This window comes from Rhododendron vialii, chromosome 8a (genome assembly GCF_030253575.1).
Source record: "Rhododendron vialii isolate Sample 1 chromosome 8a, ASM3025357v1".
NCBI classification, from domain to species: Eukaryota; Viridiplantae; Streptophyta; class Magnoliopsida; order Ericales; family Ericaceae; genus Rhododendron; species Rhododendron vialii.
Window position 1 is genome coordinate 650,495 of NC_080564.1, and position 70,337 is coordinate 720,831.

The 70,337-nt window shown below is 37.7% G+C and overlaps 6 protein-coding genes and 1 long non-coding RNA gene across 11 annotated transcripts in view; 4 read left to right on the forward strand and 3 right to left on the reverse strand.

Moving 5' to 3' along the window:
* The window catches only part of LOC131298142 (ethylene-responsive transcription factor ABR1-like), a 3,120-nt gene extending 2,382 nt beyond the window's left edge, over window positions 1-738 (forward strand). The window contains exon 3 of the mRNA XM_058323458.1: window positions 1-738. This exon is cut by the window's left edge and continues 1,398 nt beyond it. The gene's annotated coding sequence lies outside the window, so the exon portion shown is untranslated.
* A 3,015-nt stretch (window positions 739-3,753) lies between these two features.
* Window positions 3,754-7,372, reverse strand: LOC131298143 (uncharacterized). The gene is made up of 4 exons (XR_009190460.1): window positions 5,950-7,372; window positions 4,849-5,571; window positions 3,941-4,061; window positions 3,754-3,802 (listed from the first exon to the last, which is right to left on the reverse strand). It is a non-coding gene; the product is annotated as an uncharacterized LOC131298143 (long non-coding RNA).
* Window positions 7,373-19,124: 11,752 nt separating this feature from the next.
* Window positions 19,125-20,111, reverse strand: LOC131298146 (uncharacterized). The gene is made up of 3 exons (XM_058323462.1): window positions 19,716-20,111; window positions 19,522-19,631; window positions 19,125-19,425 (listed from the first exon to the last, which is right to left on the reverse strand). The coding sequence occupies exons 1-3, from the start codon at window positions 19,890-19,892 to the stop codon at window positions 19,254-19,256; spliced, it is 459 nt and encodes a 152-aa protein (XP_058179445.1). The 5' UTR covers window positions 19,893-20,111; the 3' UTR covers window positions 19,125-19,253.
* Window positions 20,112-25,043: 4,932 nt separating this feature from the next.
* LOC131298144 (ubiquitin carboxyl-terminal hydrolase 27) lies at window positions 25,044-31,916 on the forward strand. 3 transcript variants are annotated; one of them, XM_058323459.1, is made up of 10 exons: window positions 25,044-25,778; window positions 25,971-26,097; window positions 27,726-27,826; window positions 27,914-28,147; window positions 28,556-28,627; window positions 28,742-28,870; window positions 29,145-29,282; window positions 30,145-30,207; window positions 30,551-30,880; window positions 31,525-31,916. In XM_058323459.1, exons 1-10 carry the CDS (start codon window positions 25,494-25,496, stop codon window positions 31,795-31,797), a joined length of 1,752 nt encoding a protein of 583 aa, XP_058179442.1. In that variant the 5' UTR covers window positions 25,044-25,493; the 3' UTR covers window positions 31,798-31,916. The 3 variants fall into 3 exon arrangements, with proteins under 3 accessions (XP_058179442.1, XP_058179443.1, XP_058179444.1); XM_058323460.1 differs by having other exon boundaries at window positions 25,050-25,778; window positions 30,599-30,880; XM_058323461.1 differs by lacking the exons at window positions 25,044-25,778; window positions 25,971-26,097 and adding an exon at window positions 26,283-26,931.
* Window positions 31,917-33,408: 1,492 nt separating this feature from the next.
* Window positions 33,409-34,407, reverse strand: LOC131298147 (uncharacterized). Its single transcript, XM_058323463.1, has 2 exons — window positions 34,214-34,407; window positions 33,409-34,050 (listed from the first exon to the last, which is right to left on the reverse strand). Exons 1-2 carry the CDS (start codon window positions 34,287-34,289, stop codon window positions 33,878-33,880), a joined length of 249 nt encoding a protein of 82 aa, XP_058179446.1. The 5' UTR covers window positions 34,290-34,407; the 3' UTR covers window positions 33,409-33,877.
* Window positions 34,408-42,330: 7,923 nt separating this feature from the next.
* Window positions 42,331-49,287, forward strand: LOC131298148 (UDP-rhamnose/UDP-galactose transporter 5-like). 2 transcript variants are annotated; one of them, XM_058323464.1, is made up of 7 exons: window positions 42,415-42,634; window positions 45,173-45,322; window positions 45,524-45,714; window positions 46,877-47,061; window positions 47,155-47,355; window positions 47,813-47,974; window positions 48,732-49,287. In XM_058323464.1, the coding sequence occupies exons 3-7, from the start codon at window positions 45,579-45,581 to the stop codon at window positions 49,059-49,061; spliced, it is 1,014 nt and encodes a 337-aa protein (XP_058179447.1). In that variant the 5' UTR covers window positions 42,415-42,634; window positions 45,173-45,322; window positions 45,524-45,578; the 3' UTR covers window positions 49,062-49,287. The 2 variants fall into 2 exon arrangements, with proteins under 2 accessions (XP_058179448.1, XP_058179447.1); XM_058323465.1 differs by lacking the exon at window positions 45,173-45,322 and having other exon boundaries at window positions 42,331-42,634.
* A 3,426-nt stretch (window positions 49,288-52,713) lies between these two features.
* Window positions 52,714-58,151, forward strand: LOC131298149 (UDP-rhamnose/UDP-galactose transporter 5-like). 2 transcript variants are annotated; one of them, XM_058323467.1, is made up of 6 exons: window positions 52,714-52,955; window positions 54,898-55,088; window positions 55,476-55,660; window positions 55,753-55,953; window positions 56,415-56,576; window positions 57,599-58,151. In XM_058323467.1, the coding sequence occupies exons 2-6, from the start codon at window positions 54,953-54,955 to the stop codon at window positions 57,926-57,928; spliced, it is 1,014 nt and encodes a 337-aa protein (XP_058179450.1). In that variant the 5' UTR covers window positions 52,714-52,955; window positions 54,898-54,952; the 3' UTR covers window positions 57,929-58,151. The 2 variants fall into 2 exon arrangements, with proteins under 2 accessions (XP_058179450.1, XP_058179451.1); XM_058323468.1 differs by lacking the exon at window positions 55,753-55,953.
* The last annotated feature ends 12,186 nt before the right edge of the window (window positions 58,152-70,337 follow it).

Below are 70,337 nucleotides of genomic sequence, written 5' to 3' on the forward strand. Positions count from 1 at the left end.
CTCTTTCACTTTCTTTTTTCACCTTTCACGAGGAGAGCGAATAAGTAAAAGTGGAGGCTGAATGTACCGTACCCTGCTATGGATATGCATCTCTCTCAAAAAGATGCATGTATAACCGGACATAATAACATCAGATGTGTAACCTAAATAAGACGGGTGACCAAAAGAGTAAATAAGAGAGGGAACCAAAGGAGCCTTCAAGGAGATGCTGGATAATCGCAATGGAAGTGGCCTTTGGACAATAAGGGAGCTCATCTCCAAACTTGGCAAAAAAAGGTGAGAAATTGGAAACTTATATGAAACACATGGAATCCAAAAGCTGATGAGGAAATTTTTACAAATTGCCACTCCCATGTTCTGTTCGGCAGATAACATAGTAAACACATACACAAAACTCAAGCTAAGCTGGCAAAAAACCATTGCCAAAGCTCAATCTGGAGGCATATAACAAAAGTTAAACATGGATACCAAGAGGATAAAATTAAGCAACTTCCATACCCAACCATTCCGCTGTTCTTACAAAGTGCGCAGGTAATCACAAAGCGTTTATGACATTGAAAGAGTAATCTTTGTGAATAAGTCCCAACAGCACTACCACCTAATAAAGGAACTGACTCACTCTCCATCAGCTCCATCACCACCATTTGACTGCCCGGATTCCGAACAGTTTTTACACCTTTCAAGACGAGCTACCATCAACTCATGCCTTAGGGTATGTACCTCTGTCCGAAACTCAGCCCTCAACTCCTCTAAGTCGGTACGAAGGGATGCAACCTCAGCTTGCATGAATGCCACAAGCTCCCGAATGGTCAGTTGTGGTGCAGGCTCTCTAATCCTAGCCCTTAAGCGCATGGATTTAGTCGCAGCCCGTCTTCTAGCTGAGTGAGCCTCACTCGAAATTCGTATCCGTTTGTTCACGGTAGGAGGCGGCATTTTCTTTTTGTCCGCGGGACCTACAATATGCATGTTAAAATGAAGTTTGATATCAATAAATCAAGTTGATTTAATTAACATGATAAGAAACGCAATCCAACCACACTAATGAAGTCAAATTAGTCATTCTAAGATAAGAATGGCAAAATCAATAGGACTTACTCCGGTACTCCCTAAAAGAAATAAAACCTAAAGGTATACAATTAACAAGAAAAGAAACACAAAGTTAGATATACACTACCTGTTTGATATAAATTACCTGTTAAGAGATTTCTCATTGGTTAAAGGCTTAGAGTGCCAACCAAATACTAGTTTCCTTCTGTTTCCCTATTCTTAATAGAGGAATTTGCAGGTTGACGCGCCTGGGAACATGATTCACTTGTATGCTCCCACAGTCCCACACAGAGAGTTTTAAAAAGAACACGATCCAATTGACTTCGTTGAGTCTACTACTTTGTCCGAATAGTCTCTCCCATGATTTGGGACAATGGGGAGAGTCGGAGACGCTTAGAGTAACATTTTATCAGAGTTATTTCAATGACGAATGAGAAATGCAGAATTAAACAGAAGGAAAAAAGCAGAATGCCTTCCTTTTCCCAGCACAAACTCATCCTTTTGCTGCAACATGTTAGATAACGGAAGGGATTCCAAACAAATTTATAAGATGCTTTGCTCCAATCGCTATCACTGTTGCACACGTGATATCTAAAGTTTTGAGAAGAATTAAAATAACAGAGCTGAGAAATCTAGACAGCTACCCATCTAGGCAATCTCGTCTCAGATATGAAAAATAACGACCACCATACACTAGAAGTATGGTGTGGGTAAAGATTGGTGCTTGTCTGTTTATTGATACACAGGACGAGAGAGGCTTGCATAAATTGTTGATGGTGGGTGGTGAGGGTAGCAAAGGGCATAATACATCAAGTGATCTACATGTGAAGATGAGTTGAATAAGTTGAAGAGGGAAGTATCAAATGATCACAAGGAAACATTTCAAAAAAATGGGGATGCACTACTGCTTCAAAACCTTCGTTTATAGTTTTCATTGTTCATAATTTAATGAAGTTAATCTACATACAAGAAGAGGGCGTAATTTACAGACCCCAATCTGCACAAGGACCTTGTATTTAAGCAGTAAGAATTAGAATTAAGAAATCGTTGATTACCAACCTAGAATAATTCTATTTACACTTCATAAGAAAGCAATTACGCAGATTCTGCTAGGTGATATTGCTTTTCTGAAAACTGTAGACATGTGAAAATAACCCCCAATTTGCAAGTGAAAAAATCAACCCAAATTCACATTAGTTGTCAAACCTTTGGATACCAGCAAAGGTAAGATTTTTCCCCTTTCAAATACTGTTGGGTTCTTTCCAATTGAGTTTCCCCCCTCAAAATGTTGCTTTTGGTCTTATTCAAAGGTTAATCAAAATTCCATTTGGACAGTCATGTGATTGAACCAAAAGACAGGTGTGATGAAGCCCAATCGCCCCAATCAACAGATCGTCAACCGAGAAATGCAAAAATGATTTCTTCATACGCTGACTAAAACGCTATTCGTAACCTATCACGAGAACAAACACAAACAACTTTTTTGTATGCCAAAGAGAAATTACAACAAAACGCAAAACCCTAAAAGAAATTAAATACAATACAAACCAGGCTTAGGGGTTCGGTTGAATAAGGTGGGGAGAGTTTCTCAGCGGGTTATTGCGGAGGGAGCGAAAGCGGAGATCGCAGAGAGAGAGAGAGAGAGAGAGAGAGAGAACCTGGAGCAGAGACGGCGATGGAGACGGAGCAGAGACGGCGTCGGAGCGGGAGGCGTTGGGGTTGAGGTGATATGGAGACGGCGCCTGAAAAAGATAGGGTGAGAGAATGACGGAGACGAGAGGGAGAGGGAGAGAGAAAGAGAGAGGAACGAAATGAGGAAAATTAGGGGAAATATATTTGGTGCTCAGGAGCAGTGAATAACTTCTCGAAAAGAAGAGGGAGTAGAGGGGAAAGTGTAACCAAAACGCATCGTTTGGTGAAACTAGCTACATATACAACCAATAATTGGAACCATACAATTACAACCAATAGTTGGACCAGAAGGAGAAGGAGAAGAAGAAGGTGGGTAATACACAAAATTGAAAACCATTCTAAAATGAGACAAACAAGTACCAGGTTTTCAAGAACAAAAGAAAAGGAAAAAAAAAACGAAAAGTTTTGTTTCCCGTGTTTGAATGGCCAAAAATCTTTTACTGAGGGTGAGAATAAGTGAGAGTAAGAACCCTTAAAAAGCCATTTTTGTTTCCTACCATTTTTAGTGAGAAGAGAATAGGTGAAGTACAGCCGAGTTTTCCTAACACTGAACTTATTTCCCTCTTTGTATTATGTGAAGGAAAATAAGCGCCTTTAAGCCCATGGGAAAACTCGACCTTAAATCTTTTATTTTGCTAAATAAGATAGTGAAAAAATATATGCTCTTTTCCTTTTCCTTTTCTTTTTTCTCATTAGTTGCGAGTCCACAGTCCACACTCCTCTCCCTTTTTGTCTACTTTCTATTTCTGAGCTTGAATTGGAACTCAATTGTTTTGTGTAGAATAAATGTCCGCATGGTGTCTTTTATTCTCATCCTTACAATCCCCACCTTCCCTCTGGAGTTTTTTTGTGACAGCGCAATATTATGTTGTGTTCATCTGGGAGTCCATAAAAGAGCTCCCAAAGCACTAGAAACCAACATATGCAACCATTACACTTTCACCAACCGGGTATCGACCATAACCTTGTGACTAAATTCATTTAGGTGTTAGACTATAGGTCTTTTATTCTCATTCTTCCTGCCAAGTCCACTAGCTTAAACCACCATCGGAACTGGACGAGTCTGTCCCAAAAGTTCAATGAGAATTTAGTAACCATAATTAGTGTTACCCAGGCCAAGAAGCAGTATATAAGTGAACGAGAGACTGAGAGTCGTAACCAGTAAAAGAAAGGGAAATGTCCAATATCAAAAATATGATACCTCAGTCCACAAACCAATGACCAAGTTTCTTGCTAACTTTTAACACTTCATTCTGAGAAGTAGATCAATCTGTCTAGCCATTGCCCAACCCTTGTATTTCCATTTTCCTGTGAAGAATTGACTGCGAAAATACCAATGAAATTTTTAGTACCTGTTTGACAAATTTATTTCAAAACCAGTATACCTTCAAGAGTTTACATATCACATGTGCTTATCAAATCCTAAATCATCAGTCTTGGAATGTTAAAGCACTCGTTCTAGAACATGAAAAATGTTGGAAATCAAATAGAACATGAAAATCATATAAAATCTGTTTTGCATAGCGCTCTATAACTGTGAGAACCATCAAGCTGCTCCTAGAATGATCACACAATCACCCTAATCAATCGTGGCTTACAGTCATTACTTATGCGACTCTCTGTCGAACACCTAGTAAGTCAGTCAAAATATCACTGCTAAACCCTGATACAAACTTTCTCGAGAAAACTATTTGGCAATCATACTTCTTAAGTTTCATAGTCAACTTGATGATCTTGTATGATTTATGTATGACAGAGTTTGTCCGATTTCTTAAAAAAAATAGAAAAAACTCTCAGATTTGATTGTTTTTTGTCCTCGACTCCTCATCAATTGTCATCCAATCCAGCCAAGAATGCGGTGAATTGCTAAATACGGATCAGATGTAGATATAGAAATATATAGTTTCACATTGGTTGGGTATGGAAAGTGTCAAATATGATGTTGGAACATCTCTAACTAGCTCAAGTTTGTAAGTTAAATGCAAAGCTTTCAATCACAACAGGAACATAAGCGCCGTAGACCTGTTAATTCTCATGTCATGACAGTTAATATCAATATCATGACAAATTAAACGAAAAATCCACTAGTAGTTGTGCACGATCCCTTACCACTGAGGACAAGACCAAATCCTGTTTATGCCGGAAGTCCTCAAAGCGCAGCAGAACATATAGCCACCTGAAAACAAGTAAAATGCAGGTCAATCGCAATAAAACCTTCTTCCAATCTGTCACAAGCAACAAAATCTATTTTGCGAGCTAAAATTTACTACAGTTTGTTTGTGCCAATGGTAAAGGGATGACACAATCTCAACAAAATCTTCTTACAATCTGTCAAAAGCAAGAAATTTATTTTGCAAGCTACAATTTACTACTATGCGTATGAGCCAATAGAAAAGGTGTGAAGAGTGCACGAGGGTATTGGCGATTGGTGCCATCAGAGTTTTCAAACTTTCAAGGCAACCTTGTGAACCGCAGTTTCCTTGTGGATTTGGTGGCAACTCTTCTCCACAAGGTCAAGCAACTTCTTGAAGTTCATGCCCAGGAGTCCAAACGGTGGTTGCTGTCCTCTGCCGTCAGGAGACAAATCATCCCCATTGCCTGGTCAATCTATGTTCGAGTCGCGTAATCTAGTGAGCTTGAACTTCTGTCACTTAACATCCTATTAGAACTTGTTAATCAGTGCTGCCTTCAACAACTCATCCACAAATTTCAAAGTCGAGATTCATCTTCAAATACGTCGCTCCTAGACTTTCATCTCCTCAGTTGCTTTGTTGTGCAGCAACGTACTCCTAATGAGTTTGCCATCAATATACAGGCTATACAGTATGTAAACTGTAAAGGAGGGAAAGTGTCACAGTAAGAAGCATTTATTTGCATAGAAACTAAAAGAAAGAAAGACAAAGGGAAGGAACGACTTGGTGCATTTTTGTTTTAATTGAAAGGCATCTGTAAGAATTAATATGTATACAAGAATCCTTTAACTGAGTATGAGATTTCTTCTAGAAAGTTTAGATTTGTTTCAGTCTTAATATAGTAGAGGCGTAAAATGAACCAGAGATATCCCTAGTAAAGCTGGTTAGACAATTTTATTTGAAGCTTTATTGAAAGGCCTTTTGAAAAACTTCAACTTCTCCACGTTGCTCGTTCCAAAATTTGATGTTTCACTTGCTATAGTTCACAAGAAAAACAAGTTGGCAACGGGAAGAGTACCTTTTGGGGAAAGGGTAGTGACTAATTTGGGCAGGCCTCTAAGGGCCAAAGTTGCATCAATTATTGACCATGGCATTTGGTGTTGACCGAGATTGAGAAACCAAGCCGTCCAAGCTATAATTGCTCAAACTCTGCCAAGCCTGATGCCTATGCCTGAAAGGGATGATTCTGTAGTTTGGTTGCCTCAACCTCATCCCAGAGGTAATTTCACAGCCCAATCTGCTTGGCATGCCGTCAGGAAAAGGTATCTCATTCAGGCCTGGCACAATTTGGGGAGGAAATAATGTGCCTAGATGGTTTTTTGTCCTCTGGTTCGCTGTTCATCACAGATTATATACCAAAGACAGGTTGAGAAGCTGCGGTATAGAGTTAGATCGCAATTGTTGTTCCAGCAGAATTGGGGGAGAACCATACCAACATCTTTTTTTTAATGTCGCTTCTCGTTAGCTGCGTGGCAGGACTTGATGGTCAGGAATATGGTGTGGGGAATGCCTAGTACAAGAGGGGATGCTCTAGAGTGGTTTATTATTCATGTGAAAGGTAAAGGCCTTAGGAGAATTAGTCTCAAGTGTACCTTGGCAGCTGCACTGTATGGCTAGTGAAGGGAGAGGAATGGTCAAATTTTCCAAGTGAAAGCTGCTGAGCATGATAAGGAGTTCATCAGAATTGCCACTGAAATCAGGGAATTTCTCAGCTCTGGGAGAAATTTGAATCACTCCTTGAAGAATAAGGCCCTCTGTGGTAGTTGGGGCTTGGCTGAAAGGATTCTGAAACATGTGTATTTAGGGTGTTTGACAGTTTCTTTTGCCAGACTAATTGCTGCTTTTTCTGTTGCTTTGTTGTATGGGGTTTTATCCCTGGACTTTGTTTGTTTGGTTGAGCTTAATAACACCTTGCACTTAACAAAAAAATAAAATAAATGTTGACATCATCACCTCGTTAGCTTTGACCAATCCTCTACTCTCCATTAGCTTTCTCACTTGTATAGCATCATCCCATCTTCCTGCCATGGTGTATATATTGGCCAAAGTCACGTAATGTCCAATATATTCAGGTTCAAGATGGAGGAAATGTTCTGAACCTAGCAAAGTAATATTTATGTCTTGTTGAGCTTAAGAGAAGCAGAAAGAACAAAAACCAAGATAGACTTATCAGGCTCTAGGGGCATTTTCCTTACAAAACCAACAGCATCCTCAAGTCGACTGGCACATGCTTGTAAATCAACAACATAAGAAAAAGTTACATTTCAGGGTTAAAGCCAAAGTCAGTCTTCATTCTGTGGAAGACTTCAAGCCCCTTATCCACTAGACATGAATGACTACAAGCCGATAGCACTAAGTAAAAGTAACAGAGTTTGGGTAAATGCCAGATTTATTCATCTCTACCAGAAGGTAACCAAACCCATGGAATCCGTACCCTCCTATCATTGTGTAGTGGGCCGAAATATCCGAAGGGGTCACAAGATCCAGAAAGGGGGAGTGAGGGTCCACACGCTGTTTGATCTGTCATCTAAGCTACCTCAGTTCACCTGTAAATAAGTTTGGGCTTCGGCCAAACTTGCCAATATTTATCCGAAGGATAGACGGAACCACGAGTACTTCACCGAACGATTATAAGATGTATCGGAACGTACGACATATGAGTTCGCTCGGGGTCTCATCAAGCGCACAGATACGAACTTCCGTTTGTTCGGCTAGGGTTTTCTTCGGTCGGGATATCCTACGCTCGGATAATTCGTATGGCGGAAGTGGGTCCCGCCGAGCTTAGATGATTGTGGAACCTTCCATAAATATTTACTGATAAGTAAGCTGTCTTCTCTGACATTCGAGGTGACATCTCTAAACGATGTGACCTTTCTGACATCAACTCATGTGGCTCTGAAAGACTAGGGAAGTGGTGTTCATTAAATGGCCCTGCTAGAAGGCGCCAACCGAGCAGAACGTGACACGTGGAAAGTATGACCAACTTGCTCAGCACTCCATCTCTTTGCCTATAAATAGAGAAGCATTACCACTGAGAGGGGGGATCCCTAATCTGGGCTTGAACAGCACTTCTCTCTTTCAACATATTGTTCTTACTAAACTTCTCCCTCTTTCTACCTACTGACTTATTCATCGGAGCTTCTTTCCGGAGGAACAGCCCCCTCCTGTTCTACAGGTACATCAAGACCGGCGTTAGCATTCACGGTCCCACATTCGGAGGCGCCCACACCAGAAGGAGCACGAAGAAATCACGCCCCCACACATTGTGTTCCATGATACAAAATCCCGACTCACCAGAAAACACAGAAAATGCAATTTTGATGCATCCGCATTAAAGGTATGTACGGATCGACAAATTTCAAATTTTAGAGGCACTCCAATATTATTTATAAATTAGTATATATATTATTTGTTCATTTTGTAACATAAATGTCCTTACATTTTCAAACTTCAAATAAATATATTTCTACGTATTTTGTTTTTTATTTTCTTACACCAAATTAAAGTTCTCATTTAATGATTTTGTACTACCCATCGTTTCTTCTTTCTTCAACAAAACTCCATAGTAATCTTTGTACTAAACCTTTCAACTTTTGTTAATGAGCGTATGTGCAGCAATACCTAACTACGTACAATTGCCGGTAGAATTACACTATTTTAGCTTAACTAGTCCCTTTTTTGAAGGAAAAAAAAGCTTACTATTTTCTTAATCTCTTTCTAATAATGCACATTTTATCTTGCACTTAAGAGACAAAACTCTAAGAATGGAATTACACCATCCTTCTTCTTTCACCCCCTCCCTCCCTTCTTCCCCATAACAAATGGAACCCTGCTAACCCACACATACATCTGTGCACAGATTTTGTTGTGGGGCCCATCATAGGTCCCACACAAATGATCTGAGCCGTTTATTAGATGTAAAATATTTTTTCAAGGGTCCTCTATAAAAAATAAGCTCAATCTAATACCTATAGGTGCTCGATCCAATCATCTAAATTTTTATTCAGATTTTCGGGTAATGCAAAATTAGATGATTAGATCAAGCACCTATAGGTATTGGATTGAGCTAATTTTTTACGGGAACTCTTGAAAAAATGTTTTACATTTAATGAACAACTCGGATCGTTTGTGTGAGACCCATGGTGGGCCCCACAACAAAATCTATGCACAATCTGTGTGGACAGAATTACGGGCCCTAGCTACTACAGTAATTTTGAGTGCGTAATATTCAAAAAAAAGAGAGAGCAAAATTCTAAATGCTTGCTTTAAATGGAGTAGTAAACTGTACATATTTGTAGAGTTAGTGTACCAAAATTAAAGCTCTAGTCATTTATTGAGGCTTTAGAGCTTTATTTTGGAGTGTTGGATAGCTAAAATACCTTTAAAAAAATATGCATAGAGCTAGCCATCCAAAAAAATATATACACTCAGCCCATATTTTTCGCTTTTATAATTCCTTTCTTTTATCGAGACGAATTTGAAAACTCAAAATATTTTGACTAACAACTATAAAAGCTCACCATGAAAAAAATAAGTTACTCCTACATATCAATTAAATAAAATAAATTAGTTCAAACTCCACAAATGATATTTATTATTTATGTTTTGTTAGAGGAAGCACTTGATTTGAGTATCCAAGAATTGCCCAAGTGTTGGGATAAGGTTCTCAAGGGATTGCAGAAATCATGTTATCAAAGGTTTCCGAAAATGGGCACTGTCAAGAGCACGCAAAAAACAAATTGAGAGACTGTATTATGAAATTGATTCTTGATTGCCAGGCAGCTGGAGTGATGGACAGCGCAATTTTTGCCTCCGTACTGACATATTCTTGGGGGTGGGGGGTGGCTTTTGATTTGCGAAGACAGATTTTTTGTCCGGAGATGGAACGAGATTCCTTCCCGGAGTAGGAAGGTTGGGCAAAAAGGATAAGGTCAATTCACCGAAACTGTTGGCCTCTAGTCAACTCACCGGTTCAAACTTTTTCTTAATTTTGAGTGACGTAGAGTATTTCGGATAAGTTTGGACGCACTTCGAATTTATTCATTTAATTAGTTTCTTTCATAATCGTTTTACACTCTAATGCTTGTGAGGTGGCCCTAAAATTTTTACATGAATTTAGCCAAAAAAAAAAAAAAATATATATATATATATATATATATATATATATATATATATATATATATATAAACAAAACAAAAATTCACGAAGGAAGGGCCTTAATACATTTAATGATAATATTTGGGGAGTGATTTTGCCGCTTCCTTTTTTTATTAATGTCCTCCCCTTTGTGTTTTGAGTAGATGATTTGTTTTGTGAAAGAATGAGAGTGACATTAATCAAAAGGAGGGTGGCAAAATCAATTCTCTAATATTTAAGCTTCACATTTGTCATGACCTCGTTGGATTCGGAGACTGTGCTGCACATCCCGTGCTGCACAGCAAAACGACGTCGTTTTGACACTGTGCTGGTCCAAGTTTTTCGGCTAACAAGGGCTCCGTTTGGCTACCCAAAATTCTGCAATTTCACATTATACCCACAAAACAGAACGACGGCGTCTTAATCAGTAGAGAAAAACCCTAACATCTCTCCCTAATCCCTCATCCACTCCCGCCAAAACCATCGACTCCTACTCCTCCTGCCAAAATCGTTCCTCCTCCTCTCCCTCATGAACTCCTGTTGTTGCTTCTCCATCTTTGATTCCTTCTACCTCTAATCAATCCTCCACCACGAAAGGTCTCCAAAACCGTTCAAAAAGGTATGCCAAAACTTTTGATTTACGAAATTATATTGATGATTTGAGAAAAAAAAAAGACATATGAAAGTTGTATCTAACTGTCAGTAGTCATTTGGCAAACAGGGGTTATGTGTGTGAAAGTTAGTGGTCATAAACAATTAATTTATTAGCGTTTGTTGCTCTTAAAAAATTAGAAAAGAGAAAGACACTTGGTTTTGCTTTGGTTCTAAAAAATTAATTGAATAAACTGGTATTGACAGAAGCTTTGGTTGCCCAGTTCATATTGTTTTGTTGCCCAATTGATTAAAACTTTGGGATGTTTTACTTTGTTTTGATTTGTGTCCAGTGGACTTGATTTGTTCCCAGCGGAATACTATTGTGAAATACATATTGGGAAAATGGCGGCTTAGGACGTGTTTTGATAATTAGTACCCGCCAAAGACATGCTAAGAACATTCGTTAATGCTGAAAATGTCCTTGAAAAGTATTAATTATCAAACACGTCCTTAGCCGTCATTTTCCCATACATATTTGTTCATCTTTGGTTGTCTATCAGACATCAAAAACTGTGGTGAAATACTCTGTTTTGATTTGGGTATAATGTGAAATTATAGAATTTTGGGCATAGAGTCCTTGTTGGCTGAAAAACTTGGACCAACACAGCGTCAAAACGATGTCGTTTTACTGTACAGCATGCTGCACAACACGGGCTGTGCAGTACAGTCCCGGATCCGACTTGGATACATTACACACAAGTAACACAAGAGTGAGTAGCAGTTGTACCATGCAGTAACCAGGTGGCGTGCAAACGCAAACGGTTAAGAAGTAAAGACAAAAGAACATCTCATCACGGCAATGAATTGGTTTTCGTTTAGGGGACAAAGACCAAACACTGCAATTGCAGCGCATCGGAGCACCTAGCTACTGGGGTGGTAGCATACCACAGAGAAATGGAAAGACGTACAAAGCCAGAGAGAGACGTTCACTGGAAACTGGAAGATTTGATTTGCTCTCTCTCTCTCTCTCTGAAACAGGAAGGATTCTCTCACGCTCACTCTCTCTCTCTCTCTCCACTGCAGTCAGTCCGGATAGAAACAAGAAGGAAAAAACAATTTCTGATTAAGGCTCTGTTTGGAACACATGAAAAAGAAAGGAAAGGTAAAATAAAATAAAACGGAAGGAAAATGAGAGAAAAATAAAAGGAAAAATTTACTATTCACAAAACTTAAAATTCTTCTTTTATTTTTATTTTTTGGATGGAAACTAAGGAGAAACAAAAGGATTGATTTTGGCGCTCTAAAAATGTACGCAAGCGCTCCACTTTGTACTACTGCGTACAAGAGTGAAACATCTGCGTACAAAACTACAAAAGTGAAACATGAAAATCAATTTTCAAACAAAAAGGAAAATACAGACATTAAAACAGACGTGGACACGGTGGATAGGTCAGCAAAATATATGCAATAAAATTGGATAGATATTAAGTTGTCACAATGACCATTTAATTCTTACTTTTTGTTCCCTATAGTTTTGAAATGTCATACGCCCGGAATAAGCTTTCAGTTTTATGAATTTATCACTTTCATGTTTTCATCCATTTTCAAGTTGAGACACGGGTGTTCCCAACAAAAGAAAGAGTGCCATGTCTAGTTCAACTCCCACCAAAATAATTTTTTTTTAACATACGAAGAGATAATTTATTATTATTATTTTTTGATAACTCAAATGTCCGGAGGCCGAAACGTAGAACTTCCAAATGGAAGGTCTAGAGTTTGTGTGTCAAGGGGCGGACTTAAAGTGAAAATATATCATTATGGTTGTTAAATAAATGTAGCTATTATATCTTGACATGTGTTCAGCTCGTTAAAAAGTCAATTTGTCTAATAAACAAGCAAAATTTGACACACATTTTAAGCTTGTTAAGTTTTTAACTTATTACTCTGCTTATTATTACTAGTTAAAAAAACCAAGCTACTAGAGCTCGGTTTGTTTTCAATTTGATCTAGATCGGTTAGACTAATAAGTACACCAAGCTCGAATGTATTGATGAAGCTCATTCAGTTTTCAAATCAAGTTTGAACTCATTATTGAACCTTATTTAGCTTTCAAACCAAACTTGAACACATTCTTGAAGCTCGTTTAATTTTCAAACCAGCAGTGAATAATCTACTGCTTGGTTTGTTTAATTCATTTATTAGCCTTTGATCGCGGGTGTCGTATAGACATTTGGCTGACAGGTTCTTTTTCAAATTTTTCAAAAAATAACTTAGCCCCGATCAGAATAAACAGAAACTGGAAATTCAGGAAAAAAGAAGAAGAAGAAGCTGGAAAATATTCATGTGAGCAAGGCCAAGCAATAAGAAAAGGATAAATGCTCAGAATGTAATGGAGCGAGCCACTAACAGCTTTTCTCTTTCTCTCTCTAGATAGCTGTAGCTGCTGTACCGTCTAAGGGCTCAAAATTTGTAATATCTCTCTTCGTATTCTGAATCCATAGTACTGCATGCCTAAATTCACCGAAATGCTACTGGTACATATAATCTGTGCACAGATTGTGCACAGATTTTATGGTGAGGCCCATCATGGGTTCCACACAAATGATCCGAGCCGTTCATTAAATGTAAAACATTTTTTCAAGGGTTTCTATAAAAAATCAGCTCAATCCAATACCTATAGGTGCTTGATCTAATCATCTAACTTTTCATTATCCGAAAATCTGAATGAAAATTTAGATAATTGGATCGAGTACTTATAGTTATTAGATTGAGCAGATTTTTTTCAGGAACTCTTGAAAAAATATTTTACATTTAATGAACGACTCGGATCATTTGTGTGGGACCCGTGGTGGGCCCCACCACAAAATCTGTGCACAATGTATGTGCGTATTTTTCAACATTCCGATTCTTCAATCCTTCATTCTCGCTTCTCTGTGTGTTGTTTGCATTTACGTTTATCCACATATCCATATATATGTAGATATTGTTAGAAATATGTAAATCCAATATGGGGATTTCTTTGTTTTAATTTTGGGGGCTTTCATATAATATCTTTATACTTTTGTACTTAGTATGTAATATGTTAAAAGGTGGGTCTAGAACCTTGTATAGACATATCAAGTGGCTGTGTGTGTGTCTTTGTTCTTTGTAAGAAAAAGAAGAAAGAAAAAAACGTAGACAGAGAGAAAAGAGAGAAGAAAAAGTGGGTTTTGTGTGATCTTGTGTGTGCTCTGCTTTGGAGGTGAAAAGAAAGCTTTGTAAAGCTTGGATTTGTGAAAGAAAGATCAGTTTTTAAGTACCCAGATAAGTCTACTTCTTGCCCTGTTTTATTGCTGGAAAAATTGCACATTTGTGTGCCGAAAATCAGCTCTGTAATTGCTGCGTGTTTGCCGCGTTTAAGACTATTTTTTGGGTGATATTTGTGTGCAAATTTGGGCCCTTAATTTCCCCCAACAGATCTATCTCGTTTGAAGGAACGAAGAATCGGATAAACGTAGATCTAGCTATGTACGTATCTCGTCGTTTGAAGGGGTTCAGTCTGTAAATCTCTCTTTCTGTCTCTGTATTTTGAATCCATAATAGTACTGCACTAAATTCATATGTGTATGTGCATATTCGTCAACTTTGCGACTCCTCAATCCGTCATTCTCACTAGCTTCTAGATCTCTGTGTGTTGCATGCATATACTATTACACACCTCTATTTCTACTCTGTGGATTTGTGTTTTGATTCAGATAAATGATTTGTACACGGTTTTTGTATTGATTTAGATAGAAAAATGATTTGTCGTCCTTAGATGTAATTTGTTGATCTCTGTGATTTTTAGAAGTAGAACATAGACTATCCATCCGATTCGTCATTCCTTTTTATCGGTTCATCAATGAGCGACCATTATCGATTTATGTATGTATATATGCAGTTACAGATACACATATATCGTTGTATGTATATTGTATGTATGTGTTTGCCTCAGAAGGAATTTGTTGATTTCTGTGATTTGTAGAAGTAGAACTAAGGAGTGAACATATTCTACTCATCAATGAGCGACCAATTTACTTTCCGGTTCTTCGTTCCTTTGTATCAGTTCATCTTCACTTGCATCTGAGTTGTATGCATTTACCGATACACATATATCGATGATGTATGTATGTTTATCTCTCCTTATCTCTGAGATTCTCTCGCTCTCTCTAACAAATCAAATGCACCTTATGTAATTGCAGAATTCAAAACATTATCAGAGAACTTAACAATCGACAGGTCCCCACCCCCCCCCCCCCCCCCCGCTCTTCTCTCTCTCTCTCTCTCTCTCTCTCCACATCGATATATACATGTGTGTATTGATGTACGAACTACTATTGATCTGGACTATATTCCGTGCGGAAAAGATCATAGCTAAATGGCAGTTGTATGCATGGTTCAGTATTCAACTTCCACAAAACAATTTACTGGGTTTTTTTGTCATGTTCCTATATAACCAACAAAAATTTAAAAAAAATCCGTTTTACCAAAAAAAAAAATTGAAAAAAACTTCAGTTATCATCTGAGTATGCATGTTTAGCATTTGATATTTATCTCTAGATTCAATCAACGTATGAGTGAGTTGAAACTTTAAAGGCAATTCTACAAATATACGATTAGCTTTTGATGTGTGTGTGTTTTTTTTTGAAGAAATGGACGCAGGTAGATTCAAGTTTGAAAACTACTTGGGCAAATTCCTAGAGGTTCCAGGGCTGAAGTTTGACCCTACCGACGAACAAGTCATCAACCAGTATTTGCAAAAGAAAATTGCAGGGATTTTGCTCGAAGTGGACCCAATAAGAGCAATAAGAACGGATGACCAAGATTTGCTTAGCCTTCCCTCGGAAACCCTCCGAGGTAACGACCTAAATCGAACTGAAGATTTAATTATATTACATTATTTTTGTTGGAAACGGGAGTTATGTTTTCATGTTAATGAGAGTTCCTAGTAGTGTTAGTGGGAGTTTTTCCTCCAAGTAATTCTAATTTATTTAATTTGTCCAATTTCGACATTGATGCACCTCAAAAAATTATTAACATTTTAAAATCTACAATGGTTCACATAATTTTAAAAACCTCGTCTAATAAGAGTAATTGAGATTTATCAATATTCAAAAACAAATGCATTGCATATAAAAAATATTATAAATTGAAACTGAAAGTGGACAAACGGAGCGATACTAAATTGGTTCCATTTGGGAGCTAACGTTTTTTTACCTCATTGAAAAACATGAAACGCTCTGATGGAGTATTCCTCTATGAACCATTTGGTCTCCACAAAGGACGACCCTAAACGCTCCTTGAATGTCAGCCTCCTCCTGAATCCAATATTCCCAATTGCGATAGATGATTGGGATACCTTCCACAAGTCATTAGCTCTGTCGACTTTTGATTGACTACTGCTTGGATACCTCGGATCACGCTTCGTGTAAAACCACCAGGAAGTCTCGAGGGCCAGTAATGGATAACGACCTGAAATAATTTGAAAGAAAGGAAAGTTAATCCAAGTAATTTTGATTTATTTTTCGAGCAAAGGAATTAGGCTAGCTAGTGAAAGGTCTTCTCTCTGTTTTTTTTTGTGTTTTGAGTAAAGGGATTAGGCTAGTGAAAGGTCTCTTCTTTGTTTTCTAAATCTGTTTTGTTTTCTAGTATTGTGGGGAGTAAGAATGGATTTTTTTTTATTGACGATTTTTTTTTTATTAAAACTCAATTAAGGGTACATCAAGACAGCCAAAACTAGATACGAGGAAAACTTGGAGCACAGAAAATGCCAAAAACAAAAAAAAAACAAAAGAAGAAATCAGCAACAAGCCGATGGCCACTATGTGAACGAAAAAACACTAGCAATCTAGTTTTTTTTCTTTCTTTTTTTTTGGCATTTTCTATGCTCCAAGTTCTCCTCGTATCTAGTTTTGGCCACCTTGATGTACCATTTATTGAGTTTTAATAAAAAAAAATCGCTGATAAAAAAAACAAACATTCTTGCTCCCCACAAGACTAGAAAACAAAATAGATTTAGAAAACAAAGAAAAGACCATTTCACTATCCTAATCCCTTTACTCAAAAAACAAAAACACAGAGAAGACCTTTCACTAGCCTAATACCTTTTGCTCGAAAAATAAATCAGAATTACTTAGATTAACTTTCCTTTCTTTCAAATTATTTCCGGGTCGTTATCCATTACTGCCCTCGCGACTTTGTGGTGGTTTTACACGAAGCGTGATCCGAGGTATCCAAGTGGTAGTCGATCAAAAGTCGACAGAGCTAATGGCTTGTGGAAGGTATCCCAATCATCTATCGCGATTGGGAATATTGGATTCTGGAGGAGGCTGACATTCAGGGAGTGTTCAGGGTCGTCCTTTGTGGAGACCAAATAGTTCATGGAGGAATACTCCATCAGAGCGTTTCATGTCTTTCAATGAGGTAAAAAACGTTAGCCCCCAAATGGAACCAAATTAGTATCGCTCCTTTTGTACACTTTCAGTTTCAGTTTATAATATTTTTTATATGCAATGCATTTTTTTTTTAATATTGATAAATCTCAATTACTTTTATTAGACGAGGTTTTTAAAATTATGTGAACCATTGTAACATGTAGACAGTTTTTTGAGGTGCATCAATGTCGAAATTGGACAAATTAAATAAATTGGGTCGGATTGCATTGGAGGGAGTAACACAATGTATTTTTTTGCAAGAGGTGCATTTTTTCCTCTTAATGATTGTGAGGATGGGCAATTGTTGGAATTCGGTAACACCATCGTTAAATTGATCAAAGTACATGAACTGCCAAATTATTCATTTCCATTCAAATTGTTCAATCCATGTTATGCAAAATTGTTCAGTCCATGTTATCCAAATTACTCAATTTCTCTCTTTTAATTTTGCAAGACAATAGTTGTGAAGATTTATCATGAGCCGACCACTGCGCCTTTCTCTATGGTTGTTCCAAGTATACCTATGTCTATGATTGTTCCGACCACGACTCTCTATGGTGGTTCCTACCACGCCTCTCTCTATGGTTGTTTAGAGTTCACCGATTGCTATTTTTCCTACCACCATGCCTCCCTTCTACTTGACGACCATTATGAGCACCGGCCCTTCTACCAGCCATTTATTTCAGCAGCGACTACCACTATTGTTATTGGCTATTCTTCTTGGGATACTTCCTATTCTTGGGGCATGTAGAGGCCGTCCTTTGTTTCCTCCCTCCCTCTACCGACAATGTCGATGACTCCTTAGTGTACTGTCTATCCTTGGGGTTAGGGCATGCTGCAGCCCGACATTGGCTTCTCTCAGCTGCGTACCGTCTACCCTTGGGGTTGGGGCATGCCGGAGCTCAACATTGGCTCCTCTCAGCCGCATATCGTCTACCCTTGGGATCAGGGCATGCCGTAGCCTGACATTAGCTCCTCTCAGCCACCTCTGTTGACTTATAGCAATCAACCCTTGGAAATGCAGGCTCACCCTTGGGTTTGGGCATGCAGCAGCCCTACATTGGCTCCACTACCTACGCATACGACAACATGTTCACCTATAGCAGTCCGCCCTTGGACTATGTAGGAGGCTCACCTGATAATGAGGCATGGGCATTTGCGAACGTGTCTCCAAGGAGGGAGACTATTGCAGCGGGAACTTATGAAGCTCAAGCTGGAACCTCTCTTCCCATGTCAACTGTGCCTATGTGAACACATTATTGACCTTGGGGCCCACTTACCCAAGAACTATGGGCGTGTTTTTCTTAGCTATGCATTTTTTATTAGATTCTGAATTGACGTTAAACAACTGTGTGTTTTCTTAGATATGCGTATTTTATTAGATTCTGAATTGACGTTAAGCAACTATGGGCGTGTTTTCTTAGCTATGCATATTTTAGATTCTGAACGTGCTTTAGCTTTTTCTGAATTGATTTAAGATTTTGAATTTAGTAGAAGTTTGGGAAGAATTCTGAATTTTATTAGAAGTTGAAAAAACATGTTTGTTGCAGTTGCGAGATTATGAGAATTTTTTTTCTTTTTTAAAAATTTGTGTTGCAGAATCCCTAAAACTAGCCAAACCGAGTCTTAAAATTTTGAGAATTTCTTTCTTTTTTCAGGTTCCTTAGAAGCTATAGATTCTAAAATCAGTGTTGTAGAATTTTTGACATTATTCTAAACTGATTTTAGAAGCCAAATTTAAAAATCTGTCAAAATAATTTTCCAGAAACACCCACTAAAAGTGGTTTAGGTGTATCAGGTCGCAACTCACTAATGTAAATTACCAAAACGTACTAAATTTTGCAGTCCACGTGTATCAGGTCGCAGTTCGCAACTCGTGCATTTGATCATTCCCGACTTTCATCTGTCCATAACCTTTGTTCACCTGTCTTATTTCTTACAGCCCAAAATATTTCCACATTTAATTCTTGATCACCACATATATATCCAAAAAAAAAAATCACTAATAGCAATTGTTTCTCCAGTGTCGAACCGTATTAAACATGGCAAAATATTTTGGCACAATCCTTCCAAAATTATCACTAACACACTCATGCCTATGTCCCCTTCTATCGCTTGAGAGTGCCTTATATTCATCCTCCTACTCCTTGTTTGCTTCCTGAGTCCATGAGTACAATTCCTCATCGCTGAGAAACTCGTGGAGGTTTTTAGCTCGTATCTTCTTACATTCATCATTCGGTAGGTTGCTCTCGATTTCCTTGTCCCATAGTACTCGCTGCATGATGTAAATCACAATAACACCACAATCAAGTCTGAAATAATAGAACAATAATTAGTTGGAGCCACAGTGTTTCAATTTCCACCAAAAAAATGTCACTTTCAAAATGGCTTTTGCATGAATGACTTACGATCCTGATATTAGTTGGGGACTGCTTCGCACCGATACAATCTCTCGGAAATCTTGTGTGCTAACTAGCCCATTTGAGTTTCTTTCCTCATATTCCTCTACAATTTTTTTCTGCATGGATATATTGAAAAATTAGAAATTTTTAGCTATTTGTGATAGATGTGTTTTTTTATTCTGTTCCATTTGTTATATTACCAACTTTTTGGCTGGTTCAAAATGGCAGTCCCTTCCCCTTCTTGGCCGGAAGGAGTTGTAAAATCTCCATGTTCCCTCTTCACGATCTTGCACCAAGACTGTCCAATGGCTTTGCATGTATATTGGGAAGATAACGTACCTAAAACTTCTTGTTTTCTTGATCCAATTATCAAGCATCCTATCCAACAGATGATCACTAGGATTCTTGACCGCAACCAAATCCTGTTTCAAATACGTATTGGACGATGCATTAATCAGTTCACTTCAATAGATATTGAGGACATATGGCATGCATAATTTTCATTAACTCACAAAGCAACTACTCTTGACGATGTATGAAAGCCGGTAGAGGGATTCCTTTGTATCTTGGCCCTGCTTTTCAGCTAACTTTTGTCGTTGCGAACGCATGAGTTCTTCAGCATACAGTTTGAAGGAGTAGTGCCATTGGTATCATTCCTGTCTTTGTAGGTCCTGCACAGGAATATGAACAAAACACGTGCATCTAAACACTCGAAAATTCCTGTAGTACTGCCCTAGTAAGAAGTTCGTGAGGTGCCGGAAACGTAATGAGCTAGAAACCAATGTGCCTCCCAATAGAGGCAAACTATATCATTTTCAATGTTGAGGCACTGATACATGGAAAACCAAATCACTATAACATGAGGTTGCAGAATTTTTTATTCCATGAAACATAAGTGCAGACATTTATTTTTCCAAGAGAGGGGTCCGCATGAAAAATCATTAGCCCCCAAATGGAACAAATTACTAAGACAATGTATTGTGCAGAAGAAGTAGAGAAGTCACATTTTTTCCTCTTAAGGATTGCATAGAGGGACATTTGCTGGAATTTGGTACTCCACCGTTAAATAGAACTATCCACAAACTGCCAAATTGTTCATTTCCCATCGAATTGGAAAATTGTTTAGTCCATGTTATGCGAATCAACAAACAAATCCAAATATTGTTAGCAACCATCTCATCCACTGTGCAGTAGCATAAGGTGCGTACAATCATAAGTAATTATTGATGCATGACAGAATTTCATAAGAGATCGTTTGATGCAAAACGTACTGAAGTCTAAAACAAATCATCAAAGCCATTAAACGTGAAAAAAAAATTTGCAGACAGTCTTTCTTGGTTTGAAATAAAGACCCGTTAACATGTCAATTTCATATCTATTCTTCATGAAATTGACATTTTCAAGGCAATGAAATGCCATCAAATTTCAATCCCAATTATTCACAATTTGACCATTTGGCCTCCAACGAAACATATGTTGTCCATAACAACTTCAACTCTAGTGTTAAGTAACAAAATCATCATTTTAATTTATGTTCCAAAACCCATACCCTGTCCTTTGGTGGTCCGAGTACGCTTAGTTGATCTTGATTCACTTGTCTGAATTATTTTCCTTTTCTTTGCTGAAGACCTCGATGACTTAGGCTGTGTTCGGTTGCCATTTTATTTTAGTTTTAGTTTTGTTTTTCAATCATTACCATATATCTTTCTCCAATCATTACCCCATATCTCTAATTATTAATTTCATTTCTCTCTATTTCTCTCCAATCATTATGCCTCTCTCAAATCATTACCATATTTCTCTCTCTACCCACTACCAAAACTAAACTAAATTAAACTATCAACCAAATAAAGCCTTAGTGACTAAGTCTGACTCCTCTATGGTATCCCTCGATTTCCCCTTGCATTCATGTTTCACCATATCACTTCTCCATCATTATTTCACAAATTCAAACATGGGTTGGGAACTTTGCCTCAAGTGAAGTGGGTTTCAGCTTCTGGATTTCATATATCATTGGCTGGTCTATTGGGTGTCGCTGGTTTTATCTTTGCCCTCAGAGACTGTAAAATTAGAAATTTTAATTGCTTACCTTGGTCATCAAATAGTGATGGTTCTTTGGAGAAGAAGTGGGTAGTACCTGGATTGCAAAATCTTGGCTATAATTGTTTCCTAAACATGATTTTACAGTTATAACCAATTTACATAACTGGATTTCAGTTATTTGACTCATTTTGTAGTTTCAGTGAGCTCTATTGAATTCGAACTTCTGTTGTTGTATGTATATGTTGTATAACACGTTGATGCAACTGGGTTTCTGTTATGTGAATCATTTGTGGTAGTTTCAGTGTGTTGTACTGAAATGAACTTCTGCTTGTTGTATGGATATGTCAGGCTCTGGCTAGCTGTTCTTGCTTTCAAAGTTTTCTTCAAACAACTGTAGAGGAATATGAATGTTTGCTGGGAGAGGAATGGACTGATAGCTTGCCTCTTACTGTTGCCTTGGCTTCTTTGATGGAAGGTAGTGTAAAAGTCAGTTTTTGTGTGTGTGTGTGATGTTTCTGAATTTGAATTAGGCGGTCGTCGCAGCTATTTGAAACGTGTTCATTGTTGCTTTGACACCTCTTACTGTTGCCTTGGCTTCCACATCTTCAAATATGTAGGGCGAGCTATTCAGTCACCAAACGGGATTGGATGCTGTATTCTTATACTTGATTAATAAAATCTTTTTCGTTGTTCAAAAAAATGTTTTCATGTTTATGAGAGTTCCTAGTAGTGTTAGTGGGAGTTTTTTCTCCAAGTAATTGTGATAGACTTTTTGAGTAATGGAATTAGGCTAGGTCTCTAATAATATTGTTAGTGTTAATCTTGGGTATAATGAATGATAATTTGGAGTAATAAGTTTTTTTTTTCTTGGCAAACGTACAGAGATTTTATAAAGCTTGATAAAGGTACATTATGGAGGGCAAAGAAATGGTATGAGCACATTCTTGCTCAACCACAAGACTAGGAAACCAAATTAGTATCCCTCCGGTTGTCCACTTTCACTATTTGAGAGTTTCAATTTATAATGAGAAATGCTAAATACAAAGAAAATGGATAAAGAAAAGACCCTTAAAGTGTATATTAACGGCTCAGATGCACTGCACAATGAATCTGAGCCGTTTATGTACACTTTAAAGGTTTTTTCTTTACCTATTTTTTTTGTCCCTAGCACTCGTCATTTATAATGTCTTTTACATGCAATGCATCTTGTTTTGAATCTTGATAAATCTTAATTACTTTTATTAGACAAGGTTTTCAAAATTATGTGAAACAATGTAGATTGTAAAATGTTGATAATTTTTTGAGGTGCATGGATGTTGAAATTAGACAAATAAATTGGGAGGGATTGTGATGGAGGGAGTAAGACAATGTATTTTGTAAGAGAAGTAGAGAAATCGCATTTTTTCCTCTTAATGATTGCAAAGAGGGACAATTGCTAAAATTCGGTAACGTGCACCATCGATAAATAGAATTCGGTAACATGCATAAATCGATCAGTCCATGAACTGCCAAATTGTTCATTTTCAATCAAATTCAAAATTGTTCCGTCATATTATGCAAAATTGCTCAATTTGTCTCTTTTAATTTTGCAAGATGCCAGTTGGATAGTTGCGAGGATTTATCATAAGCCGACCATGCCATCATCCACTACGCCTCCCTTATTGCTATTTTTCCGACCACCATGCCTCACTCTTCTACTTGACGACCATGAGCACCGGGCCCCCTTATTGCTATTTTTCTGACCACCATGCCTCACTCTTCTACTTGACGACCATGAGCACCGGGCCCTTCTATTCGCCATTTCTTCTGGTGGCAACGACCCTATTGCTATTGCCTATTCTTGAGGTACTTCCTATTCTTGGGCATGCTGCGCCGGAGCTTCTTTGTTTCCTCTCTCCATTTGCCGACAATGTCGATGACTACTCAATCCACCGTCGACCCTCGAGGTTAGGGCATGCTGCAGCCCGACGTTGGCTCCTCTTAGCCGCCTTTGTCGACTGCCTACACGTACAACACTTATAGCAATCAGCCCTTGGACACAGTGCAGGCTCACCCTTGGGTTGGGGCATGTCATAGCCCGACGTTGGCTTGACTGCCTGCACACACGACAGTGTGTACGCCTATAACAGTCCACCCTTGGACTATGCAAGCTCGCCTCTGTTTGATGTCGAGGCATGGGCAAACTTGGTCTCCGGAGAGGGAGACTACTGAAGCTAAAACCTCTCTTCCGATATCAACTACTGAAGCTGAAACCTCTATTCTGATGTCAACTATGCCTATGTGAACAAATCCTTGACCTTGGGGCAAGGGTGTTAACCAAAACATGATTGCGTTAACCAGAAATTGATTCAGCCCTAGGCTAACCTAAAATAATTTCAGTGGGCAATTTTTTTTTCAATTGTATAGATTATACGGGATACGTATCGCGCATATCTTAAAGTTCTTTTGTTGGGAGAGTAGGAGTTCCTTTGGTTTAGTTGGAGAAGAATGTTGAAAGAGGGAGAATACTAAAGACAAGAGTGGGGAATGAGAGCATCTGTATTACATACTAAAGACAAGAGTGGGGAATGAGAGCATCTGTATTACATTTGAACTCAATACATATCCCTATATTTATACTACTCCATGGAAGGCTCTAGTATAAAGATATTTTCATACAAGATAAATTTTGACTTTCAAAAAAAAAAATACAAGATAAATTTTGAGGTAATCTAAAATTACACATGTGATTAATTCTCACAAAAATTTCTAGATATTTCACAATGATATTCTAAAACTTTCAGAGCTAGATATTTTAGAATTTCTAAAAATTAGATATTTATACTTCTTCAATAATACTCTGTATCTTTTATCTTTGGGTTTTGTTAACTGAAGCTTTGTCAATTGGACTTATTTGGACTTTATTTTTTTGTACCAAAATACTAAATTTATTTTATATTTCAACAACGTTAATCATAATTAATATATAATTAAAAAGTAGATATACCTAATAAAAATTTTAAGTCTCTCAAGCCAGACAAAACACAATCGAGGTATGGTTCTTTCTCCTATACAAGCCCTACATTGAGAATGAATTTTCTATCATATGGTTTGAAAGATAATCAAACAACTAAGATAAATGCATTTAGGATTCCGCTTCTTCATCAACATCTTGACCAACGGGAAGCTTGAGGTTGATTTTTAGGACTTTTCCTGTAACATTTGAATCAAAAGATCGAGCACTTAATGTTTCATAAAATTCTTTGAGTTGATTTGACTGAGTTTTTAGCTTTGAACAATTAACAAAAACTCCGGTCCTTGACAGTAGTAGAGAGGGAGAGAACGCAGAAAAGAAATAACGTAAGAGAGAGGGAGAGATGTCTACAGAGAGGCTGAGAGAGCTGAGCCAAAATGGGCTTAATGGGTTAGATTGGGCTAAAAATAAATAAAAAATTAGGCAAAACTTTTACATATAAATTTCTTTTTTTTTCGTTTTTCTGACCTGGTTTATAGCCTTTAAAGTAATTCCGCCCTTGCTTGGGGCCGAAGATGAGTCTGATCGGAGCAGGAAAGGTAGAGGGAGAGAGGTGATGGACGGCGAGCTTCAAACGCGTGTCAAGAAGCGAGGCAGTTAAAAGACCTCCGGTGTCCAGGATGCGAGGTCCGAATGAAACCCGCTCGGCCTCGTTTTAAAGTTAAGTGTAATTTTACTCCACGCAAGACCAAGAAAACAGTGGGCTTTGCTAGAACCAGAGTCCGGCCGTGATTCTTTCAAACTGCACAAAAAAAGCCACAACTTTTCCCCCAGTACTTACCATCATCTTCTAGGGTTTTGCAAGGACCTCATGATCTTTTACGTATGCTAACGACACCAGTACAAGCTCTCTGATCATATCCAAGTGTCTTCTCCTACATAAGCAATCATCAATTGTTTGAAGAACTTTGCTTGATTCCACATGAAACTTGAAGGAAAACTCGATATTCCGTCATTATTTCACAAATTCAAACATGGATTGGGAACTTTGCCTCAAGTGAAGTGGGTTTCAGCTTCTGGATTTCATATATCATTGGCTGGTCTATTGGGTGTTGCTGGTATTATCTTTGCCCTCAGAGACGGTAAAATTAGAAATTTTAATTGCTTACCTTGGTCATCAGATAGTGATGGTTCTTTGGAGAAGAAGTGGGTAGTACCTGGATTGCAAAATCTTGGCAATAATTGTTTCCTAAATGTGATTTTACAGGTATAACCAATTTACATAACTGGGTTTCAGTTATTTGACTTCAGTGAGCTCTATTGAATTCGAACTTCTGTTGTTGTATGTGTATGTTGTATAACACATTGATGCAACTGGGTTTCTGTTATCTGAATCATTTATGGTAGTTTCAGTGTGTTGTACTGAAATGAACTTCTGCTTGTTGTATGGATATGTCAGTCTCTGGCTAGCTGTTCTTGCTTTCAAAGTTTTCTTCAAACAACTGTAGAGGAATATGAATGTTTGCTGGGAAAGGAATGGACCGATAGCTTGCCTCTTACTGTTGCCTTGGCTTCTTTGATGGAAGGTAGTGTAAAAGTCAGTTTTTTCTTCTTTTTTTTCTTTGTGTGTGTGTGCGTGTGCGTGTGTGATGTTTCTGAATTGGAATTAGGTGGTCGTCACAGCTGTTTGAAACGTTTTCATTGTTGCTTTGACACCTCTTACTGTTGCCTTGGCTTCTTTGATGGAAGGTTGTGTAAAAGTCAGTTTTTTTTTTTTTTTGAGTGTGATGTTTCTGAATTGGAATTAGGCGGTCGTCACAGCTGTTTGAAACGTGTTCATTGTTGCTTTGACACTGTCAGGTTTTGATTTGTTCTTCCTTCTCTCCCGATTTGATGTTGCCCAACTCCGTCTCCCTTTACCTCTCAAGCTAGCTACACCAATTAGTGCCAACCAGCAGGGTAGTAGCCCAGTGGGCACTCCGGTGCCAAACTGAGTTCTTCTCTCTCGAAAGTGGAAATACACAAGGGTTTAGAGTTAGAATGATGGCGTAGGGTGTAGAATATACTTAAGTAAAGTGAGCATACTAAAGCTCCTAGTACCTGGCTTGTATCCTTATGAGTTATGACATCATTTGTAACCGTTTCTTCAAAAGGCGTCATGCATGATGATCGCAAGCTTGCAAGGTAGGAGACTGCCACATGGCCAAATCATGCCACTCACTCATCCATGTGGTGCCAAATAGGCGAAAGACTCGCATCTGGTTGGGCCCAATTCATCCCAGACTGGCCCGACAGTCGTGTGTCTGCAGCTATACATGGGCTTGGGCCTGTTCGCCCTGGGCCTACCTTACTCATTGCCTCTATTTTGGCCAAGCAATGGGCCTTCATTCCAAGGATCTTAGTGATTGGCTCCTCGTTAGGTTTGGCCCAAACCTCCTCAAGTTCGTTCACTGCAAACATCTTCATTTCCCTGACTTCATCCTAGCATCATCCTCATTGGATTTTTTTTGGAACTTCAAATTGGTTTCAACCTCTATCCACTTTGCTCATGTTCTTGAGTTCTCCTTCTTACTATGAGAGGTAGTCTCATGACCCATCAAACACAATGTGCCAAGGTAATAGTTAAGATGTGGAATAATTAATTATCGTTAGGTGAGATTCGTGAGAAGTAAAGAAGTTGAAGAACTATGAGGAGAAGAGGCAAGCTAAAGAGGATTTGGTCATAAAACATAGCCCCTTTACCTTAGTCATGCTATTCTGTCATTTTTTCCGTATTCCGCATATCTTAAAAACTTTCATCTATATTTTCATTTCATTTAGTTATTTTGAAAACTTTTTCTGTAAGAACTAAACCCAATCTTTTGATTAGTGGGTCAATTCTCAATTTTCCCCCCTCAAGAATACGTAATTTGTTGATCCAATTAAAGGGCATGACTATTTATTGCAAAAACCAAGAATACGGGACGAAGGGAGTATGTTTTAGTTTTTCTTAATAAGAAGGATATTTTTAGAATTGCCTATGCTGCTTCATGCATGGGCGACTTTTTCAGAGGCCTATCTTTTTGCTCGGTAGTGGTCTGTGAACTGGGTACCAAACGTGAATTGTACTGCTTGGAAGCTTACGCCATGCTACTTCTGGCTCAGCGTTTTATCCGTGAAAACAAGTTTTATCTTTTTTCATAATGATCTATAACGAGAACTATGTTTTATGCAGAATTATGTAACCTCCAACGTGAAAGGATGGCACTAAGTCCACGGAAATTGATGCTTGTGATGAATCATTATATTTCTAACTTCAACCTTGCCAACCAACAGGTGCAGTTTTTGTTTTCATTTGCATTTTCAAGTATTTGGATTGCTTATGTTCTGCTGCCTTATTTGTTGCTCTTTCTCTGCGCATAGGATGCAGAGGAAGCGTTCTTTCATATTTTATCCTCTTTACGAGAAGAAGCTTCAAGTTGTTATGTTCCTGTATATATGTCTCTGGCAAATGTGACTGCCATTCCTAATAGTCGAATTCTTGCTCCAAAGAGGATGGAGGAGCAAAGCGAGCATGAAAGATGGCGACAAAGTTTCCTTGGGCCCTTTGATGGAATTCTTGGAAGCATTTTAACTTGCGAAAGCTGTTCGTTTCAGGTTGAATGGTACTCATAAGATGACTTTTGACTATAAATCAATGATCTGAGTTACTTACTCTTTGTGCCTGTAATTCAGCATTTGTACTAATCTTGCATTTGTAAGTCAAGGACAGCTGGTGGCTAAAATACTCATGAGGTGTTCACAATTGGGTCATTTTGCTTAGAGAGAACTGATATTGAAATCTTACCATGATTTGTGGTTCCTTATTGAATTTCGTTATTTGTTTTGGATGTTTAAGTTTATGGTAAAAACCTTGCGATTATTGCTGTGTTTACGGGTGGCCTCCTTTGTGTTACCTTGCATTTTCACCACACGACACTCTTTGATATTTTTTTGTTCATTTATTCTTTGTGATTTGTTAATACACTATAGTTTATTGATCATCTAACTTCATTCATCTTACAGATCTCTCTGGATTTTCAATTTTTCCATAGCTTACACCTTTCACCAGTGCTTTGTGGCGGTGCTAACGTTATTGTAAGTATATATGAGATTCCTGCTATATTTTGTTGATTTTGTATTTCTTTCCATCTCACAACGATTTCAAATAACAAGTAAGCTACCTTTCTCGGCTTTTGCATGTGATCCTAGATGCCTGGATGTTCTGTGGAGGATTGCTTGAGGAAATTCTTTGTGTCAGAACGGCTAGATAATTATTGTTGCAGTCACTGTTGGCATGGTGCTGCAATAAAGTTCTTATCTTCAATGGATGAGTGTGAGGTAATCTTCTGGTACAAATGCTATATTTCCTTTACTCCTTAGTCCTCAGTTGATTAAATAGACTTGCTCACCAAAACCATTTTATGGTGTATGCATGATATTTTTGCCGAATAGAAAGGAGTACAACTCTGCTTGGAGTAAGACTTCATTTAATCTGTTCATTTTCTCTGAACTTGATTTTCTGGATTTTTTTTTTTCCTTTTTGTTTTTTTCTCTAATTGCTTTATGAGGCTATATGTTGTGCTTATGTAGTTTTGGTGCGTTCTCTTGTCAGGCAGATATTGGAAAACTTAGGCTCTGCTGTGAGCATGGTTCTTGTGACTGCAAAAAGCTTCCTCACCTTGAAGCACTACCATGGTCAAACAACTTTTCACACACTTTCAAGCAACTAAATATTGCTCGAAGTCCGAAGGTATAAACCCTTATCTCATGTGAAGAAACTAAAGCGGGGTTAACTAGACCTCAATTTTTTTTCTGCAGTTATGCAACAAGAACAATAGTTGGCTCATCACGTGATTGGTTTCCCTATATGCCAACGGGGGTTCTTGTGTCAGAAGATTTAATTGTGGTTATAGGGACTAGGGAGTGATTCTGAGACTCTGCAGATTTGAGGACAAGGAAATTTATGTTTATTCTTGGGGAAGTACAGCCCACTCCTATTTTTTTGTACAGTTAAACTATGTACACCGAAGTCCTTTTTCAAGTTAGACTTTCACTGTTGTATACGACAACAATGATTTTTCAATAAAAGTAATTATTTTGAACTTTCTTGGTGCAAGTGAGCCTTATTTTACACATAAAATTCCATGTCTTCAAATATGTAGAGCAAGCTGTTCAGTCACCAAACGGGATTGGATGCTGACATTAGAGGTAGGGGAGGACTTAGGCAAATATGCTACTGGGAGCCTTTTTCAACTTTTATCATAGTTTTTCATTTTATGGAGGTTGGATGTATTAAAGATAGAAAATATGGTAAAGTTAGAACTGAATGTTTACAGACTTCTGTTCCAATTTTCCGTTTTAAAACTGCTAGGATGGAAGCACCCATTTTTGTTGCCCCCATAGAACCCTCTCCATAAATTCTGGGAAGCTAATGAGCAAAACCTCGAAACCGGAACTGTTTATTCATGTATAGTATTTGGCACTTTGCTTTTAGTTCTTCTGATGAGAGTGTTAGAGTGTTACTTAGTGTTAGAGTGCTACTTCTGTTGACTTTATTGCTGTTAAATTTGATTTCATTCATACCATCAGTCTGATTGTTATGCTGTACACAGATTCTATGCATTCATCTACAGCGTGCTTCAATGAATGAGTATGGAGAGCTAGTTAAACTTCAGGTATTTTACTCCCTTGTTATGTTATATTTATAATTGATCACTATCTCAAAGTATATTTTTGTTTGAACAGAAGGTATTATATATGCTTGGTCTCCTAAAACATCATATCTTGTTACTCTACTTTCTCAATTCCAATCTTTTCTGCATTTGCAGATCTCTTGCTTAGTCCCGTGTTTTCCAGCTTTACATTAAGTACCTTTGATGGGGAAAGTTTTGTATTCTACACGAAATTTAGTCTTTAATTTTTTGATAAACTTTATCAGTATTGCTTTCTATATTTTAGTATATCAAATAGGGTTGTTTTAATTACTGTCACTACTAACTTCTGTTTTGATTCTTCAAGGGCCACGTGTCTTTTCCTCTGATTTTAAACCTGAACTCATTCGTGAAGAGTGGGGTGGTGACGAAGAACTGGGAAGAAAACGTGCAAAGCTTCCGACCAAAGCAACAATATCAACATTACGCCAATCATTTGCATTCGCAACTTGATACGAACATGCTAAAGGGCATTTACTCAAAAGCCGGATTTATCGAGGACTTGGGACAACCAGGGTTTGAAATCTCAGGTGGTGACACCCATAGTCCAGCTTTTCAAGGGAAATCAAATGTGCCCCAAAGTGGGGGCTTCTCAGACACGGTAATTGGTGATGCAGCCATGCAGTCTGATAACAAGGTTTGTACTGAGCAACTTTTGTTTGGATGTGATCCAATATAAATGCTGTAAATTCTACTACATGTATGTGCCTTTCTCAGATCCATACTCGTTAACATGAAACGATGATTATACCCATTACCCACAGATCAGCTACAAGTACTTGAGCCTTTAGACTGGAACTGTAATGAAGGATCTAATCTATTTGCTGCCAAAGACTAGCTACATTTGGCTATTTGAACATTTTGGACTGCATAGCCATTCAGATACTTGGACACTGGCGTGAATTGGGAAAATAAGCAATCCAAAAACTTTCGAATATTTTTGTAAAAAGGAGTATGAAAGGTTGTAAAGCTATTTGTCTCTTGTGGCAGGAACTATAACAATCAACTTTTGTTGGGCTGTTAAAATTTGAAATCTCCCTTTCCCTACTTGCTTTCTGCATTGGTTTCCAGAAAAATGCTATTTAAAAATGTATGTGCACTCTTATCCTTTGTACATGATTGTGTTTAGTAGATGGTATTGAGTATATATACACTAATTAAGTGAACTTTTCCCTTTTCAAGTGTTCCCGAAGCGTTTGTGAAACGTTTCTGCTTCTAAGCTTGTTGAAACAACACACCGAAACAAGAATTTGATTCTTGGCTGGCTTTTGCCTGGTGCAGGTGGGTGGGACTTTCTGTTTTGTACCTTCAGAACGTCACATGTACTGTTTAGTTTCTGTTGTGGAGCACTTCGGAAGGTCGGGAAGTGGTCACTACACTGTTTACCGAAGAGCGAAAGCCAAAAACGATGGAGATGATCCTGTTGGGATAGCGGAGCCTGCTCTTGTACGTTGGTTTTGTATATCAGATTCACAAGTACATAGTGTTTCAGAGGAAGAGGTTCTTGCTGCAGACGCTAGTGTCCTTTTCTATGAGAGAATTTCAGAGGACTAGAAAATTTCGAAATAGTTGATTTTTGTCAATATTGTACTTGGGAAGAACTAAAAAATTAGCTGGTGTTTTGTTGTTTCGGTCCCTGAATTAATTAACTATTCTTGAATATTGTTTTCAAATTTTTTCTAAAAGAACCCCACCTTTCAGAAACAATAGAAAAAGTGTTCCATTTTTTTAAAAATAAAATTTGAAAAACTGTTCTCTCAGATATGGAAACGATACGAAAACGTAATGAAGTCTACGCAAACTACTTTCAGAATACGCTTCTCCTTGTGATTTTATCTTTTCGTTTCGTTGTCATCTTTTTGCTTAGTCAGTTATCTCTCAACAATTTCATTCTCCGAACTCAACCGCAGCTAGATCTTGGTATGCACCTTTTTGTATCAATCCCAGCTAGTTCGTTATTTTGAAATAGTCACAAAGAAAGAAAAATGAAACAGAATAATATGAGGCGATATCAAATGGTTCGAAAATTCGAATAAATATTGCAGTGCTCTATCCTAAAATCATGCTACAGTGGTTGAAATGGCAAGAAACGGAAATGGCGAGTGAACAATCAGATAACTAAACTGTTTTAAGTTAGAAAAAACTAGTATTAGTAACAAGTATTTTTCATGACCATTTTTTCATCCTTTTCTTTACCGACGAACCTGCCAAAAAGCCTTATGATCGACGAGGATCACGAAGCAAGTTGATGAGAGAGAATTTTGTCTAAAACAAACTAGGAAAAAATGGAGTATTATAGCTAACGATGGTAGCTGTTGTATACTTAAAAAATCTGCCGTAATTTTAGAATCCGTTCCCCAGAAAAAGGACAGAAGAAAGGTGATATGTTTGGTGAAAAACCAAACCCAAGATGGCTTCTGAAGAAATCCGATTTCTCTATGAGTTCTTTTCTCTTCTGATTTCTTTGCAAATTCGTGAAAATTTAGAATTTATCTTTCTTCTTGGAAGCTTGTAACTGAAACTTGGATTCATGATGTAGTATCCAGCATGAAAGAATTTTTTTTTAAAAAAAACTGCAAAATTAACATGGTTTGGCTAGCTATGATTTTGTTGAAGTCGTGGACATGCAGACTTGCTAATATGGGGGTGGAACAAGATGAGAAAATGGTATCGCACATTATCCCGCCTGACGACATCGCAGACAGAATTACTAATTAATATGGGAGGGGAACAAGATGAGAAAATGGTGTCGTACGTTATCCCGCCTGACCACATCATTCCTTTGCTAAAACCATATATATATATGATGTATTTCTTATTTTCTGTATTTATCTTTTTCAAACCGCCTTATATACTATGGACTCGTTTGTTGACAGATATGGTTATTGAATTAGAATGCATATTTAAAAGGGAGATCACGAAGAACGAAATTTACAATATCTGGAGAGGGTACAATTATTAATCAGATTACTATCATCGATCCCGGAAAGACTACATTTTGTATGGGATTATATATCCCTAGCTTGACAGAAAATTTCCATTGAAGAAATTCAAATTATATGGGAAATTTTTTGGTATTGATGATAACAAAATATAAATTCAGTTCAATCAAAATTTCATGCCAAAATAACTCAATAATTAAGCCAGCAAGCGAAAATCTAAACGTATGTACAATTAATTTATTAGTTTTATTTATATACCTTCCACGACTTTCTTACATAGCTTTCATATCATATACTACAAGATTACAAGTACAGTCCAACCAGCTTTCCCCAAGAGGGACACTTATTAACCCTATGGAATACATACGCATATCTATTTACATTGCATATCTGTGCTTTCAAAACCCGGCCACCCACTTTTCCCTATAATTAATATTAATACTAGTATTTTCACTTTTGTTTGTTAATTTACATGAAAACTTCCAAAACCCCCGAGTCTCTCCCAAACCCTGGAGTCTCCCGCGCGCTAAAGCGATCGAGGTCTGGAGAAGCTGTTTCCGTGACTCGAATCTGATCGGTACGTATTCGATCGGTACTATATACTGTAAGTAAGAAGAAGGAAAACTAGTACAAACCCCATATACGTAAACGTCTATATATAGTAGCTAGAGATTGATCTCTAGCTCACTCGATCAGTTATGAATGGGAGGCCTTTTCTGAGCAGGAGTGTAGTCCATTGTCGCCAAGTCTTGATCACTATTACCCTCTGATAGTTCCCCTTTAGATTTTGGTGAAAATATTGTTTCATTCCCATCACCCTTTTGATCAGCTCCATTACGACTTTCTTTAGGCACACTCCTGCTTGCTGCGCGCAACAATGACAAATTAAAATCGGCATCGATCAAAACCGAATACTACCAAGGCATGCAACTACACTAACTAATTAAGAAAACTTCTTTTTCTTATTTGGGAATTAATCATATCTTGTAAAATGTCACGAATGAAATACTATCTCTGATTTTACGTACCTTTAGCTGTGATGGATATGAAGCAAAGCAAGAAAAAGGCCACCAGAACAAAGCGTTTTCGGGGCACTGCAACCATTCTTTCTTTCTCTGGAATTTGACCCTCTCTCTCTCTCTCTCTCTCTCTCTCTCTCTCTCTCTCTCTCTCTCTCTCTCTCTCTCTCTGTGTGTGTCTGTGTGCGTGTGTGTGTGTAGCTTCTTCAATTACTTAACTGCACTCTCTTATTTATGGACAGGCAGCTTGGAAGATGGAAATGTGTATGCCTAGACATGGGGTGCAGTTTGTGTGTGATGTTAACTACAACTGTATATACGTACTGTTGTGTCCTAATTCCTTAGTAACAAGATCGGTCATGGCCCCATGGTCAGGGGTCCTAGACATACAGTCCACAAAACTGTTTTTTGGAGTTTTGCATGAGATATTTTTGCATTGTACTGCATGTCATTTGTGCTCCAAATTAAACTCTAACCCATTGGTAAGTGTGATTATTCCCGGGACATTACCATATGATGTCCCAAGACCCTATGCACATGCACTTTTGTGGCCGGGGTTTATGGACTTAGTCATAAATCCTGCATCATTGTGTAGTGGTAAAGGATCCTTAGGCACCATGCATGTGACTGGCCATATCATGTCGAAGAGCACCTAATAATGATTCTCTTGTTGTAACCCTGGTACGTAGTATGTTTTCTCTTTTAGTTTGGGACATTATAATTGTTGCATTCAACCTATTTTTATTATAAAATCTTTTTGTTTCCAAAATCAAGATTGAAAAGGGAGAACCATGCATGTTAATATGTGCATCAAGGCTTCAAGATTCCTACCGCTCCATTATACGGAGTTTTTTTTTTTTTCAAACTTGAGGTGGGTGGTTGGCTGGTCGCCCTGTCGATCCGTCTTTTAGTTCATCCTGAATACACAATCAGAACAATAGTACGTAGGATAAGGGGAAAAAAATTCATGCATCTAATATTGTTACATAGAACCATTGCCATTCCGAAGAAGATATCTGCATAAAGCCTTTCTTATTAGTTTAAGTGCTTAATTGTGAGCAATTAGTACATGGTTTTGCTAAGTAATCGGGTAATCACATGCACTCAATAATCAGTAAACAATGCAATTTGAGCACAAGGAAGGGAAAGACACCCAGCTAGCTAGCTAGCAGCACCCTCACTTGGGGATAAGGAAATTGTAATCTCTGTCTACTAAAGCATGTGGTAGTCAGATGCATTCATCTCATCTTGGTGGCGGGCACATGTTGTCCTTAATCTAAGTGATTAGAAACTAAACAGTTTGTGTACCCTCCTGATTGGACAAACCCCTTATGAAAGGCACTTAGATATCTACAATTTTTTTTTGATCTGCCTTGGATATCATGACAGATTGATGCGAGGAAATTTGTGGAGTTCACTTTGTTTCTGATAGCAACCTGTTTTCTCCACTCTACCGGCAGAAGCCCCCAGAAATTTGTGGAATCCGATGCGGATTTCAAGGGATAAGAACGCAGAATATAAAGAAATCAAAGTACAAATAATTAAGAATGTCTACTTTACATTGTTCATTCGATGTGAGTTATGAAATGCGCACTTAGATATCAACATATTGGCGTTAGAATTTTACGGAGTTCACTTTTTTCACGGGCAACCTGTTTTCTCCGCTCTACCTGTAAAAGCCCATAGGAATTTGTAGAATCTGTGTGCGCTGACGCGTAGTTCAAGGGATAAGAATATCTAATTTACATCATTCATTCGATGTGAGTTATGTCCATGCAACTATTTAACGATATATGAGGAAGATCATAAACCCAAATAGGAATAGCATAAAACTAGAGCTACATGACAGTGGAAAAGCAAAAAATACACTAATACTAGTTAAGAGCAATAGGCTCAACACTCCAGAACGTGTCTTGCTGTTCAGTTAAAAGTTAAAACCAATTGTATTTGATAAATTATAAATTTACACAAGAATGGTTCCCTTCACCTCAAAAAGAAACAAAGATCATTTTCTAAAAAATTGGACAAGGTTCGATCTGGCGCGAAAACAATAATTTGTCATGCACATACGTACAGACAGGGGCGGACCCAAGATGTGGCACGTGGGGTCATGTACCCCCACCCCCAACTTTTTTTTCTTTTCTTTTTTTGTGTATGTGTAAAAGCTATCCTTATAACAGTACTCAAGATTTCAGAGAAGAACTGTGTGTCTGCTCTTCACACTGCCACAACCGGACTCCCATAGCACCACCACCATCCACCGCTACTCACCCACCCACCCGGCCACCTTCTAAATATGTGCGTACCTAGTATAAGTATATCCTTAAAAATTAGGACTTTCTATATAACCATATCCCTCGATTCTTTGAGAGAACTAGGGCCTTTAATGTATTTTTTATCCTCGTTTATAAAATGTTAACTTGATCATTAGTAAGGCTTTTCGTCGAACTAGGTAGGAGTATTTAATTTGTGTAAAAGACAAGAGAAATTGGTAAATGGATGTCCGGGCGCAGCTCCTAATTTCGGGGTGCTGAAGTTAATGATCGGACAAACCTCCACTGACCCTAAGATTTGAAATGTTTCACTTTTGCGGTATTCGAACTTACGATCTCATGAGGGACGAGCCATTTAATTACTTTCTCATACACACTTGGCCAAATGCCTTTGGGTTGAAATATCTTTTTGTTCAAGAAAAAACATGGAAAACGTATATTCATTTTAGAAACTTTATGCAAACATATAGATTCTAAACTTTTCTTCGCTACTGAATATTTGGGCTTGCATCTTATGTTTGTTTACGAATTTTGTCCTCAAGACTACAAAAAAATTGTTCCCCGATTGTATTGATTTTATGGGTCCGCCACTACGTACAGATGCCCTAATGAGACCTGTTAATTTGATTGGATATATGCATATTCAAGGTAATCACGTATTCAATGTTCGATTATTTTTTAGCCCGTGTTAAACACTAATTGGGTAGTACATAGTACATCAAGCAGTGCGTGACGTACAATATCATAAGGGATGTGATATTATTTTTCAATTTTTTTTGCACATATTAAAGATCTCAATGAGATCTATCAAATAAGATACATATTGATAGGAAAATTATTTGCGTAAGCACATGATTTTAAGCTTGAAATTGCTTTCTTAAAAAATAAGTACTTATTTATCGTTCTGGAACGGGACCTATAGTAATGTCGTCGCTATTAATCCAAAAACATTATATATTCTATAAAATGCATATACTTGTATTATTAATCCAGTCAAATAAAGGAATTGAACCCTCAATTTTATACAGGTGGTGCGCACCTATATCTACTAAGTATCGGCTCACAAGAAATCCAAGTCGAACCAAGAGTACTGGCCGACCCGACGGCTATAGTTGGGCGGATTAAATTGAGTAGTTGATGAATTAAAGGTGTGGTGTTGGTAAGCTTCAATCCTGTTCTCTGTTACTGATGGTGATAAGGCCATTTTGGGTTGGGAAGGTGTTATTCTCAATGGGTAGGTACATCACGTGAGGAAACTAGAATACATTAAGGAAAATGAGGAGGCTTGTACCCCTAAACCTCGACAGTCCCTAAAGGTGTTAGGATGTGGTGAAAATGACCTCCCAGCCATATAGCTCCGAGGGAAGGGGCCACCCGATCTTCGTGGCCTACGCGTAAATCTCAAGCAATCGTGTAGCTCTCATTTGTCATATAAAGGTGTTGGGGTGCGGTTACGTCCCCCTGATTGCTACCCATTTCACTAAAATGAGTCTTTTTACCATACGAGGAGGCCCCTTCATAAAAAACAAGTCGCTTTACGCACGTGATTCACCACGGAACATGAACTGACATTTTGAAAGGTTGATTGGTGATTGGCCCCCATTGTGTTGGAACCCAGCAAGGCAAGAAAAAAGATTGTGGAGCCCGTGGTGAACCACGTGCCATACGCGATGGCTTTGCATGCATTCAAGGCCGGGGAACCATTTGCTCTGATTAGGGGGACCCTCTTGAGATTCAATTTGTTTGAGATTTTGGATCTTTTTAAAACGGGGTTGGTCATAATCACAATAATGTGGCGGTGTTTGATTTTTTTTGGGTTGCTAGTTTTTGTTTCCATTGTGTGATTCCTTACTGGCCACTATTATTATTATGTGATATTTGAGATAACGCGGTTTGTCATATTTTGGACTTACAATTGGTGAGAGGCGTTGGGGGTGCAAGTTCACGTGGTTGTGTTGCTCTTTGACAAAGAATGGGCGAGCGGTGACACAACTGCCTCCTGCTCCCTAACGAGAATAAATTGGATACAATTGTTTTGTATCCAGCTGAAGTTACCTTCTTCTTAGATCAACGAGGCGGGACTCACATGTGCAAGCTCATGATACGGTTATTTTTTTCCTGACAAACCGGCCCTATCCTCCTTTCCCGAGTACATTAGACCGTATGAAACAAGTAAATCGTGAGCTGGGATATCCCTCCTCTTAACGTAATTCAGTATCATCATTTCTCTTATTTCAAATATATTTAGGGTTGTCATATTTTGGACTTACAAGGTGAGAAGCGCAGGGGGTACGAGTTCACGTGGTTGTGTTGCTATTTGACAAAGAATAGCCGAGCGGTGACGCAACTTTCTCCTGCCTCCTCACGAGAATAAATTGCATAAAATTATTATGTATCCAGCTAAAGCTACCATCTTCTTACAACAACAATGCGGAACTCACATGTGTAAGCTTATGACACAGTTACTATTTTTTTTCTGACAAAAGAGGGTATAACGGCCCTATCCTCATTTGCTGAATACATTAGACCGTATGAAACATGTAAATCATGAGCTGGGATAACCCTCCTCTTAATGTAATGCAGAATCATCACTTCTCTCATTTCAAATATATTTTAGTTTTGTTTATATATTGACTAAGCCGTTTTTTATAAACTTATATATTATTGAGCCCATATATACATCCCTTCCTTTGCTTTGTGTCTTTTATAGTACTAAACACTTTTTCAAATGAAACAGTTTCGTGAATGCTAAGCCCAACTTGTTTTTCTAATGGTTCAGGATTTGACATTTGAGCTCTCCTGGTCCGAGTGGATTGAGAATTGTTAGGCCCATTTTACTTATTATAGTGTCCTGCTTCAATTCTTGATCAGTCCATTCCCATTTCAAAAGAAGAGGCATAGTTCTTCAAGTTTTAGGTCCAATACTTATTTATTATCATGCCATGGGAATCCTAAAGCCCACTAGTTAATACTCCACTAACAATCACATGGCCATAATCCTGAGATCCCATAAGTCTTCACATTCTGTGGTTTGCCAAAATATCCAAAAATCGAATATTCCACAAGAGATCCAAAATAGTTTTGAGTTAATTAGATGAGTTTTCCTTAGCATTGACTAATCCAACGTTGGGAGTTGTTGTTTTTTAATCACAGTCCAATACTAATGGGTTAGATGTTGGGAGTTCTATTTCTCCTGAGTTAAGGCTTGAAATCTCTAATCAAAACCTTAGTTGTTATCAAGTCTTGTAAGATATGTTCATAAGGAGTTTTGTTCCGGCTTTAAATGAACTCTCTGTTAATGAAAGGTGAGACTAGCTAGTTTTCAGGAATTAATTGAGATATGCGTAAGCTGGTTCGAGCACCTCAAATAAATAAATAATAAAAAACTTGTTTCAAAAACATCATAGTCTAACCCTAATAAATCCGTCCATATCTTGTTATAACACTTGTAGGAAAGAAAGATAATGACTTACGGGCCACCATCTATGATCTATCTATTGCCATACCAATTGAAACTTCCCTTTCTATCATTCAACTCTTCTTCTTCTTCTTTTTATAAGAAGAGATGAATTTTCGGGACAACCCATTTATACCATATCAAAACAATATTTTCTATCATAAAATAACAAGTCAATAGGTTCATTAATAAAGACATGCATACTTTTCTCTCCCCTAGGAGTCAGGATTGATGTCATGTTCATACGCTCTATTCCATATATCTCTATGTAATGAACATACCGATCGAACAACAGTTTCTACCCTATGTTTTTTCAAAATTGCACGGTTTGTGCATGAATTAATGAAGCAGTAGTAGATTCTAAGAATTGAAAAATCACAAAATCAAATGAAGTTCAACTTTTGCGGTGTTTTTGAAGAGATCCTATGTGCTCGATCTTCTACCAGGCAGGAAGCACACATCCAAAGTTGGAATGGATGCACTATTGTTCCGGATAGCTACTGGAGCTATCTCGTAAAAGTGTGGATTATTTTACTGGAAGTTCTTACCAAGTAATAAAGAGTCTCTTGTACGTGTCGTGAGAAAATCATTGGAAGATCCGGAATAGTTTTTGGGGAAAACTTATCCCCTCCAAAGTTTACCGGTGCAAGCTGCAACTTATTACTATTCTCTGTGTGTGTGTATATATATGCGCACCTGTGCAAATAAAAATGATAATTGAACTCTTCAATAAATTCTTCCTCGGATGTAGTGAAATGCTTCAATTCAATTAGTTATAGGCAGAGTTGTCGTGGAAACTTTATGTCCATCTCAAAACCAATCGGCAATGAGTGGAGAGGTCCCAGATGTTATTTTTAGAATTCGTAGGACAAAATAGAATGATTCGTGCTACGATTTCTGAGAAAGCCTTTACCGATATCCGTTGGAGCTGATTTTTTACAGGAATCCTCCAAAAAGTATTTTTAAAAAAAATGAGCGGTTCGGATCATTTTGTAGAACCCCGATATGGATTCCACAAAAATGTATGTGCAAGATATGTGCAAAAACATATGTGTGTGAATCATTACTGTTTCAAATCTTGCTATGGTTTTGTTATAAAATAGTAGTAGTTCCACACAGTCACGGAATCAATTGCAGACGTCATTTTGTTCTTTCAATCATAATTTTTTTAAGAGAGATCGAATATCATAGGTTTTGACTAAAGAGATTAATATTACCCGAAAACTAATAACAAGCATAATTAAGTAATGATTACAATTTCGCAAGGGATTCAGAAGAGTACCGATTCTTCAAATAATAGTAGCTTATATCATTCTTTTAAATATCCATACTCCTTAAATTAACTGGAATTCATGACATCACGCTATACAATAGTATTAGCGTAAGTCTGTTGACACAGACCAAGCGTGCACAGATTGTGCACAGATCCCAATGTGGGGCCCACTACGGGTCCCACACAAAAAATCCTAGCCGTTCATTAGATTTAAAACATTTTTTCAAAGGCTCCTGTGAAAAATCATTTTGATTCGATATCTATAAGTACTCGATCTAATCATAGAAGTTTTCATTCAGTTCAAAGTTGAATGAAAAGTTAGATGATTAGATCAAGAATTTATAGGTATCGGATTGATCTGATTTTTTGTGTGGACCCTTGAAAAAATGTTTCAAATTTAATGAACGACTCGGATCATTTTTGTGGGACTCATAGTGGGCCTCACATCAAAATCTGTGCACGATCTATGTCCCCTTTGTCTGTGTGAATAACACCTCTCATAGCGAAAAATCTATGAGTACCGACCATTGGGGGAGAGAAAACGTACCGACGGCCGCCGTCGGGCCGTCTCCGGCCACCGGACGGCCGATCCGAGCCGTTCAAAAATTCTAAAAAATAAAACCGAGGGGGTCAACGCGGGAATCAAGGGCATCCGAGGTGTTTAGGGTGCTTGATCAAAGCACCCTTTTTTCGTGTATATATGTACACACACATATATACACGAAAAAAGGGTGCTTTGATCAAGCACCCTAAACACCTCGGATGCCCTTGATTCCCGCGTTGACCCCCTCGGTTTTATTTTTTAGAATTTTTGAACGGCTCGGATCGGCCGTCCGGTGGCCGGAGACGGCCCGCCGGCGGCCGTCGGTACGTTTTCCCTCCCCGTGGTCGGTACATATAGCAACACTCCATCTCATAGTATTATACAACCACGGAATCAATCGCAATTGTCACTTCCTTACACAGATTAATACTGCCCGAGAAGATCGTAATCCCGCATAGTAAACTACTAACAATTACTTCTAAAAACATAGTTGAGTAATTTTTTTTGAAGAAAGACAAGAGGATAATTTCACCTACCAAATTCAAAAATTACAGCCAACCTACGTAATTGAGCAAGGATTTCACTTTCTCCTACGTAAGAAGGAATAGGACGCGGAATCCTCCGAGAAAGGGAAAAAAGAATTCAGCAAATACAGGCAGCCTCTCTCTTTCTCTCTCTCTCTCTCTCTCTCTCTCTCTCTCTTCCCCTCCCTGTCAAGTCCACGTCTCTCTATAATGGCGGAAAGCCAACCTTCTCCACGTTCCATATCTAACTCTCCTCAATTTCCTGATTCTACTTCCTATATATCTCTTCCCCATCTTTCTCTGCATTTGACCTCCGTGCCTCGGAATCCGTCTTCCACTCTCCTTTCGGCGTGACTACCGTAAGCTCTTCGATTGCCTTTTTCACTTTTTCGTTTTCTAGATTTCAGATTTAGTTAATTCTGTTGGAAGCTGCTGCGAGTGATGGATCTGTAGGATTTCGCTTGGATTGTTGAAATTTGGGGCATATGATGTTGTTCTCTTACGTGCGTGTATGTGTGCTGAATTAATTGGATTTTTAGTTGCGTTTGCAATTTGCATTTGTTTGTTATTATTTTTTCTTTTTCAGTGACTTAAATTGGAGCATGGCTGAATGGATTAAGAGTATTTTAGTGATTAGCTTACGAATATCAAGCGAGTTATTGGAAGAGAAAATGAGTTTTGGCTGACGTGTCTTACATCTTGAATGACATCTGAATTACTTTGGCAAACAATTTGTTTTGTTGATGGTCAAGAACTGATTAGATCGCTCTTTTGGAACTGTTGATGGTCAAGAACTGATCAATTTGAGCTTCCGTTCATAACGAGTTTGGACTTCCCAAGCAGACTTTTCTATGTCTTTGTGTCTATCAATTCACGACCTTTATCGTATACTTATGCAAGTAGCTTATCGTATACTTATGCAACTAGCTAAATTGGCCGGGTTCGGAAAGAAAAGCTCTGCTATCTTCCTGCTCTTCTTGGGAAGGAAGAAAGTCTCCATCGAGTTAAAAGGTTGAATTCGTAAAATGATCAGAAATTTTGGTTCTATATCGTGGTTAGATCACAAGGTGGCGTGTACGCCATGTACTATGGGGGCTTGCGTTGGGATCATTGTTACTGATGACTAATCGGATACTTTATATAGAGCTGTAATATTTTTGGCAGTTTTGGAAGGTAGGATATAATTTGTGGGGGATAAACAGATGCATGATGATAAGTGACGATTGAAGTTGAAAGAATGGGGCTACCTCTTATCAAAAAAAAAGGAGAGAGAATGGGGCTACCTCTTATCAAAAAAAAAGGAGAGAGAATGGGGCTACCTCTTATCAAAAAAAAAGAGAGAGAATGGGGCTACCACGTAATTCCCTCAGGCATGGCATAAGCACAACTGATTCTTCATTACTTTTTTAGAAATGTACCTTATGGGGAAATTAGTTGGGGCGGGAGGGAGTGCTCAATGACTAATAAATTTTACTTGAATTGTCCTCCATTTTATTTCTTTGCCATTTAAACAGTAGAGACACTAGTATAATCACGGTGAAGCATGGTTAGGATTCCCTCGTTAAGCTTAATATGATAATGTAACTAATGTTATACGAGCAGTTCAACTTCAACTTATACAAGATCTGTTGACTCTTGAATTTGTTTATTGCTTCAACGATACTGGAAAACACTGACATAAAGTTATTAGCTTAAAATCTAGATAGCCCTTTTACTCCTATTATGAACATTCGGTTGGATCTGTCACTGCCAAGACAGAGCTGAGGACTACCGGGAAAGGAGTTCAGTCCCTGAGCATAGCTTGTAGCAAGCCAACACTGATATTTTCGTTGATGAAGGTTTTTACTTTTCCTGGAAAATATGGGTTGATCAGTGACAGGCGGTGGTCTCACATATTTCATAGAATTAGTGAATTTTGTGTTTAGAATGAGTTAATTCTGTTCAAAACGGATAAGGGTAATGGATCTGCTTGGGAGTCGCAGAATTTTGCTTGAATTATGTTATGTTTGACGCATATGATATTTTTCTTATGAGTGTACATATTTATGTTAATACGTTGGATTTTCGGTGGCATTGGTAGTTTGTTTCTTGCTGAATTTGCTGTTTGGGTGATTTCATTGTTGAAATGGTTCAAATTACAATATTGTACTGACTGTGTTACAAAAATCGAGTGATGTATTGGAAGAAAAGTCTGTTTTGGCTCATATATGTTAAATCCTGAATGACCTCTTTTACTTTGGCAAACAATCTGGGGTGGTTAATACGAGTACAATATTTTGGTTCTGAGAATAGATCACATGAGTACAATATTTTGGTTTCGAGTATAGATCAATAGGATACTTTGCAGATATTATTTTTGGTAATTTCGGAAGTTGCCATTTTATTGGTGGAGGAGAACCACGACTTCTAAGCAGGGAGATCCTCATTCTGGGCATTTGAATATTTAAATCATTGGTGGAAAGGGATAATTGCATGAGAAAGAATGAGACCACCACATAAATCCTTCAGGCATGGAATAAGCCCCTCAAGTTCTCCCTTAAATTTGGAAAATGTATCTTAAATGAGATTAGGTAGGGGTTGGGGTTAGTGCCGGATGACCAATAATGTTTAGATGAATTATCTTTCAATCAGTTTTTTGTTTCCAATTGTAACAGTAAACAGTTTACTATTGTCAGAGCGAAGCATGGTTACTATTTAGCCTTCCATCACAATGGTAAATCCGTTAATGCCACGTGAGTGATCCAACTGATACAGGAAGTGGTTGACTCTTGAAATCTGTTTGTTCAATTAATAGGAAGACATGTTAAGTTTCAACATGAAACCAGAAGATAATGAAACATTGTTACTAGCTTAAATTTTAGCCTTCACTCGAAATTTAGAGAATCCTTTTACTGCAGATTATTAACATCCGATTTGATCTGCCAGAAAGAGCTTACGACTACATGTTAAGGAGGTGCAGTTCCGTAGCCTAGCTTGTGGCAGGCCAAAACTGTGAGATTTGTGGACAAAAGTTTATGTCGGAGAATATGGTTGATTGTTTATAGGAGGTGGACTGGCATGCTCCATAGACTTAAAAGAATGACTACGTTATTTTGTTTATTTTTAATTATGCATCAGCTGTTTGTTCAATTCAGCTTATTCTTCTTTTTTATCCACACAAGGTGCTTCGTACATTCTATTTCTGGTTAAAAGGGATATTAATCTCATTACAATGTTGATTATCTCAATAATTCCGTTATGTGATGCAGAGAAAACTTTTGGCTTTTGACATTGAAGTGCAATATTTCCTTGGTCAAAACTTAGATGACAATGCCTTTTGCTAGCAAGGCAAACTCAAAAGTGACTCTCGATGCAGCAGCATGGGCATTCAATATCGTCACATCTGTTGGAATTATTATGGTCAATAAGGCCTTAATGGCCACCTATGGATTCAGCTTTGGTAATTCCCTGAGATCTACCTGTCTTCTTCTTCTTCTTCTTCTTCTTTGTTTTTTTGTTCCCTCTTATGCCTACTCGTGAGGTTACATTGGTCACTTTGATGCCATCCAGACCTATGTCTTCTTTTTAGTTATATAGCTGGGAAAGGAAAAGGAAGATTAAACTCTCACCATTTCGCTTCTGTAGTTTGGATCTCAGTTTAAATGAAATGTTATTATGAGTTTGCCAAGGAAATTGCTATGCTTGGTTTGACTTGTGGGTAATCTCGCTTGCTTTTATGTTCATTTTTTGATGTTCCTTTCCTCATTCTTCTTCTCACGCTGTTTGAACCACTGTTGCCTTCATTATCATAGCACAACTTTTTATTGAAGACTAATTAATGCTTGGGTATAAATCCAAAAGACAAAAGAGAACATCACTTTACCAAATTAAGGGAGCTAGGTTTATGTGACGGATGCTAACTAAAACCCGTTCACTTATAATCGTTTTCTACACTTTAAACGAGGCTATGCAGAACTAGGATTGGCATTTTCACCCGTTAGTTGGGTAAAGTACCCCGACCTGATCCTACTGGACAAGTATTGGGAAGAAGAAATACTAACCTAACTCTATTGAGCCCAGGTTTATACCCATCCCTTCCTGCTCCAGAATATTGAGTATTGGCATTTAAGAAAGCAATTAATGTCCCGTGAAATTATTTTGTCCAATAGAGATTTAGTAAATAACAGTTATTTAGGTCATGCAAAACGTTGTCTTTCAGGCTTGAGTAATCCTTATTTTTCTAATAACTCAGGGTGTATGAGCCAGCTTATGCACACTTTAAGGAATCCAACTGCTTTTGCATCTGTACTAACCATTCTGATTGAGAGGAATCCCATTTTTGTCTATTCTAGTTGTTAGAATTGTATTTTAACAGTTACCACTAATAGAGAGACCGTTTCCTTTTTGTGAATTGTATCACTATGCATTATTGGTGAAAACAGCAAGAGTTCATGTAAGTTAGAGTTTTAATCCAGTTCTATTGAATGTAATTTATTTCTTTTCTTCCTTTTATGAGTCTCTTTGGTGTTGAATAGGATTAGACTCCTTATCTTCGCAGATTAACTATTGTAGAACTTCATGACAATAATGTGTCCTGACTCATTCCCTTTGCTATCCTACAGCTACAACGTTAACTGGTCTTCATTTTGCCGCAACCACATTGATGACCCTTGTACTTAGATGGATGGGACATATCCAGTCTTCTCATCTACCACCATCTGAGATTTTAAAATTTATTTTATTCGCAAACTTTTCTATTGTTGGGATGAACGTGAGCTTGATGTGGAACTCTGTGGGATTCTATCAGGTCAGTTGCAAAGAACTACTGGACTTGAATCCTTTTGCTATCTTGGAATGGCAACCATATTTATTTGTTGTCTTCTTTTGATATATCCCTCAGATTGCGAAGCTGAGTATGATCCCCGTATCCTGTTTTCTGGAAGTTGTCTTGGACAAAATGAGATACTCAAGGAACACCAAGCTCAGCATATTGTTAGTTCTCTTGGGAGTTGCCATCTGTACTGTTACGGATATGAGTGTAAATGTCAAGGGCTTTATAGCCGCCTTTGTGGCAGTTTGGGCCACTGCTCTTCAGCAGTATGTAAGTTATCTTCCACTAAACCTTTGATCTCAGATTAGGACATGAGATATTATTGGGTAACATGTCATGTCATGGTCCAATCAGGGTGGAAGGGGCCTTTTTATATTATCAGGCTAGTTTTGGGGTTACAAACCTGTTTTGGCTTTGGGTGGATTCATATTTAGGCGTCCTTGGCTAGTTCAGTTTTGTTTACATGTATTATTGGATGTAGGTGTATGATTAATCGCATACATTGGTAAGCAGAAGCTTCATTTCCTGTCCAAGTACTGATCATTGTTTTTAGTACCTTTCGTTGCTTCACTTTTTCCTTTTGTTCATTCTGAATGGGGATTATCATAAATCGAGAATTGTAGGATTTTCAGAGAAGAATATTGCTATTGTTTGATAATCATCCTGCTCTACATCTGTTGGCTGTCATGTCTAACTCAGTTGTTACTGTTTCTTGTTCTGTTTGCAGTATGTACATTACCTTCAAAGGAAGTATGCGCTAGGATCTTTCAACCTATTAGGGCATACCGCACCAGCGCAAGCTGCATCTCTGCTGTTATTAGGGCCCTTTGTGGACTATTGCTTGACAAATAAAACGGTTGGCGCATATCCCTATACATTAACATCTGTGGTAAGTATATTGGAATTTTATGAAGTGTCATTTAAATAACAAGGCACACCGTCTCTACTTATGTGCATAGCATGGGGAAGTTTGCTTTGGCACATGGAGGACCAATATAGTGAAATACAGTTCATACCATTACCCTTTCTTTCTTGTTATTCATATTCTTGGATGTCATGCCTAATAGACTTCCCAATTTTAATTCTTGGAGGACTGATGCTGGTATGGTACAGTATATGCAGTATTGGATAATGTTGTGATACTGTGTGTGTAAAATGTGTCACATTAGCTCTCCGTTCTTTTTAGGTTTTGCCTTCTGAATTAGGTTGAAACCAGCCAGGGCAGATTATTTGTTTGCATACAATCCATGTCATTCTAGGGCGCTTCTTTGTCATATAGGCCCTTTAGTGGGATCTAAAGTCATCCCTCTTAAATAATTTAGCCGGCCCAAGCGTTATAAGAAGCGCTGGAAAGGTCTTGTTCATTGCATATTTACAATTGAAGTGTACAAGCAGACCTGAAGGCAAATTTGTTGATGGCTCCTCTACTAAATAAAATCGAAATGCGTTGATTGCATTGCCTTGTATTGGATTCTAGAGGTCTCTGTATGTTAGATACTGTCATATCTCTACGTGCACAAACTTATAAACATAAATTCAAACATGGGTATGTAGGTGCACATAACATGGGTATATCTATGTGCACAAACTTACACATATTGCTCGTCTGTTGAGTGCTTATTGACATATCTTTCAAAACTGTGCAGTTCTTCATTATCCTATCGTGCACGATCGCGATAGGTACCAATCTCAGCCAGTTCATTTGCATCGGCAGATTCTCAGCCGTGACCTTCCAAGTGCTTGGCCATATGAAGACTATTCTTGTCCTGACCTTAGGTTTCCTTTTCTTTGGAAAAGACGGCCTTAACCTACAAGTAGTTCTGGGCATGGTAATTGCAATTATGGGAATGATATGGTATGGCAACGCCTCTTCTAAGCCAGGAGGAACAGAAACTCAGAACCTTTCGTCACCAAACCTCAAACCTCAAAAGCAAAATGGATTATTAGAATCCATCGAGCTTGATGAGAAGGTGTAGCCTGGTCTTTCTACTGAAGCTGGTTTGAGAAACTCGTTTTCGTATAAAACATCAGATTCATTATACCTTAAGGTTAAACAATTTACTGCAACACAATTTATTTTTATCATTGATCATCTCTTGTTCTTGTATTTATTCAAGATACGAATTCTGCTGAACAATGAGCAAGTTACCCATAAATTTCTGTCAATTATGCTCGTTTGTTATAGTAATTTATGTTGACCGATATGCTTCTCTCCACTTTATCCTATTCTTTTTCCTTTTCCTTAGTCAAGTGATTATATGGACAAATTTGTCATTTTCTCTGTTGATTGCTGGTAACTGAGCATCGGATTATGGAACCAATTGCGTTGTAATATCGCTCGCACTGTATATGATTAATTTTGGGTACTGGTGATGGGAATTCAACTGTGGCGTCATGAAATCGACTCTTAACATTGTAAATGCCAATGTTTGCCCAAAATAAGAACAATAGCTTATTTATGTGTAATTGAGTAACGTTACCCTCCACCCTTGGGCTCGCCCCATGGAAAGGGCTTTGCTTACAGTTGAGCAGGTTCGACTCCTTTCCAGGGCAGTACTAAGATTTATCTGGCAGATCGGGGTGGTGGTTTGCTTCGGGTCGCTCAAATGTTTCCGCCCGATGGATGGGCCGATTAGTAGCTCTACTATGGGGTGGCTCCCATGTAAAAACAAAACAATTCCAACAAATTCTATGAAATGAATTAGATCGAATGACATCATATACGTTGGAAGCTACTTTAATTGAAAGGGATTTTAAATAGTATCAATTCTTCTACTGTGCGACAAAAAGAAAATAGTAAGTTAAATTATTCTCTCGGCCATCCATATTTCTTCACAAACTCGAATTCTAAACATCACACTATACAATAGAGGTACACAACCACGGGATCAAATGAAGTTGTCACTTCTTTTTTTCCCCAATCATACTTCTTTTATTCCTAATTGTTGATCCACTATTTCATTTCTAAAAGTCAAAACCTAAAATTGGTAAGTTTTTAATTGGTAAGTTTTTACAATTGTCCTCATAAAATATCTATTTACTAGTAATTGCCCGTGCCTTTTAGGCACAAAGCTTTCTAAACATACTAAATGAAGTATCAAATTTCACTTTTTTGAAGTTTTTTTGGATATAACGGTTGTTTTTAACGTCATCTCATATGAAAGTCCCCAAATATGCGTATTGTCTCACCTCATGCGAGAAGAGCACTACAAATAACCGTGAATTATAAATTTTTTCCTTCTCCCAACAAAATCTAGTTCTCGAAAATTTTCATTTTAAGAATAAGTTTCAAACATGGTCCATCTAACCAAGTTCATAAAATAGTCTAACACAACAAATGTTACCAAATCTGTGTAATTCAAATTAGTTGCATTCAGGGATAGCATCAGAGATATTATTTAAGAATGTATAATCATACAGGATTTCAACTCAAATTCAATTTTCTGAACGTGCATTCACTCAAAAGTGAATTTCTTATTGCACTTGTTTCTGACCTAGGAAAATAGAAAAACAAAATAGTTTCAAGATTACATATAACCAAGTAAGGAGTAGAGTTTGAAACTCTGTCTACCCAAAAGGCTCCAACAAAAAACCTACAATCTTCAATCGCAGACAGATCATGAAACTCTAATTCATCTAAACCAACAGCTCAAGTTGTATTGAACAACAAATTTGTTCTCTTACCTCGTAGTTAAAAAGAAAGAGAATCTGTCACGAATAATTGCTCTTGGTCGCATCGAACTGCACTTGGCCGCACAGAATTACAGTTGCCCGCAAAGAATTGCGAGACCATAAAGTAATTCAATGCGGCCAGGTACAATTCAATGTGGCCAATTGCAATTCATAGCGGCTAAGTGCAATTCAATGCGGCTATGTACAACTCATAGTGGCCAAGAGTAATTCTTTGCGGCCAAGTGCAATTCGTAGTGGAGAAGTACAATTTGATGCGCCCAAGTGCATTCGATATGGCTAAGTGCAATTTCTTGTGGGCAAGTGCAATTCATAGTGGCCAAGAGTAATTCTTCGCGGCCAAGTGAAATTCGATGCGGCCAAAAGTAATTTTTGGCCAAGAGTAATTCTTTGCAGCCAAGAGTAATTTTTTGCGGTTAGGAGTAATTCTTTGTGAACTTCTAATCTCAGCCATTGGCTTCAATGGTTGAGCTGGAGTGTCTTTTTTTGTGTCTCCGGAACGCTCCCCTATATATGTATTCTTCAAATTAGCACTTTGAAAAGTTTTGGTATTCTTCACTCTTTCTTTTTTTTTGAAAAATCACAAAGACATTAATGTACAATTGTTAGGAGTAAATAAACCCATACAGCAATTGAGCAATATGTGCAAAAAATGAGAGCACTTTACTGAAAGGAGGAGAATGAGCCTAAACCATTGGATCAAATTAATCATCCATTGCAGCAACTTGTCTTTTGTTAAGTATGAATGGGCCCTACACCCTTTTGTTAAAAAAAAAATTAACTCCAATGCAAAAGAACAGACACATGTATATTTTCGTTGGCTTTCAACTTTAAACCCGATGAAGGTGAAAATGAAATGACTTAAAATCAAGATGCAACAAAATCAATACATTTGATGCCACCATCATATTGCAATGAATCAAATAACCAAATACATAATTAATTAGTTTTTTCCTCTCAATCACTCAACCAACTAAACATTTAGCAATCTGAATACATTTTAAAAAATGACAAGGCCCATATATATATATATATATATATATATATATATATATATATATATATATATATATATATATATAGAGAGAGAGAGAGAGAGAGAGAGAGAGAGAGAGAAAGAGAGAGAGAGAGAGAGAGAGAGAGAGAGCGCACACGCTAAACATATGTATGTGTGAGAGAGAAAACAGTTTTGGATTCAAAATTGGAATCCGTTTTGAAATTAACGTGTGAGGGAGAGAGAGAGACAGCCCTAGATTACGATAATTGTTTTTTACTGATAACTATTAGGAAAGTAAGGAAAATTCAAAAATAAGGAATCAGAATAAGATTAGGAAACGTTATTTTTAGTTTTTCTTTCATCCTTCTTTCAAATATTCATTCTTTCCAAGTATATTTCTAGTTTTATTACCCGTAAATCTTAGCTATAGAAAAAATATGTACAAATCCAATGGTCCAGAATATAGAGAATTCAAAAATCGATACTACATAGTACATAGGAGTATTATATAGATGGTATTTGTAAATGAGTTAAAAGCAAGTGGTAATTTTGAAAATGACACCTTGAGATATGATGTTACTGTGATCGTTATATGTACTTTTAAAATATTGGAATTCTTTAGGAGGGACTAACAAACAATTAGTAGGAAATTGGAATACATAAGTTGGACTGACTATTAGGAACGGAGGTAGTGCAGCTGTTTTTCCAAAGAAAATTCGAGTAGAATATCATAAGTTTCGGAGAGACATTAATGTTACCCGAGAAAATCAATGCTACATGTAACATAAGTACAATTTTAAAACACAACAACGGTGTTCGAAACCGTTAAATGCATATGGGTCTATATGCATCCGACGATTCCAAACACAATATACATTTAAAGTTGTGTGTTGCTAGAAAGTAGTAATTGCACTTTCTCCTTGTACATATACATAAATAAGGAACAGAACGCCGAATGCTTCAAATGGGAAAAAAAAAATCAGCAAATACACGCAAAGCTCATTTTTCCCTCCTTTTGATTCCACGTCTCTCTTTAATGGCGGAAAGCAAGCCCTCCCCACGTTCCTCATCTAACTCTCCTCAATTTTCTGAATCTGCTTCTACTTCTTACAGTATATCTCTTCTTCATCTTTCTCTGCATTTGACCGGAATCCGTCTTCAACTCTCTCTGTTCGCGATTACCGTAAGCTTCGATTGCTTTTTCCACTTCTCGTTTTCTAGATTTCAGAATAATGAGTTAATTTTGTTAAATAATGTTTTGCTTTGGTATGAGATGTTTGGGGCATATGATATTGTTCTTCATATGTAGTGACTTAATTGGATTTTCAGTTGCATTGGTACTGTATTTTTTATTTTTTTATTTTTGGCTTTTTCACTTTTCAGTGACTTAATTGGAGTATAACTGGAAATGAGATTAGAATATTATGCTGATTGCCTTACGAATATCAAGTGAGTTAGTGGAACAAAACGAGTTTTGGCTCGCGTATCTTACAGCTTGATTGACATCTGAATTACTCGGGCAAACAAGTAGTTGGATGTCTACTTCGAGCCAACTTACGCACATCTCAACTAATCCTAGGGACCAATCTCACCGTCCACTAGCAGGAGCCGAATTAAAGCTAGGGCTTTGCCCCATATGGATTGACCCCAAAGGAGTTGATATCACCTAAGAGGTTTTGAACTTGAGGGAGTGAGCCCCTAAGTCCCAAGCCTCGACTGCCAGTCCCAGAATCCCGTACTGTACCAGCAACAAAACGATACATGTACCTTGGTGATCTATACCGGCCAAAATACATGCATGTTCCGGCCAATACCGGGGGCACCGGAATCTCGGCCGGTACAAAAATATTAGTGTATTTTTTCTTTTGATAAGGTTCGACTTTTAAGATACTAGTTCATATTTTGTTAATCACGTTAGTTTGTTATTAGAAACTACTATCAAAGTGGTAGAATATGTTTTATTTCTCCACTTGAAATTTTGTAGTTTTACATAAATATATTAAAATTATATATATACATTGTATTTAATCTGAAGCGAGAACAACCCATTGCCAGTTGTCCCAAAAGCTTAAGCTGTTAGGAAATGAGCCCAACAATTTATATCAAGTTATCTAACACACTCCCTCACATGCAACCCCGTCTTGCATGTGGAGATGCAAATTTTCATATAGAGAGAGAAATAGAATATGAAGGGGGGAAGCAGAATGCATATAGGGGACAAATGGAGATAGAGAGACTTGAACCCAAGATCTGTTGCAACCTGAGTTCTGATACCATGTTAGTAGCCAGTTGTCCCAAAAGCTTAAGTTGTTAGGACATGTGCCCAACATTTTATATCAAGCTATCTAACAACCACCACATATATCCTTCAGGCATGGAATAAGCCCCTTTAATTCTCCATTAAATTTGGAAAATATACCTTATAGGAAATTAGGTAGGGGGGGTGGGGTTAGTGCTGGATGACCAATATATTTAGATGAGTTATCTTTCAATCAGTTTTTTTGTTTTCAATGTTAACGGTAAACTGTTCACTATTGTTAGAGCGAAGCATGGTTAGCCTTACATCACAATGCTAAATATGTTATTGCCATGCTAGTGATCCAACTGAAACGGGAAGTGGTTGACCCTTGAAATTTGTTTGTTTGTTAATATGAAGACATGTTAAGTTTCAACATGAAACCAGAAGATACAGAGACATGGTTACTAGGATAAATTTTAGCCTTGAAATTTAGAGAATCCTTTTACTGCAGATTATTAACACCCAATTAGATATGCCAGAAAGAGCTTACGACTACAGGCGTACTTTCCTTAGCCTAACTTGCGGCAGGCCAAAACTGTGAGATTTTTGTGGACGATAGTTTATATCGGAGAATGTGGTTAATCATACATAGGAGGTGGACTGGCATGCTCCATAGACTTAAAAGAATGACTACATGATTTTGTTATTTTCTTTATTGTTAATTATGCTTAAGCTATTTTTTTTTTCTTGCTGAGATTCTTTGGGTTATTGTTTAAAGAGTTTTTCTATCCACACAAGGTCATTTGTTCTTTCTATTTCTTGCATGAAAGGGATATTAATCTCATTATAAGATTGATTATATCACTAATTTCGTTATTTGATGCAGAGAAAACTTTTGGCCTTCAACATTGAAGTACAATATTTCCTTGGTCAATACTTAGATGATAATGCCTCCTGCTAGCAAGGCTGACTCGAAAGCGACTCTTGATGCAGCGGCATGGGCATTCAATATCGTCACATCTGTTGGAATTATTCTTGTCAATAAGGCCTTAATGGCCACTTATGGATTTAGATTTGGTAATCCCTGAGATCTACCTGTCTTCCTTTTTTTTTCCAGTAACTTCTTATTCTGTCCTATGCCTTCTTGTGAGGTTACATTCGCCACTTTTATGCCATCCAGACGTACGTCTTTTTTTTTAGTTATATAGGGGGAAAGGAAAAAGAAGATTAAACTCTCGCCATTTCATTTCTTTAGTTTGGGTTTCGGTTTAAATCGAATAGTTATGAGTTTGCCAGGTTCATGTAACTTAGGATTGCAATAAGAGTTTATTGAATGGAATCTGTTTCTTTTTTTTCCCACTCATCGGTCTCTTTGCTGTTGAATATGACTTGACTCCTTATCCTCACAGATTAACTATTGCAGTACTTCATGTGTCCTGATGCATTCCCTTTGTTGTCCTCCAGCTACAACGTTAACTGGTCTTCATTTTGCCACAACCACCTTGATGACTGTTGTACTTAGATGGATGGGACATATCCAGTCTTCTCATCTACCAGCATCTGAGATTTTAAAATTTGTTATATTCGCAAACTTTTCTATAGTTGGGATGAATGTGAGCTTGATGTGGAACTCAGTGGGATTCTATCAGGTCAGTTGCAAAGAATTACTGGACTTGCATCCTTTTGGTATCTTAGAATGTCAACCGTTACTATATGTTGTTTCTTTGGATATATCCCTCAGATTGCAAAGCTGAGTATGATCCCTGTATCCTGTTTTCTGGAAGTTTTCTTGGGAAAAAAAAGATACTCAAGGGACACCAAGCTCAGCATATTGTTAGTTCTCTTGGGAGTTGCCATCTGTACTGTTACGGATATGAGTGTAAATGCCAAGGGCTTTATAGCTGCCTTTGTGGCAGTTTGGGCCACTGCTCTTCAACAGTATGTAAGTTAACTTCCACTCAACCTTTGATCTCAGATTAGGACATGAAATACTATTGGGTAACATGTCATGTCATGGTCCTATCAGGGTGGAAGGGATCCAGCCTTTTAATATTATCAGGCTAGTTTTGGGGTTACAAACCTGTTTTGGCTTTGGGAGGGTTCTTGTTTAGGCGTCCTTGGCTAGTTTAGATTTGTTTACATGCATTATTGGGTAAGCAGAAACTGCATTTCCTGTCCAAGTACTGATAATTGTTTTTAGTACCTTTTGTTGCTTCACTTTTTCCTTTTGTTCATTCCAAATGGGAATTATCATAAATCGAGAATTGTGTGATTTTCCGAAAAGAATATTGCTATTGCTCCTCTCTATAATGTTTGTTTGTTACGTTCCAGATAATCATCCTGCTCTACATCTGTTGGCTGTCATGTCTAATCCGGCTGCTTTGTTTCTTGTTCTGTTTGCAGTATGTACATTTCCTTCAAAAGAAATATGCACTAGGATCTTTCAACCTATTAGGGCATACCGCACCAGTGCAAGCTGCTTCTCTTCTGTTATTAGGGCCCTTTGTGGACTATTGCTTGACAAATAAAACAGTTGGCGCATATCCATATAGTACAACATCTGTGGTGAGTATATTGGGATTCTATAAAGTGGCATTTACATAATGAGGCACACTGTCTCTACTTATGTGCATACCATGGGAAGTTTGAGTTGGCACATGGAGGACCAAATATAGTGAAATACAACAGGCTTCATTCCATTACCCTTTCTTTCTTGTTATTCATATTGTTGGATGTCATGCCTAATAGACTTCCCAATTTTAATTCTTGCCGGACAGATATTGGTATGGTACAGTATACGCAGTATTGGATAATGTCATGATAAATGATGTCTGTAAAATGTGTCATTTGTGCTGTCTGTTCTTTTTAGTTTTTGCCTTCTAAATCAGGTTTGAGACTGTCAAGGCAGACTATTTGTTTGCATACGAATCCATGTCATTCTAAGGGCCCTTCTTTGTCATATAGGGCCTTTGGTGGGATCTAAACTCATCCCTCTTAAATAACTTAGCCTGCCCAAGCGTTATAAGAAGCCCTGGAAAGGTTTTGTTCATTGCGTCTTTACAATTGAAGACGAGCCCGCTAATCCAGTCCGGCCCAGCCCATCATCGGCCCAGCCCGCTACCATGGATTGGGCTCGTTCCCTAGGCCTTTCCCATCCATTCCAATGACTGGGCCCCGCTAAGACCCATTCACCATAGCGATGGGCCCCACCCATCCAATTCTCGTATTGGTTGGCCCACTACGGGAATATGCCACAATATGAATCTTTCTCAATCCCTTCAGGTTGTTTGCAAGGATTTCTTGTCGGAAAGTTCAATAACAAAATAAGAGAACGAATGCCCCTAAGAGGTTGTAATGTGTTTTGAGCTTTTATGGAAGGAAGTGCTTATCCAAAAAAAATTAAAAATAAGAGAACGTAAGTGAAGAAGCTGTGTGTATCTTTGGGTTTCCCTATCGTTTCGTCTCCCTCCATAAATCATGGTCCAAGCATAGCCTTGGATGGTGCATGTGTATTCATTTGCTTGCATATGTCCACATATTGCTTGTCTGTTGAGTGTTTTGTTGACATGTCATTCTAAACTGTGCAGTACTTCATTATCTTATCATGCACGATCGCGATAGGGACCAATCTCAGCCAATTCATTTGCATCGGCAGATTCTCAGCCTTGACCTTCCAAGTGCTTGGCCATATGAAGACTATTCTTATCCTGACCTTAGGTTTCATTTTCTTTGGGAAAGAAGGTCTTAACCTACACGTAGTTCTGGGCATGGTAATTGCGATTTTGGGAATGATATGGTATGGGAACGCCTCTTCTAAGCCCGGAGGAACAGAGACTCGGACCATTTCTTCGCCACACCCCAAACCCCAAAACCAAAACGGATTATCAGAATCCAGCGAGCTTGATGAGAAGGTGTAGCCTAGTGTTCCTACTGAAGCTGATTTGAGAAACCCGTTTACTTATAAAATATCAGATTCATTGTACCTTAAAGGTAAAATAATTTACTGCAACACAATTTTGGTTATCATTGATCATCTCTTGTTCTTGACTTATTCCAGATAGGAATTCTGCTGAACTATATGCAAGTTACCCGTAATTTATGTCAATTTTGCTCTTTTGTTATACTAGTAATTTATGTTGAGCGATATGCTTGTCTCCACTTTATCCTTTTCTTTTTCCTTTTCCTAAGTCAAGTGATTATATGGACAAATTTGTCATGTTCCCTGTTGATTGCTAGTAACTTAGCATTTGATTATGGAACCAATTGTGTTGTATCACATTGCATATGATTAACTTTTGGTACCGGTAATGGGAATTCAACTGTGGTGTCATGAAATTGACTCTCAACACTGCAAATGCCAATGTTTGCCTAAAATAAAAGCAACCAGAGCTTATTTATGTTTAATAACGTATGCGAAGGCGTAGCAATGGGCCCTGTCTCGGAGAGAGACTTGGTGAATAAACATGTCTGTAGACTATTTGTGGTCCACCAATCACCCCTTGATCTGGGGTTTCCAAAACTCGGAAAATATGCCTCTCATTTATAGACTAAATGTGTTTGGTAAATCGCTGCACATGACCTTCTCTCATTATGGAAACCCTGTTGATGGATACAGAACTATGGTTCGAGACTGACTGGTCGGCGTTAAATGCGCCTGCGCTGGGGCATTGTTCCCGTAACGGAGTATTTATTCATGTACTTCATACTAGTACTAATTCATTAGATGATAAGTGCTGAACACAATGGCCTGTGCCTGTGGTTAGGGTACTGAAAAGATTACTCTCGATCGGAAATTTGGTAATGTGGACTTGCGTGATGTGTGGTTTTCATTCACAATCCAGTCCTCCGTGAAGTTGATTATATCTTACACTCCAGTGGCAGTGGTGGAGGGGATGTAGGACCATGGACTACGTGTACTTCCTTTACCAATTATTTATAATTTTGACAATCATCTTGTTTCTTTCTTTCTGTCGATGGAATCCACAATTTTGAAAAAATTATATTTTTTCCAATTGCAGCAAGATTGCTAGTAGTGACATTTTGGCTATTGTGTATTGAATTGCTTTTAGAATTGACCCGATGAGACAATTTAAGCAATTGATTTGTTTTGATAATTTATGAACGTAATTTTCTTAATACATGTGTTAGCTTTATTATTATTTTTCGCGCAAAAGTTATTTTAAATTGTGCTACCATTGCTTATTACGAAATTTTTGGTTGGAGTGTGTTTAAAAGGTAACCCCACTAACGTTGATTCCAGGCTCCGTCACTTCTTTGCAATAGTTTTTTCGGTCCTATTGAACCTGTGATCTCCTTTGAAACACACACGCAGAGAGAGAGAGAGAGAGAGAGAGAGAGAGAGAGAGAGAGAGAGAGAGAGAGAGACATATACTAGTAGAATGTAAGAGCATTGCGGTATTGATAAACTATGACGAAATGAAAGCAACACGAGACTGTAAGCCCTGAGACAATACAGTATTTTGTTGCCATCAATAAATGCAGAGGAGTCCATTGGAAAATAATGAGTGCATGTGATATAGTATATGGCATATGGCCAACTGTAACAATAAAAGGACTCCTATATTTCTCTTTTCATTTCTAGGTTTAGTTATTTTTTTGCAGATACAATTATTATCTTAGTTCGAAAATATATACTACTCCTCACTGACATGTAAATTTGGCAGTCCAATGACACATGTTTAATTACCAGTAAAATAAAAATGCAACTCATTTTTGAAATTTCATAACGATACATGTATAAATATATGTATTGCCTCATCACTCGTATGTCACAGATATATTAGTTGGGTTTATGAAAATTGAAAGAATTTCAAAACAGGGTCAAATTTGACCTAAGGGAAATTATTAGTTGAGCGTACGTTGTAATGTATTTTTTAAGAACCCTGAACGGAACACAACCTTAGTTATAGTTCTATCTAATCTCAAAATTAACGAGTCTCAAATGACTTATTTCCATGACAATTTGTTAAACGGACGGACTTTTAATAAGAAACTGTGAGATATAATTCCCATTCCCGTCCAATTTTTCTTGGTAGGTAAACAGAACTGTTCTTCAATTTCTAGAAGACGTAAATAAGTTGATAACAGCTTGATGTTTTGTATAGTATTTATTTTATAAAAAAAAAAAGTTCCCCATATTTGTCCTCTCTTGTGAGCTGCAGACAGGCTGGGTTTTGGTGAGACTAACTTAATTGTGAACAGGCTTGGCCTCTAGAGTTGCCCTTTGTAACAACTCAAATGTAGGCCCATGAGTGGCCCAACTCTCTCTCTCTCTCTCTCTCTCTCTCTCTCTCTCTCTCTCTCTCTCTCTCTCTCTCTCTCTCTCTCTCTCTCTCTCTCTCTCTCTCATGATAATACGAGTAATTTGGTAGGAACCCTATCATGTTATCTCTCTTGTTTGGCATTGATTTTGATTATCATCTCTCTTTTGTACTCCCCGTTTTTTAGGCCAAAAAAAAGGATGTGTAGCCCACACCCTCTCCTTCCTACCAACATAATCACAATTTAAATTACTTATTATCTAATCACCTTTCCTCTATCAAACTCAAATGATTTTAAAATCTTGCAATTTGAATCGGGCTTATTTTCAGATAATTTGAAATTCAAATGTTTATAGGAAAATTGTTTTCTAAACACACATCTCCAGTCGTGTTTTCAGATTATGATTGCACTGGATAACGACTTGTATGATAAAATATCTAAGAGTCACTTTTTTTTGATAATTATGGTCATATTTTTTTTTTTTTCAGAATATCTTTCTACAACACTTTTATTCTTGTGAGTGGCGGATTTTGGAAAAAAAAAGTGCGTCAATTTTTTCTAAATTTATTTCTATAAGAAAACATATATACTAGTTTTCAAAAATTCATGATCTATTTTTGCTAAATAAGACAATAGAAAACTTATTCTAAATAGGACAGCAGAAAACTTATTATGCACATTTGTGTATGCATCTGTAGCTAGCTTATTACTACAGTATATATATCTGTCTTCATAATTGTTTGGCGTGTTTGTGCACGTGTGGTGTTGATTTTTAGTCTTCAATTCAATTACTCTTCTCGATCTGATGATCACTTCCAACTAAAATGGGCCTGATGTGTTTTTATGGCAGGCTAAAATGGGCATCATGGTAGGTATAATTAGAAATGGGCTCAAATAGTATTTAAAAAAAAATAAAAAATCAATGCCACGAGATAGTCTAAGGTGTGTTCCACTGACTAAAATTAAACTACATATTTTTTAAATAATTATTTATTTTTTGAATTAAAGCTAGTGTATAGTGAGGAATGACTTGTCTCGTAAAGCCAAAAATAAGAACTCAAAAAATAACAACCTTAGCAGATTGGAGCCTTAGTCATGTAATCTTTCAAAATGGCTTTCACTCTTGCTTTCAATGATCATTTGCGCAATCAATCTTCGCACTAGCAAATTTTAGTTGTTTGGGAAACTCAAAACTCTGCGAACAGTCCCTAATACATTTTCTCTATCTGTCACCACTCATGGGGTGTTTCTACTAAAAAAAACACTTAAAACTTAAAGGAATTTATAATTTCGTTTCCACTAACAAAAAATTTCAGCATTTTACTATCTCGTTTTCACTACAAAAAAGATGTTAACAAAAAAAAATGCTACAATAACTCTACTCACAAATCCATCAACAATTTTTTCACTACCGAAAACAACTTGATATTTCTCAACAACTTATTCACTACCGGAAGGTCCGGAAACATCTAAAAACTTCTCAACTATAAATAAAAATTTATAAATTTTTCACTACCGAAAACAACCTCTCATTACTCTTAAAAACCTTTATCAAAACCCAAACCGAACAAACATGTTTCTTTCAAAAAAAACAGGTTCTTTCACAGTAAATTTTTCCGCGGAACAGTGTCACAGCCAGGTAGGGCATGCTGTCGGTGAGGAGTGGTCAAACTGATTGCTTTGGTACCTCAATTCTACGTGCCTAGTTTCACCACGTCACTACTCTGGACATGTGCACGTGTTTGATCACTAGTGGCGGGCCCTCCACGTCATCGCCACCACCCTCCTCCTTCAACACTCTCTCTCTCTATCTCTATCTCTCTCTCCTTCCAAATATTTCAGTGCCATTTTATTCAAGAGAGGTCATGAAAGTTGGGGAAAGAAAGAAATGGTAGACACAGGTGGGGGTCCCCTTTTAGATGTGTAATGTATTGAGTTGATCGATAGAGAAGGTGTGATGGATTATTAAAAGGGATAGGGAGAGAGAAGAGATGTTGACACATTTATAATTTGCTAGTCATATCATTAAAACCTCATCTAATTATAAGAATAATAATTTCATTCAAGCTTAAGTAAATGAAAATTTATTACTTGGTCTTGTCAAACAACTACTAATTCCAGCACGATTTGCGCCGAGATAACTTGAACAAGACAGAATATCAATGTACGATGCTGCATGGAAGAGCCTAGCTACCCCCAATAACAATGAATAATTTCCGCGATGACACAGGTTGAGAAAATCACTAATGACAATCTTTAGAACCGTTAATGACATGTATAAATATTACAGTAGTTAACATCTTCAAAAATTAAAATGCGTAAATATGTATAGATAATGCCTGATAATCTACACCGATCGAAAACTGGTCGATCGTATGAGTATTAGCTATTAGTAGAACCATGTAATAACTATCTTGACTCGTGTACATGGGCGGAGCTACCATGGGTCAAGTGGGATTACTTGACCTCATTTATCCATTTACTCATTAAACTGGTTAAAAGTTTATAATTTTTTGTTATTATGACTCCAATATTTAAATGAAACTTCCCAAGATATGAAGATATTTCATTACAGTATTTATAAATTTTCCCTCTTTTCTAACGGTAAAATTCACTAATCATCAGTCAAAAAGTGAGGACAACGCTACAAGTAATTTCTATGCATAATTGATGAATATCGAGATTTTTTTATTATTTTTTGGAATTTATATTGCTTCCCTAAGAGAGGTCAATTCCTAATATTTTTCAAATAGTAATGCATGTTCAATTTTTTATTAGCAAATATGAGGAAGATCAAGTATGTGCCTGAGTATTGACCCTACTGCCAAAGATTCCTCGCTCTGCCCCTGCGATGTGTTGGTGTCGCCACATTGACGCATGGTGCCGTGTCATTTTGGGTTAACAAGTCGACACGAAAAAGTAAACGGTAATTCATGTTCCTATCGAGTTATGCGAGTCCAACTCATATTTGTCCCGTTTAAATTTCAAGTCGGTGGATCGGGTCATATTCGGGTTCGTGTGAAAAGCGATTGACCCAAACATATCCCAGGTCATGTCCGGAATTTCCACCCCTCCATACATTGCCCTCGTTTGAGATTTGGGAAAATGATGGCCAATGACGTATTTTGATAATTAATATCCGCCAAGGACATTTTCAACATTAACAAATATTCTCAGCATGTTCTTGGCGAATATTAATTGTCAAAACACGTCCTGAACCATCATTTTCCTTTGAGATTTGACGAGGTGAAGTAAAGTTTAGGAGCCCAATTATCCTGGCCCAATAGATATTGGGGTGGGCTTGAATATATCTCTGTTGCCAAACACGTCTCCTATTCCAGAAGTAGAAATAAAGCAAGGCCTCTCCTATTGCATTGCATAATTTTGGGGGATAAAAATCCAGGAATAGGAAAAGTAGTCAAAACAAGAAAAATACTGTAGTGTACTATACAAAGGCTGACAGGTCCTTCACACACACACGTACGTACGAAGTGAATCTTAAATGACGAAATAACCACCAGATAAAATCTTATACTCCGCTATAGGAGAGAGGCAATTTAATTTATTGAGATAGAGCCACAATTACTCTTCTTCTACTGCTGCTACTGCCCGCAAAATCTGAACTTTAACTTTGCGCCACTTGATTTTCTTTTTAAAAGAGAAAAACAGAACAACAAAAACAAAACAAAATAAGCGGATCAATTATTTGACAATAGTACCCTCCTACGGGTTGAAAAAGATTTGTGTGCATACAAGTATCTATCCGAAATCGTTAGAAAAATGTGAATTCTACAAAATAATACAACAAACGATTCTTAACCTTTAGAAGAATGTGAACTCTACAATATAATATAACAAACGATTCTTAATACACATGTATCTGGATTTGGAAAAAAAATTAAGTGCCTCTGAGAACCCAAGTGACAATGCGTCGGGCCTTCTTTTAATCATGTATATTGGGGTGAGAGATACACGTGACCATACCCCACACTTAATAATCTCTCAATTATGGGTTTTATTTATGATGATCCATTAATAAGCTTATGTGCTCTGGTCAATCAAAACTCAAAAGTAACGCACTAGATTTATTGCTAGATATAGGGAGCGACAAATACAAGTACTGTCACTGCTTTATCTCGCCCGTCAAAACTTATCAACGGTAGGGATCTACTGACACTGGGACCAAACGTACGGCACTACACTGTCACGAGAAGTACCATGATAATTTAGAGAGTCATGCTATGGGTACGTCATTTGGTGTATACCAAGTGTACACTCCCTCCTATGGGATCCACTTAAGAGCTCGTTTGGATGATGTATTAGGTTTGGAGGTATTATGTAAGAAGAGGGGATTGGATAGTAGGGGGTATTATGTAAGAATGATGGGTCCACATTGATGTGACGGGAGATTAAATAATACATGGTTTGGATGAAGTATAAAATGAGGGGATAAGGTTGTTTTGTAGTTGAATTGAAGAGAGATGGTACATTATAAGGGGGGATTCCACATACCCGGCTCCCACCCTAGCCATGTGTAAGCCCCCCTCAGGGGGTATTAGGGGGGATTATGGAGCGGGGGTATTAAGATATCCACCATAGTTTTGGACTTTCCAAACCACGCCATATGCACGTGCCTACGTATTAGGAGGGGGATATTATAATCCCCCTTCACATCGCTACATCCAAACAGGCCCGTGTCTTACACAAATCATTGGATTCATTCAAGTTTTAAAAAAAATTCTTTTAAGTATTTCTGTAAAAAATCAATTCTATCGGATATCGGTGAAGGCTTGATCGATTCTACGCTCAATTTTCTGTTAGCAAATCGGGCGTAGAATAGATCAAGCGTTTGTCTATCTCTGACAGAGCTACATTTTTATAGGAATGCTTAAGATAAATACTCCGTAATTTGAAAAAATTGAGTGGCTTTGATCATTTATATGAAATTTCTAGATGAATCTCATAGAAGGCAATATACATTTGATGAACACCAAAGGGTGTACCTTAGTTTTATTGAAGAGGAATTTCAGCCACACTCGACCTTAGAGCATGTGAATTGTGATACTTACATCGTGGTGCATATTTTAATTTTTAATAGCATAACTACACGGTCTTGCAAGTGGAGTGCAGTATAATTGGTGCCTCCCATATATTTTTATGTACATTGACAGTATTCGTTTAGATTAGAATTAACGAATAACAAAAAATAAAAAGAAAACATGGTCTTGGATAGGGGTGTGCACGGGGCGGACGGGGCGGGTTCGGCCCCAAACCCGACTGGTCGAGTTTTGAATTTTTGGGTCCCGAACCGAAGGAGTGGGGGTAACCGTCCGCATGCCCGATTTTTTGGTCGGGTCGGGTCGGGTCCGACCAAACCAAAGTAAACTATATGAATTCATTGCCTTTTTTGTCGGGTTTGGTCGGGTCGGGTAAGAAAAAACAGCACTCCGAACCGAAAATTGATTTTTTTGGAAAAATGTACCCGTACCCGACCGAACCACATGTTCGTCCCCGCCCGAAACCCTTCGGGTCGGGTCGGGTCGGGCTCGTCCTTTTCTCTTTTTTTTTCCCCCCGCACCCCTAGTCTTGGAGCATCCACCCCTATGAAACTCATTTTTTCATTGCCATTTACTACTATGTATATATTTGGATAATAGTGTCGTTAATTTGCCATAAAATAACAAACGTGTTGTACCAAGTTTTGCTATTTCTTTCAATTTCTCTCAATCTCAAAAAATGACAATTTTGACATAGGAGTATATGACAAAGCGCCTGTTTCACAGTCTTTTTGATTCTTGTTCTTGTTCAAATTTTTTAGTAATTGTTAATTTTGTATCAAACTTTTGTGGATTATTAGTTCGTCTAGTCGAGAGGAATCGAAAAAGTAAAACTTATGATTTTTACCCAAATATTCTAGAAATCGTCCAAGATAAAGCCCAAAAGATCCCAATTTTTTGGGCTTTGTCTTGGATATTTCCCAGAATATTAATTTGGGTAAAAGTCACAATTTTCACTTTTTCGATTCCTTTCGTCAAGACAAACCAATAATCCATAAAAGTTTGATGTAAAACTAACAAATGAGGAAAAAAATTGAATAAAGACAAAAACCCAAAATCTCACGAAAAAACCTATGTGAAACAGGCGCAAAAAAAACGGCAACGGTCAAATTTGAGATAATTTTGGCATTATGAGTGGGGCACCGAATTTGTCATTTTTGGTGCCAATTTTTTTAGAAATGTTAAGGAATTTGTCAAAAATGACGGGTGGTGTGAATATGCCCTTAGAAGAAGAAAATGGGAATCACGAACTAAAATAGGAACTTGTTTCTTCCTATAAATTTAGGGCCATAATGATTTATTTTTAGCTCGTTAGTTATCGTGACCTATATACATCGAGCTCAACTCAAGCCTAGCACACCCGTCTATGCTTGCCCAACCCCCAGTTCTTGATTAACTCGTTCGAACTTTCTATCTAAAAACTTAAAAAATAAGTCCAAGCTCATTATACTCGACTCAGATCATTTATACAGCTGTTACGTATAACAAGAGATATGCTTTTCCCCTTAACATTTTCCAATTTTCAGACTTGTCCCCTAGACATTGTTTCAGCTTTATAGGTAGATTAAATCTAGACCTGTTAATGGACCGGATTCGATCCGAATCCGATCCGATAATGTCGATCCGATAATCTAATAATCCGAATCGGATTAAATCCGTTATCAATCCGAATCCGAACTTTATTTTTTAAAATTTTTTAAAAAAATAAACAGTAAATTTTTTATTTTGAAAAAAAAAAAGTTTAAGAAGTAGTATTTTTATTTTAAATTTTTTTTGGAAAATATTTTTTTTTTTTGCTAAAATTTTTGAAGTAAAAATTTTTTCGGATCGGATTCGGATTACCACTATCGGATTTGAGTCTTATAGGATTCGGGTCTAATCGGATCCGGTCGATTGACGAGCCTAATTAGATCCTTGCGTAAATTTATCATCTAAACATAATATGAGACAAAATCTTGAGACATATTTTCCAACCTATTTCGTTATGTTAATTCACATGCATGCATGTTTCATAATGTTTTTAGGCCCCGTTTGATAACGATGATAGATGGATGGGATTCGTAAGGAGATGAGATTAAAATTGGGATTGGTAATGAGAAGGGATTGATAATGAGTATATTTGTTTGGGATGAGATTCGATAATGAGATTATTAATATTATGTTTATTTGAGATAGGATTAGATGATGAGATTGGATTGATAGAAGAGATTGGTAATGAGAAGGGATCGATAATGAGGAGAGGATGGGATGGGATTATCAATACCATCTCCAAGATGGTAGTAGCAATACCCCTAAATTGGGGTATTAGCAATCCCACCGGATTGATAGTCCGAACCTTTTTTGGGAAACCAAACAAGGTATTGATAATACTCTCACTCTACCAATCCAATCCCAACCCTTTGGAGGGTTATCAAACGGGGCCTTAGACAGTTGTTGTTAGCTTCTCTCTCTAGACAACTCTCTCTCTCTAGAAAGTCCTCTCACCAGATTCGGGGGAGGGGGGCCGTCGCCTCCTTCTCCCTCCTCCCCACATCGTCATTCCCCCCCCAGCTTCCCCATCTTTCGCTCCTTCCTGCTTCCCCCCCCTCTCGTTCTTCTTCCTTCCGTTTTCTGACCGGTGGTCTGGCCCTCGTGATGGGTTTCCTGTCCTTGTTGTCCTGCAATACTGGTTCTGACCGGAGCTAGAAGGCGGTGAGTGGTGGTCCGGCATGCGGCGGGCGTTTGATGTGGTAATAAGGTGAGTTTGGGGTTAGGTTTTTTTACTTTTTTTCTTCTATACCAACTGTCTGGCTGGGTCTTTTACCGGCCGGTCTCCCCCGGTCCGGTTCATACTGGTCTAAGCTTTTAGATCCAGTAGGTGCTGGTGGTGGGTTAATAATTTTAGGTTAGATTTGTTGTTGGCCTGAGTTTCAGCTGCAATGATGTCCTTTGCGTGCATGGGTTGTGCCGGTGGTTTTGGTGTGCGATTGGGTTGTAGTTGAAGTTTTTGGTGTTCGGGGATGGTGTCCGGTGCAGTGGGCAATCAGCCCTTGGTGTGTTCGGTTTCAACGACTCGATCCGACAAAAGGAGGTGTGCAAATCTTCGGGAGACATGGACTCCGGCAGGAGAGCTGTATTTTCCTTAGTTGTTTCTGAGTTGTTTTTTCAGATTTCAACTATGCTTACTGTTTTCTACGGGTTTGAGCTGTGGTCCGTTAGGATTTTCTACTACCTGGATTTAGATTGGTTCATAATCTAAACGTTTCGTCGGTCTTGCTTTTGCAGGGGGTGCCTGTGTCGAAGTCTTTGTAGTTTTGGCTCTTTCTTATATGTTTTGATGAAATCTGTATTGCCTTCTGACTTTTGACGTAATCAAAAAAAAAAAAAAACGGGGCCTTAGAGTTCCTTGCGGGCATCTTCTTCCTTTGAATCAAATTTCCATTTCACTAGAACTGCGTTTGACCTGGCTAGCTTTTCATCGAACATTAGAGCCACATTACCAGAAATACGGATGCATAGCGTGCACGTTCCAAACATCTCTTTTCACACTTATAATAACTACTCATTTTGTCTCGACATTTGACCGGATCCAGAGATGCTGCAAAGCAGCTCTTTGTAGAGTGCTGTAGTGTACCACCATAGCCGTCTAAAGCGTGTTCAACGATTGAGATTAAAAACAAGCTCTTTCAAAAAAAAGTTAATTGTTTTCTTGAAAGAGTTTATTTTCAATTCGGATCATTAATTGTCAGATGGACGGTCCGAATCTATCCTACAAGGCGCTCTAAATGAAGGTGCTTTGCATCATCTGGATCCCATTTTACCACGTTTTATTTTTTCTCAGATGCTTGTCTAGAGGGAGCTACTTTGGACTCGAGAACGGTCTCAACGTACTGACATTACTTGTCCTTTTAAACTTGTCAAGAAGAGTAGAAACATTTTCATTCCCCATATTCGTATTACAAAAAGGAGGAAAAAAATTTCATCAAGTTCTAAATTTACCACCAGATAATATTACAAGGGTGTCTTTCGAAAAATTTGCAAAAGTAAAATTGATATCCCCTTAAAATGTTGAATTTTCAATAAAGAAAGGATCAAAATATTGGGACAGAAAAAGTATCATTTGATGGAAACGAGTCGAGTCGAAGATTTCATTGTTCAAATTTGTTTAATCTTTGACAAGTTTTATTGGGTATTCAACCTTAATTTGTTATGATCCGGCATTTCAATCTAGTTGATCATGAATCGAGCTTGATTGTAGTATTATTATTTAGCATTTTTAACAAAATGCATATAAACTTATCAAGTTAAGCTTGATAATTAAGAGATTGATTTGACAAATTTAAAAATGAAATGAGCCTATTTGTTTTAACGGCCTATGTGAATAATTTTATATAAGAATTTTGATTTTCGCGCTTTACTTTATACTGATGGTACTTCACTTTGTTCATAAAATTACTAGTAACGTTAAGAGTGGAGTGCCAATAATAAAAAATAGAGTACAAAAATCAATTTCTTATATATAATTGGACTTTATGTGGAGCTGGTAATAGTTACCTGAATGATTTGAGTGACGATGACTGCTTTTTCTAAACACTCAAGTTTTCGTCTTTGTTAGTTAATTACATAAATACTCTTTATTGAGTTTTTCGTTCTTTATTTAGGCTGCTGATTTTGTCACTCTCTTTTTTATTAACGTCACTCTCCTACAAGTGTGTATTTTTGCACTAAAAATACACTTGCAGGGAAGTGGCATTAACAAAAAAATGAGTGACAAAATTATTTCCCTTTATTTATTGTGTTATAACTTCTAATTTCAGAACTCAAAGTGTCTATAAATTCAGCTTACGTTTATCACGACTAATCCCTAAACTACTAATCTCATCATGAATTGACGAAGTCAATTCAAAACCGGGAAAAAAATTGAGGAACAAACCTTACAAGAATCAACCCCACCTACGAGATTAGTATAACTTTCACGAAGAACAAACCTCTAATTCTCACGTCTGAT

Bases quoted from the DNA above. Each gene is read 5' to 3' on its own strand.
- LOC131298146 (XM_058323462.1), bottom strand. From the start codon at position 19,892: ATGCTTGATAATTGGATCAAGAAAACAAGAAGTTTTAGGTACGTTATC. The intron at 19,632-19,715 runs GTAATATAACAA...ATATCCATGCAG, and splicing joins TTGAACCAGCCAAAAAGTTG to AAAAAAATTGTAGAGGAATA. The intron at 19,426-19,521 runs GTAAGTCATTCA...CTATTATTTCAG, and splicing joins CCCCAACTAATATCAGGATC to ACTTGATTGTGGTGTTATTG.
- LOC131298144 (XM_058323459.1), top strand. From the start codon at position 25,494: ATGAAACTTGAAGGAAAACTCGATATTCCGTCATTATTTCACAAATTC. The intron at 27,827-27,913 runs GTGCAGTTTTTG...CTCTGCGCATAG, and splicing joins TCAACCTTGCCAACCAACAG to GATGCAGAGGAAGCGTTCTT. The intron at 28,871-29,144 runs GTAATCTTCTGG...TTCTCTTGTCAG, and splicing joins CTTCAATGGATGAGTGTGAG to GCAGATATTGGAAAACTTAG.
- LOC131298147 (XM_058323463.1), bottom strand. From the start codon at position 34,289: ATGGTTGCAGTGCCCCGAAAACGCTTTGTTCTGGTGGCCTTTTTCTTG. The intron at 34,051-34,213 runs GTACGTAAAATC...TGTTGCGCGCAG, and splicing joins CATATCCATCACAGCTAAAG to CAAGCAGGAGTGTGCCTAAA.
- LOC131298148 (XM_058323465.1), top strand. From the start codon at position 45,579: ATGACAATGCCTTTTGCTAGCAAGGCAAACTCAAAAGTGACTCTCGAT. The intron at 47,062-47,154 runs GTCAGTTGCAAA...TATATCCCTCAG, and splicing joins ACTCTGTGGGATTCTATCAG to ATTGCGAAGCTGAGTATGAT. The intron at 47,975-48,731 runs GTAAGTATATTG...AAAACTGTGCAG, and splicing joins CCTATACATTAACATCTGTG to TTCTTCATTATCCTATCGTG.
- LOC131298149 (XM_058323467.1), top strand. From the start codon at position 54,953: ATGATAATGCCTCCTGCTAGCAAGGCTGACTCGAAAGCGACTCTTGAT. The intron at 55,089-55,475 runs GTAATCCCTGAG...GTTGTCCTCCAG, and splicing joins CACTTATGGATTTAGATTTG to CTACAACGTTAACTGGTCTT. The intron at 56,577-57,598 runs GTGAGTATATTG...TAAACTGTGCAG, and splicing joins CATATAGTACAACATCTGTG to TACTTCATTATCTTATCATG.